The sequence below is a fragment of the Aythya ferina genome (genome assembly GCF_964211825.1).
Source record: "Aythya ferina genome assembly, chromosome: 2".
Lineage (NCBI taxonomy): Eukaryota > Metazoa > Chordata > Aves > Anseriformes > Anatidae > Aythya > Aythya ferina.
The window spans coordinates 33,454,432-33,515,379 of NC_140297.1; the positions used below are offsets into that span (position 1 = coordinate 33,454,432).

At 38.0% G+C, this 60,948-nt stretch overlaps 1 long non-coding RNA gene across 1 annotated transcript; it reads right to left on the reverse strand.

Moving 5' to 3' along the window:
- Nucleotides 1-41,805: 41,805 nt before the first annotated feature.
- LOC311430691 lies at nucleotides 41,806-56,480 on the reverse strand. The gene is made up of 3 exons (XR_014688940.1): nucleotides 56,229-56,480; nucleotides 52,050-52,175; nucleotides 41,806-42,855 (listed from the first exon to the last, which is right to left on the reverse strand). It is a non-coding gene; the product is annotated as an uncharacterized lncRNA (long non-coding RNA).
- Between the last annotated feature and the right edge of the window lie 4,468 nt (nucleotides 56,481-60,948).

The following is a 60,948-nucleotide window of genomic DNA, read 5'->3' on the forward strand; positions in this document are numbered from 1 at the left end:
TGATGTGCTGACAGTTCTGGGGAATGAGGGAAGCAGCATGCCACTGACATGGATAGGGCTGTGAACACACTCTGCCATGAGGGAAGCCTCCCTTCTCTGTCTGGCAAGATGTAAAGGGTAGGCAAGGTCATTTCACAGTGGGGAGGGAGAGAAGGAAATTAAGGAGTCATCTGAATGAGCGCAAAGTCATTTTATTAAATATACGAATTTTGCAGTGTTCTCCCATTTCAGCAGTGTGTTCAATTTTGACATCACTTTTTTAAGGATCCAGAGACACATTCTTCTTTTCTGTTATAATGGTGAAATCAGGGGAATTACACTAGATTTGCAGTTGTACAAGTCAAGATAGGAATCAGCTCAGTATATTACACAGTCACTTTTCTACCATTGTTAATAAATACTTGCAGTGCTCCTTTAGCATTCAGATATTTGACACCTGTAGGTACCCTCATTACCTCCAGCCTGAATTATTGTTCCTGCTAATAGGGTCCCTGGCAGCCCCTATTAGCAGTCTTCACTCCATGTTGCCTGTCACTTGTTGTGGCCATTTCAAATATTTTGGCCATAATGCCCACATTTTTAAGTTATTCCTTCAATGCCTAAATTCATGATGATATTGATTTTGAGATCTGGGTCTTAACTTTAAAGTGCTGTTGAATCCAGACATATAAACTGCATGAAAATACACACACCTTTGTTGCCTCATTGCCCCTCCTCATCTCTGCTTTCTTGGATATTGGAATTTCTCAAAATTACTTTGGAGGTATACAAGGACAACTTGGATGGTTGGTTCTAGAGAAATGAGAGCTTTTGAATGCTGCTTTGGGGAGGCTTGGCTTTGGCAGCTGTATGCGTGGAAGACCGTTTGGGTCAAAAGCTGAGAAAAGATGAGAATATTTTAAAACATTCACCAATGAGCTCGATTAATGGTATCACTGCTGCCATGCAATAGAAATCACCTCTGGTTCTCAAGTGAGATCTAAATACATTGCTGCCTTACAAAGTTTGCAATTTTTTTCATATCCTTGTCCACATCTTAAACTTAACACATGTATGTATTGGCTCCTGACTTTCATTATAGAGGCACTCAGGCTTATTGATATAATTAAGGGCCTGTCAGTGCTTCCATTACAGACTCAGGTTTAAGAAGTTTAATATTCATTCATAAAAATCACTTTTGATTAAGGCTCAGCAGACACAATCTCTTTCCAGGGTTTAACTTTTTAAATCTTACTTTTATTTATTTATTTATTTTAGGAATTTCCTTCTCTCTACTTGTGTACTTGGTCATCTTGCAATGATAAATATCCAGATTTTCTGAGGATTTGGAATAACTATGATTGTTTAACAGCAGAATTGTATGTTTATTAATGGTCATCCAGGAGGACATAACAGAAATTCTCTTCCTTCTGCCTTTACCCAAAACAAGACCACATTTTAGCTTTAAGGCCTTTATGTTTTCCTTTATTCTCCCAAAGCCAGAATTCTGTTTTTTGAGATATATCCCATATCCAGTAAAAGTCATCTAAATACATACAGAAGTAGGTAAGGGCCACTTCCAGTTGATGAAGTCTAGAGAAGACTTGAGCTGCTCTAATTTACAGGAGGTTCAGTGAATCAAAGCACCACGACTCACCTGTTTGTGTTCATCTTTCCCTTATGGAAAGTATTTTGCTTCAGGAGAGAATCTGAAGCTTTGGGCTTTTAAATTCTGATAAACTCTCTGTGAATCAATACATAGTCTGTGATTTAAATGCTAAAGTATTGTTCAGGTGGTCCAGGACTTACCAATTATGAATAATATCACATGTTGTTGTAAAAAATAGACAGAGGCACCAAATTATGCAAAATAATTTGGTCTACTTTCCTTTTCATTCAACGCTTTTATATAACACAATCAAAGTTCTGTGGAAAGACGAAACATCTGGAAAAGTACATTTTAAGTTTTGGTAGGAAAATAGAGGGTTTTCCCCCCTCCCCCTTTTTTTTTTTTTTTTTTTTTTTAATTTTCTTTTCATGTGAAAATCTGTTTTTCCATCAGTTATAAGACTTTCTATTCCCTCCCACATAAAAAGTTAAAGTTAAACTTCTTAGGCTACTATTATCACCACCTCTGCTCAGCCAAAAAATGCTGGAGGATTTTATTATCTTTAGGATAATGGGACTGTTACAGTAAGCTTGAAGATGTACAGAACAAGGCCACAAGTGTACACATGTAGAACTGTACATGTTTGGTGAGGAGGAAAAGTGAGAAATGAGTGCTAAATCAATAGATATTTCCATGGTGTCAGCAGTATGGGAGTATCCCATAAGCATATTCTTAAATACTGCTAAAGCTGGTGAGATGGAAATGTATACATAGTACATAGCAAGCATATACCAACTTACAAGATTTCTTTTTAAAACAAGAACTTAAACAATTTTCATCAGTGATATGCAGCTATCTTATATAATCACACATTTTAAAACATTGGTAACTGTGATAAAATCACATATCATTGTGATTTTTAAAATGGTGGTTTGCTTAAGACATGGGAAGCTCACGACCACAATCATTGTGTCATTTTCTTTGCCTTAATTTCAAGCAGTGGGCACTAAAGCAAAACCAAGCATTTCTAGGTGAATTTTTCCCCTTAGCAGTTTGTGTTGGATCATAGTGTTTCCAAATGTAAGGTTCCAGAATGGGCTGCACAAATTAAGAATAGTGGAATTTCATACTTAATCAAGTTTTAGGTTAATCAAATAGGCTAAGACTCACGGCATTTAAATGAAAGGTACTCTTCTCTAAATGCACTAAGAGAACTGCTAGATTTGTACATTACATACATACACAAAACACTCCAAAACAAAGGTATCCACTATGCATAAGGAAAGAAAATTAATATGGAAACTCCAGCAATGTAAACTTTGTATTCCAATGCATTAACTGTAGCTTTTCTTAAAGCTGCTATATGAAATAATATTTATTCCTGCCTGTAGAAGATAGACAAAATCTGTTTGCAAACTCTAGAATACCAGATTATGCCTATGCAGCTTTTATGTGTAGCTTTAATACAATTTTTTTAACGAATAGTCTTCTATCTTTTGTAACTTCAAGTCTCAGGATTAGTATTTCCAAAGGTCCTGTTGTGCATCTATTTGATTATTCTATTGTCTTTTAACTGGTCTCTCTACCCCAGGAGCATGAAGTGTGCCGGTTTAAACTGAATTGCCAAGTATCTGCTATTTTCCTCCATATGATCAGCACTGCTGGGTTTTAGTATTACCATGCTTTGTCAAAGTTAATGTAATGGCAAATGATGAAGATGCCCTTTGGCAGGAAACATTGCTAGCCCTTAATAATAAACAATTTCTGCACCTCAAATTGCTGCTATACATGAGCAAGTTTAGTCAACCCCTGAAGAGAACCTGTACCTTCTCATTACAGGGCAGCAGTAGTGAGAAAGCAATTCAACAAGCTGTAGGGTTGGCAATCACCCATATTTTCTGCTATGAGTAAATAACTCCAATTGATTTAATCATAAAAGAATAACAGGAAAACTACATTGATTTCCAAATCCCTAATGTGAACATCAGAATATATTGACTGAGTTGCATGTAAAAAGGTTGTATCCATTTGTATGAACTGAAGAAATATCAATATTTGATCATTACTCTAACAAAAAAAAGAAAAATATGACAATTTGCAGTCATCTCAAAATGGACTGAAGTAGTATTACGCAGTTCTGTGGTTCAGTCTAAAGAAGGGTTGAAAGTGACAATTCTCCATAGTATTCATAGGCCAAGAGAAAAGTTCACTTTTTCAGGTAAAGACTCTTCTTATTAATTGTAAGAGGAAACATAATAATTCTGTACCACTGATAAATAATACAACATTGCCTTTATTAATGAAATTAGCCAGCAATAGAAGACTCAGTCCTGTAACTGTGGTCACTACAGCAAGTGAACGGTGCTAGCCAAACTAACTGTGCCAAAACAACAAATTAAGAATACACCTGTTTTTGTTTGTTTGTTTTAAATAAATCTTCTATTATTTTCCCAGTGTAGATGTTGAAACTGTCATTTTAATACTTAAAATACCTACCCTAAGTTGACATTTATTTGCAGTGAAAGACTCAATATCAAAGTTTCTTAAAAGTGCTGAGAAATGGCTATCACCCCGACAAGACTAGCCAAGAATAGTCTATTTAGTTTGTCCTTTTCCCTTTCCTTTCCTTTTCCTTTTCATTTTCCTTTTCCATTTCTGTTTCTATTTCCCTTTCCTTTGTTCCCTTTCCCTTCCCCATCTTATTTTAATTCGAGGCACACATCAGGACTTTACTGCTCTCTAGTGCTGTTTATCAAGTGGAGTTGAGAACAGTAACACCTCTGTGGCCAGCCAGTTCTTGCAAATAACTGTTAGAGAAGAAATAATTCTAAACTACACAGAAGGTAACATCCTGACTGATTTAGGCCAACAAAGATTTTACTAACATCTGCAAAGACAAGTTTCACCTGAAGAAATCAATCAAAAACCCTAAAATTTGGCTCCAGATTTTTACTCCTGGACCTGTTGGGTACAGTGATATCAGTGATTTAGTGAGCTGGCAGGGTTCTTTTAGTGGAAATTTGCCTTGTATCTGTAGGTGTTTGGTGATGCATGTTTACATTTACCACTAATGCAACCCAGAGCATTTCCTACTTGGTAGTTACAAGGTTGAAATCACACACAGAGGAACCATGCAAAGCACCCCACCTGCAATGTAAAGCCAGTTAACCAACAGTTATCACTGTATGCATGCACACTACATACCTGAGAGCAGTGGCCAAAATGGACTTCATCATTATGGTTTGAAAGTAGAATAGTTCAGTTGGAAGGGACCTGAAAAGATCATCATGTCCAAATGTTACAATTTTGCTGGGAGATTTTGAAGAGCACTCAAGACTACTCATGTAAAGCTAGAGTAAATAACAAGATGTAATTGCACACTTAAGGACATAACATAGCCAGTAGAAATTATTTTGAAATCTAAAATTTCTGTCCTTAGCAATCCTCAAATAAAATGTTCCTCTAGTAATAGCAATAGCAGCTGGCTCTGAAAGACAAAATTTACTGAAAGTAGATGAACAAACTTCAGGAGCAGAGCGACAGTGCAGCTAAACTAATACAAAAGTCCCTAGAAGAGGGTTGTGAAGGAAAAAAAAAAAAAAATCAATACAAAAGTTTTTTCACACACAAAAGTATATTCAAAAGAGGTAAGCATTTTGAGACATGAAGATTGCAAGATTATGCAAATTAGCTGAATATATATGAGAGGCCAAACATCCAGAAAATAGCTCAGTTGAGATTCAGATTTGAAGACCTTCAGGTCACTGAAAATATCCTCATTGATTACATTGACTTTGAATTCAATCTCAAAAGAATGGTCATTAAAAGAAAAGTACTGTGACATTAAATAGGAACCACTGGATCCAACATCTTGGGTATCTTTTAACCAGAATATTGCAAACACCTGTTGTACCCTGTGTCCATTCTTAAAACTGATGACTTTTCATAAAGAGTTATGCAAAACACCTGGGCTTTATATACTTTTTAAACTATAATGAATGGCTATAGGTGTATACATAATTAAATATTTTTTATCATTGCTTTGCAAGAGAGTAAAATGAGCATTGCCTCAGTCAACACTACTCAAACTGCAATTGTATTTGTGATGACAGTGTGGCAAAACATTGTGCTAGACATACATGTATGTGATGAGCTATGGGACTAGCTGATTATACCTTATTTGTGAGCAACTCGTTCACTTTTTTTTTTTCCTGATATTTATAGAAAAAGTTTATGATTGTCATCTGGAATATTATGAAGAAGGTTGTGTCCTGAAGACACGTTGCCTTTAATGCTGTAAATAAACAAGTAAATACCTGTTAAACCAAAGAATCTCTGCTATTCACTATAGCTAAGAAAAATATCGTGTTTCTGTACTATATGTATATAGTCTAAAGCAATACATAATAATTTAATTAATTTTTATGACAAAAACATAACTTACAAATTCTAGATATACAAACCTGTCATCTTGAGATGCAGAAATTGAATAGAGCATATAATTGTTGGGAGTTATATATTGAAAATTAGTTATTAATAACCCTAATAATTCTTTTTACTATAGCTATACTGATCTTAGAAAGCTAAAATCTTTGTTGTTTTAGCAAATTGCATCAGGTGAACAATTTGTGTCAAATTCAGTTTTGGTCCTTCATAGAATCATAGAATGGCTTGGGTCAGAAAGGACCTTTAAAGTTCACCTAGTTCCAACACCCCTGCCATGGGTGGGGACACCTTCTACTAGACCAGGTTGCCCAAAGCCCCATCCAGCCTGGCCTTGAACACTTCCAGGGTTGGGACATCCACAGCTTCTTTGGGCATCAAAGAAGTTCAGGCATTTCATCCTTGAAATCGTCTGAGTTAGGAGTAGGATCTTATGATAAACAAACAAATCATGACAAGTCTCCACTGGTCATTTGAGAAGTAACAAGCTTTCTCTCTCTAACTTCAAACATAGCTGTGTTTTCTCTGAGTTAAGGTGATTACATCCTCAGTTGGATATAGAAAACAAAGATTATGGAACTTAATTGGTAGAACTAATATAAGCTTAAATTTAAATTATCATCTACATAGCAGAATAAACCCAGGTCTATGTAAAACATAGAAGGTAGATAATTTTTTCTACTCTCAATAGTGAAACTGAATATTTGATCGCTGAACTATTTCCCAAGTTCCCTATGGGGAATCAAGTGGCAGAGATAGAGAATTTAGAGTGAAAAAGATATGCTGAACCACTCATTTTATGTCCTGAAAGCAGAGCTCTCTAGAAATGAATCAAATGCTCTATCTAGCTAAGATCAAATGAGGTTCAAAAATTACAGGGAAAAAAAAAAAAAGCGGTACAGTCAGTGGTATCATGGAGCTGTTATACTTTCTGGCAACCACAGGTAGGTGCAACACGACCCTTAGCAGTGGCTCAACAGTGTGGAGATGGCTGCATATAGCATCTATATGCTCTGAGCTATGAACTCTGCTAGGAATAAAGATTGTGATTATTTGCTCTATCCATATTTCCTAATCAGTTTCTGCCTGGAAATACAGTATCTCCAATATACATGAAAATGGTTGTGGAAAAATATAAATCCAGCTGACGTTGCTCACTCAAAATGGTTCAAGAGAAAGTCCCTGCACATATTTGTCATAGTCAGTGATGGACAGAACATTAGGACCACAGGGACATGTCACGGATGTTTCTATGGGCAGTTCCACTGTGTGAAGAGGAGTGCCATTCAATTCTCCCGAATACTGCCCTCTGAGGCACCAACCTGTTTTGAAAATCCATAGCAAAGAAATCCAGAATAATTAAAAAAACTATTTGATGTCTTTTCTGACTGCCATCCTGCACTAGCACTGGCTAAAATTTACTAACTTCCTCAAAAACAAACAAAGAAACAAACAAAGCCAACCAAATGAGAAAATATTTATTACAGACCCCTACTGTAACTGGTGCAGCCTCTGACTATGTACCAACTTTTTTTGGAAGCTGTGTTTTTTGTAGTCCATCTTCTAATCCACTGGATATTGGGAATCTGGTGCTCCAGAATTCTTTTAGATTCATATTTAAAAAATAATGCTTGGAAATGAAGTTTGATTGATTAGTTACCAGACACAAATTCAAATTTTTGAAAAACAAATCTAGTTACTTAAATTTAAGTGCTGTATAGCTGTTATACATCTGGCTAAATAAGAGCAATAAAGAACCCTAAAAGACTGTGACACTAATTTCCATGTTTGTTGCACCATTTTAGCACTCTCATAAACCTATAATAGCTGAAACAGAAATACACTCTGCAGAATCATATTTTATCTTCAATGCTAAAATAGAAAAGACAAAACAGGCAGAGTAGGGTAAGTCTTAATTCTTTTTTTTTTTTTTTTTTTTTTTTTTTGTTTAGATCTTGCTGAAAGATCTGACCATTAATGTGCTTCACATCCCCTTTTTTATTGAAACTCTTTTGGCAGCTGGGGCATGTCACATTTATTTTTTGGACTCTGACTATGGGAGCTAGAGCAGCAGACTGCCGACAGGACTAATAGCTGTGTCTCTGAGCCAGTCTTTCCCACATCCTGATGTTTGGCTTTTTCCAAATGAGAATTTGCTTTTAATTAATAGGCAAACAAAAAAAGAAGGGGGCTGTTTGTTCTAGAACGAGGAGCGCCTGTTGGTCAGCATCCTAGGACAGCTGGTATGGGGTAGGGAAGAAAGAACTTAATATGGAATTGAGTTTTTTTTCCAGATATTGATCTCCCATTGAGTCCTTACATGGGACAATCTGCCAAGGCAGAGCCTGCAGGCTGGTCTAGAGGAGCTGCCTGCCTTTGTGTTATGGGCTTTTTGCAGCATTTCCTGCAATGAGGTGGAAACTGTGAGCTCCCCAGCGATCTGCTGCTCTGTAGCTTAGGTCACCTACCTTTTGCTCTGTTTCTAAGATGCTTCTCCCAACAGTAAAGTGACTACACCAGGAACTGTATTGCCATTAGCATGATCTACAGCAACCATTCACAGCCCCACTCATGAGCAGTAGAACATCTTCGATGCATTTCTGTGGGAGTTACATCAACCTCACAAGCTTTTTACTTACCTTTCAACATTACAGCAATGTAGAGCCTCCAGGGGAGATGCAACAACCAAAAGGAGCATGCAACAGCATAGTTGAACTACCCTTCCCTACAGGTGATCCCAAAAGCCCTCTAGAGGTGTGTCCATAGCAGAAATTTCTCAGGTAGTGATATCCTCTAGGGATGTTATACTATTGCAGCAAAAATGTGTTTATGTCTAATTCAGACTTCAGTATTCTGTACATTATCAGTGGAAAGTTCACTTTAGGAACTTCTCTATCATGTTAGGACTTTCCCTCTAAAACATTTAAGGGTGGCTAAAGCTCTCTTCTGGAGTAAGTTGTTTATGTGAAGGCAAACAGCTTACCTGAATAAATACACCACGTTTCATGTAAATCTGAATGTGATTCACTGTGCACGATTTAAAAGAGTTAAACTGACTAACAGTTGTCCTCAGCATTCATTCCTCAGTGCAGTTTTTACTTCTGCTACATATCTGAGAAAATTATTTTCCCTAGAAAACTGGGGTGTAATTTTCACCAAATCTGTTTAACAGCTACTAGAGTTACCACACAGGTGATAAATGGGCCACGTGTCCTCCAGGAGTGCATTAGCTATGAAGCAGCACATTATCAGCATGCTGTAGCAACAAAGCACTTAGTAAGCATGGAGTGGTTTGAACTGGAAAGGATGACCCACAACTGGTGCTCTGCTGGTCCTCAAAGGGCTACCTGGGGTTATTTTCAGCAGTGCTCACTTGTCTTACTTCTTCACACCTCACTCTGTCACATTTGTTTCAATAGAAATGAAGACCAATGTCAATGTATGGAAAAAACATTTAGCCTAGAATGAATATTATCACAAATAAGCCATACCAGTATTAAATATCTTGATGCCTGCATAACTACATCTATACTACGAGACTCAATATCCAGGATCTGTGTCATTTCTCTTAAATGCATGCAGTGGCTTTGAGGGCAGGACATTCTCTGAAGAACAACAATGTACCGAAAAACCAACATCAAGCTTAAAACAGGAAGGGGGAGACAAATAAACAGAAAATGTATGTGTGACTTCCATAAGTGGTATCTATCTGAAGAAGCAAGCTTTAGCAGACATATTATTAGCTGTTAGGCTATTGAAAAACATCTTCTTACACAAGCCATTTTAACTACACTTAAACTAAGTGAAAAACCAAAAAGAAGGGGAAAAAAAAAATCAGTTTACAAATCTTCTAAGGGCAGAATTTCACTGCAGTAGTCATAATCATGAGAAACCACAAATGTAAGATAAATGATACAGATAATCATTCTTTAGGAAAAAAGTGCTGGTTTGAGTAAACATGATTTGAAAATGGTTTCCCTTCACTTTGCTTCCCTTCCATCCTGCATTCTGTTCTGTTATGGGAAATACAATGCAAGTGCTACAGCACACCGTGCGTCTAGCAGTTATTTATTTTAAAATAACTCAGATCAAGTAGGGGTCCTTTAATCTGAGAGACAAGTGTCTGGATCCTATTTTGTTTACTTGATTGAGCATCTTTTCCTCTTACACGCTGTCTTCCTGGGTTGTAAAAATTCCCTCACAGCAGGAAGCTTGGTGGCCTTACCTGCCTTTCATTTATGCAGCACTTTAAATCGTGCCATCCTCGCAGGTGTGACCAGGCTTTTGTTGAGTCTTCTTAAAAAAATTTCTGATCTACCTGCTTGAATCTGTCAAGGGCCCATTTGTATGCACACAGCTAATGTGCTAGAAATAAAAGCTGCAACCTGTCAAATAAACTCCTGCACCTGTACGAAGCGGTTAAATTGTTCCATCTACCATTCTTCTCAGAGATCAAAGAGCTCTCACTGTGAGGGGCTCTGGAGAAATAAAGCAAATGATAGACCTACTTGTCCTTGAGCTAAAAAAGAAGGGGTGGGGGAAAGAAAGAAAAGTGGACTGGTTCAACTACCTGAAGGAGCTTTTGTTTGGCATGGGCACAACATGAACGCATTCTTTCGCATTAAGAATCAAGAGGAAGAAATTCATTCACCCTTATTATAGTGACGTAGCTGTGGCATTGATGTGTTTTTAACCTTGAATAATTGTTGTCTCTAAAGCTCCAAACAAGTTTTATCCTGTCCACAGGTCAGTTTTGTTACAAAGGCCAATTAGTGGTGCTACCTTAGCCTGCAGCAAAAAGCCAAGTAATGGTGGGGCATGCCCCATCCAGAGGTGATGAATAGCCTGTAGAGCTATAATTTGAGAAGGGGGGAGGGTGGCTTTGAAGCATTTACCTTACATGGAACTCCATTGTCACTGTAGGCTGTTTGATCTTTAAATAATTTACTTAATGATCTCACCATGGGAGCAATTGGCAGAGCAAGATTAGGTTGTAAGGGCCTAATGGACATGGGAAAACTTAAAATTACTAAAAGAGAGGTATGTACAGAACTGTTTTTTGTTTTTGTTGTTGTTGTTGTTTTTTCTTTTCTGTGTAGATTCATGATTTATATGAGGGGGGAGAGCTATAAATTATAGTATGTGCTTCAAGTATTCTGGCAAAGGAAACAAGAAAAAATTCTGTATTTGGTGAATGTTTCAGGCTATTTTAATCCGTACTCTTTTAATCTTTGTGTTTTTATTTTGCTTCTCAAAAAAAAAAAAAAAAAAAAAAAAAAAGACAACACAGGGAAATTATTGTTTTATAATAGATTAATAGGTCAGCAATAGAAACATTTGGCCATTGTGAACAGGCTGTTGTTAAAAGGTCATGGTTAAAATAATATTTCATTTTTGAAAAATAAAGGGTTGGAAAGTCTGGGGCTGAAGCTTGTGAATGGGAAAAGTGTAGCATGACCCCTTTTACTCAGTAAATATTGCTGTAAAGTATGAATTATTAGCTCACTTTGTAATTGCACGTGAAAACTATGCTGCTTTTTGTGGATATGGAATTTGGGATATTCTACAGTATCCTGCATCGGTAGTCACCAATGCACCCTTTAATTACTTACAGATAACAATTGTTGCTTTTCTGTGGTATTTCATTCATTTGCATAGGGAATACTAAAAATACAGAAGAAGAGTTAATTAAGCCTATGAAAGAGCTGTAGATTTTTAATATAGATCACTGTACAAGCATTTAACATCTGCCTTTGTAGATAGATATCTTTATGTGAAACCAAAAGCATTAGAGAGTTTGAGACATACCTACTCATCAAGCAGTTTCTAAACCTCTCAATTGTGTATAACTAAGGGGAACTATTCAAAAATGTCTATATAAATACAAGTAAATTGTCTATACAAATGCAAATAAAAAGGGCAACAGTCTTATCTGCTCTGTACATATGAATAGCTCTTTATAAAGTTCTTAAAAGATGAGCAGTTTCTGGCCCTGAATCAGTAAGCAAATGACAATGTCCCTTATTTGTTTGGTTTTGTATGTGACTGTAACATTTCCTTTATTACTAAACTGATCCAGTGCCTGACTTAATTTCTTCGAAGTTTCCATGCTTTCAGTTCTTCCCTTTTTTTCAGTCCTCTGCTTCCTATTCCAAACCCAACACTGAAAACAGAAATGGGATGGGCTCATTGATTCACAGTAGAATAAACTGAAGAAAGTTAACTTATAAGGAGGGCTGAAAGAGGAAAAATATTCCCTGAAGCCTTTCATAAATATTTCAAAGAAACAACAGTTTGGGAAGGATGGAAATGTTTTTAACAGATAGAAAATGTTTTATCACAGAATCACAGAATTTAAGGGGTTGGAAGGGACCTCGAAAGATCATTGGGTCCAACCCCCCTGCCAAAGCAGGTTCCTTAGAGCAGGCTCACTAGCTAAGAAGTTAAACTCAAAACTGGGAGTGGAGACAGAAGACTACCTTTTTTTTTTTTTTTTTTTTTTTTTTTTTGAAAAACCCTATATGAAAAAGTTAGAAAAAAAGTAAGCTGAGCCCTTACTATCATTTAATTAAAATTGGGTTCTTCCAGCAGTAATGCTGGGAGCTTGTTACTGGGAAAACAAAAATAAATAAATAAATAAATAAGTTAAATCCTCAAAGCTTTAAATGCCAAGGAAAGCCTGATACTTCCTGTCATGACTTCCTGTCATGCTTTCCTGTCATGCTTCTGCCATGAGAGATTTGACTTTATGGATGTTTTGGTTGACTTGTTGGTTGATCATTCATTTTTGTCAAATTTTTGATGAAGAACAGCCTGACAGAGAGGTTAGCAGAGTTGGGCAGACTTCAACAACAGTGATAATATAGGATCTGGAAGAGGTCCTTAAACAGGTCTGTCAGCACAGTCCTGCCTGAAACTGGGCACATTTCAGGTGAGTTTGGAGGAAAAGAAGGAAATGCTAGAGTTGGTGTGACAGCTGACTAAGTGAGGAAAAATAGTATTTGTTTCTTTTAGAAGCAAAATTACAGCATTGGTGGAAACATTTTGTAGACTGTTGACTTCAGTCATGGACACTGAAAAATATGTAATATTTAAGATAGGTTTTTTAGTTGCAGACTCAGCTGATAGTCTAAACAGATCAAGTTTATGGTCTCCTATTTCATTCAACACATTTATTGTAAGACAGAATCCAAGCTAGGGACAAAAAAAAATCTACAATTAACAATTAATTTAAAGTAATATTTAATGGATTAGTGCTAATGAATTGTCCCAAAACTGGAATTATGAGATTGAGAAAGTTATAAGTTCATAAGCAAGTGTGAACATGTAATTTTTTAATTCAACTAGACGTTTGTGAAGTACTCGAATTATATACAGTGTTAAGTTAAATTTTTTAAGCTACTCTAATACATAGGATTATTACCTTGGTGTTCCCTGTCCCACTATCCCAGTTAGGCTTTCAAACTTTTCCCTGCTAAATGAGCTAAATAAGTGATAAGTGTTTATGATGCTTTTAGAGTGGTAATTGGTAGGTGTCCTGAGTTGAACTAAACACTTGCTAGGCAGAAAACAAGGATCTAGAACTTAAACAAAATGAATGATCCAAGAAAAAAAATAATACTCCCTTATATGGTGTCATAAGAATTGTTAGAATTTATATTGTTTGGAAACAGATAGAAGTATCACTGCTCAGTGGTGTTGTGACATGACCATAAAGTGATGAACATCAACCATATATGTACTTTCATCACCAGAAGTAAAAGCAGAAGAGGAACAAAAAGAAGAAAGCAAATGAGGTAAACTGCCCAAAGCAGGAGGGAGCAGGAGTAAAGGTAGTAGAGAAGGATGTTGGCCAACTGCTGAGAAGATTGAATAATGCAGCACAAATACTATCTCCACCCCTCAGAGCTGGCACAGGTTACCTGCAGGTACATTATGGAAACGGCTGGAGCAAACAGAAGTCTGTTCCACACAGATTCTGTATTCGTTGCTGGACTATTAAAAATAAATATATATATAATATTTATATTATAAATATAAATATATAGTATTTATATAATATTTAACGATAACAATAGCAACAACAATAACAATAATAGATGCCTGGGAAGAAAAGATACCTTCCAGAAGAGAACAACATGGAATGATTCCTAGAATATCTCAGCTCTACAGAGACACCCACCAGAGTGATGCATCAGAAAACATGAATCTCTACCCCTCTGTACTGCACTGATTTCTGGTGGTGAAACTCTCCCTGAAATCCTTCCTTCTCCAGCAAAGGTAGAAAATGCTGGTCAGCATCATTCAGAGACTTGGATCACCCTCTTCCCTGTTAGTCTGCTACATTTCTGTATGGTCATTGGAAGGCAGTATAAATCCAAGGATTTGGAGGACTGTCCTGCTTCAGTGCAGGAGCTGGTGGCCAGGAGAGCAAAATCCTTATTAAGTACCAGGTTTTAGGCAGGAAAATTGCAGACAAGCTTATATCCTTCAGTTCCTCTTTCTTTCCACCTCCCTTTTGTGATATCTGATCCAGGCATGTCTCTATATCCATCCTGAATATAAACTCAGGATATGAATCTGTGAAAGCCATGCAGTTTCAATTAGTTTATGTATTTAATGGGGGGGAAATGATGAAAAGGAACAGAATCAAAAATATGCTTTTAGAGTATGTTTTTTAATATGTACATTCATTGGCATTCCAAGGACTAATTTGGGAAATATGGGAAATCAAGACGAGACTCTTTGTTTTTCTCCTCCAAGGAAGAATATTGAATGTACTTCCATTACATATCTCTCTCTATATATAAAATACACATTATATATATTTATATATATACATTTATATATATACTTACACAAGTAAATATGTACTTATATACTTTTATATATATGTACTATATATACTTTTATATATACTTAAACACTTATATACTTATACATACACACACACCTGGAATGTATGATTTAAAGGCTGAAGGATTACAATATAAGGGAATTCTGGGTAAGCACAAACATTTATCGATATGAGACTGGGATACAAAGTCAGACGTGAAGAAACTGATAAACTCTCCTTGAAGCAAGTAGGAGTTTTGCAAACTTACACGTAGCTGCCAGGCTTTGTATGGAGCTGGGCGATATTTTATTCAGTTTAGCTAATGAGATGTTTGCCTATGTGCAAAAAAAATGTATTCATGGTAAACTGCCTCTTTAAATAGTTGTGTGGTTTTAGCAATAATGAGAGGCATCACCAGACAGCCTTCACGACTGATATCCTCTGGATCTTTAAAGAGGGCAGTCTGGTAAGCTTAACAAACACTAACAAACCCCAACAGTATACCTGGGGTGGAAGATTTCCTCCAGGGGTAGAAAGGGTAGATCAGACTCAATAGATCAGCCACCATTTGGCCTCTTCACTGAATCTGCCAATTAGTGCAGAGCATTATGGCATGTTTGTGTTGTGGCAGCTAGAGAAAGAGACCTGCCAAACTCATTCTATACGGAACCCCAAACATCCATTAGATGCAAGATGCTTTTCATCCTGATGAGTTGGCTTCAGTTCAAACTAATGGCCAACTGATGAGAAAGTTCATTAACTCTGAAGCATTCAGTCCCTCAGGAGGTATAAACTAAAAAGTGGGGTCCTACAAATATACACAACACAACAAAAATGATGTTAAAATATTGAAATTACAAAGCCAAACACTTTAATGATAGGAAATGGGAGAATTAAATTTACTCCTAATATTTTCATGTTGTCTCCTTTTCCACATATATTATAATGCAGTCTTTAATTACAGTCTGTCATTTCTATTTTTTCCCACATGTATTGGAAGGCCACAAATCCTTCCAACCATTTCCTTTGAACATGACAAGTGAATGAGATGTAGTTCTGTCTTATTTGAGATCAATATTTCTTCCGTTTCTGTATATCTGCTTTATCATATCAGTGCAATAGACTCTGTATGAAAGCTGAAGATATGCAAATATATAGATACCTGTATGTTTTGAATTTAAATTAAAGGTATTTACTGCAGACATGCACAAATAGAAAACTAAAACCCATGAATATATATATATTCATAATAATATATATATATATTATTTTTTTCCCTCATTCCTTTATATCTTATGTTTATTCTTATCAGATACTGGGGAACATGTACTTAAGTCTATTTCCTTTTCATTGAGCTTCTCCAGTGCTGTAAACCCATATATTTTGGGGTAAAATTGTTAGGTGTGTCCAAGAGAATACAGAACCAAAATCCTAAATATGATCATTATTTTTGGAAAGCCTTTTCTTATCTACAATGTGACATAAAGCTCTGGTAGTTGAGCGGCTAAAAGTGAGGGATATTGTAGTCTCACCCAGGGAGTTTAGCAGTCATAGAAAGATCTCTGAAGTTCCCCCTATATCCATTACAGTTAAAGGGGCAATGGTGAAAATTAAAAAAATGGGAGTCTCGAAAGTACAGAAATAAATATTTGGCTAATCTGAAAGAAAAGCTTGGAATGTGCAAAAAATTATTAATTACCATTTAAACCTTTTCTTCACCCTACAAGTTCATTTGTGTGAGCTAAGTCTATGCATATAGATGTACAGGAATATAATACAGAGTAAGACAGTGCTAAGTAAAAGTAACATTATTAACAATGCATATGTAGAATTATGCATCCGTAGCTGCTATGTGTAATGTAGCAACAATAGGTTGTAAATAAAAGTCTTTGCAGACAGCAGATTACATTTCAGTGCCCAGTCGCTGCTACATCCCTGCTTTGCTTTATCGGGGATTTCAAGGGCTTGAACAAAGCATCACAGAGTTAGGGAACTGTCTTTGGTCTACAAATGCTCCTCAGCCTTAATGAACTGGTACTTTAGTGCCAGGTTCAAGACAAAATAAGTCCTTCCTACTCTGATGCAGATGTAGGTGTCAAGTGCCACTTAACCATAATACAAAGAGGGTTTGCACACACTCAGGACAGGGGCAGCACAGCAGACAGCATCCATGCATTCAAGCCACGGGAAAAGGCAGAAGAAAAGGGGAGCAGGATGAAAAAGGAGGAGGAGGTCATCAAACTATCTGGCCACCCCAGGCCACCCCACAGCTTCCCCGCAGCTCTGGGAATGCCTGTCCCATGTTGGGCTCAGCCCGCTATCTCTCTCCCAGGAGATGCAAGCAACATACATGAATTTCTAAACTCCTAAACAGTTTAACTGAAATACAGCGCTGACAGTTCACTTCATAGATCTTCTCAGCCATGCAAATGTAGTGATCCTTGACCTTTGGTTTGTCTCCATCTCTATTTTCATACGCATACATTTTTTTTCAGTATCAGTGTACAATATTTTCATGGTGCTTGGCCAAGCACAAAGTATAATTCTGAAAGTCACCAGACACATGAAGGTTTTGTCAATAAAATTCAAGGCATGTTTGCAGATTTTATCACGGAAAGATGAGGATTATTAGAAATCACAGAAGACTGCCTCTTTCTGTCATTAAGGTCTTTCAAAACACGATAAGGATTCTGTGTAGTGTGACTTACTGTATGTTTTTTAATTCAGGCTTATTTATGTTTGCCGATTGTCTCCCAGGGAGTTAGTTACTTCTGGATTTGATTGCTCAGAATTTTTTTTTTTTTTATATAAAATCAAAAAAAGTGTTACTAAAGATATTTTTGTTTAGTTAAATGAATGCTTCACAGATTCATAAGGCAAATATTCTCTGATTTGAGGGTTTGTGGCTGGACTCTGCTGGGCATAATAAGAGGCTTGACCTGCAGAACATACTGATGATGCTGTTCTGTTTTCTTCTCTGCCTCATGATTTGATTCAAGCCCATGTCAGGCTGATTTTGTCTAGTTCAGTACTTTTTACATCTTCCTATCCTTTGCTACTCTCTAGGACTCCACACACCAAATTCTCTTCTATCTTGTTAGTGTAAGAGATTGAGAATCTAAAGTGTTGCCAATTTTGCATCATGTTCCTTACGACTTTATAATTTGAATTTCTGTACTGACCCTAAGAAGCTGAGCAGTGTGGGATGTACCCTCTTGTGGGCAAAGAGAATTTTACAGTCTTCCCTGGTATGTGCAAGCTCCAGCTTGATTTCACCTGGGCTCTGTGACAAAAATAGATAAATAAATAAAGTAAAGTAAAATAAAATAAAATAAAATAAAATAAAATAAAATAAAATAAAATTAAATTAAATTAAATTAAATTAAATTTAAATAAAAATACCAACATTCACAGCTTATAATAACATTTTGAAAATGATTCATCCCAAACTGTTCTCCAGCTGAGCATCTATGGAGGAATCTATACAAGATTTTGAGAGCTGAGATATGTAGCACTCCAAGAGTTAAGACATAGGGGGCTAAAAGTCTACCAACCAAAACCTTTCAGAAAACCATTTTATGGCAAGTCACCTGTATAGTAAGAGATGTTTGTTTGTGCATTAGCCAGAAGGAGGAAGGTGTTAAGGCGATGTTAGCTCCTCTCTTTTTATTCTCTCCTACTTACAATACATTGTATTCTTCAGCTCCATGGTTCTGTAGGGATCTAGACAGCCCACCAGCCAGCTTTATCCATTGTGCAGGGTCTGCAACTGCAGTGGGACTGCTGCAGTTGGGGAGTGCTGGCTTTCCTCTGCTGGCCCTGTAACACATAGAGACCCATCCCTGGCATGTAGAGACCCACCACACAGAGTCCCAACGTAATCACATAGAGTCCCAACCCCAACACACAGAGGTATCCAATCCCCTCTGGTAACACTGAGCAGGAAGGTGCTCCCTGTCCACTGATCTGATATGGAAAAGTGGCCTCTGTCCCTGGATAAGCAAGAGGTGGTGCAGTTCCCAGGAAGTTCCCACCAGAGCTCTTATTACCTGGTCAGTGAAGGAGTAGGAAAGTCCTTTTGTTTCATGCAGTAATCCCAGCTTCTGAAAAATGGCTAAGTAGCATCATGGATTCTGCTTCACAGGCTAGTTTAGGCATCTACTTTGAATCACAGAAGCTATAAATGCTACATATTATGCTCCAACTCATACTTACTATAATTTAGATAGTATTTAAAAAATAATCATTCTTATTTGTATTTTTCATTCTGTTGCAAAATAGGTCATTTAAGGAAAAACAAGGGAAGTAGGCACAGACAAATATAATTCTGTTTTCTAAGTTCTAGTAATTTGCTTTATGAAATTAAATCATGCAATTAATACTATTTCCATAAATTTTCCTTAATTTGCATTGGAAATGCTTATCTTTTTATTTTTAAGCTGCTAAATTCTGTGATCTTAAACTAGTCATCTTTCCTTGATTGAAGGCACCTTTTTAAATATGAAAATATTTAGCTTCATTTCTCAATCTTTGTACTAAATCTAAGAGAAATAGATATGGAATATTAATCATGTTTGATTAAACACAACTATACATTTTTTCGTGAATTTAAATTTATGCCGGTAATATTTTGATTGAACTGAAGCATCAGCCTAAATACAAACAATTTTAATAAAGCAGTTTTAGTTTATCAATTTGAACTAAGCACAAATTGTGTAAGAAGGAACATACCAGTTCCTTCTCTCAAAATTGTTTGCCTCTAACACAGCTAAAATATCCCAGAATCATTGAGTGGACATGGTAGGAAGGCACCTCTGGAGATTGCCTAGTCCACCCCCTGCTCAGAGCAGGATCAGCCAAAGCAGGCTGTCAAGGACGATGTGCAGTTTTGGTTTGAATATCTCCACTAAGGGAGATTACCAAATGAGGTATTTAGGTACATTGTTGATATCGTCCTGAGACCTGTCCTGGCTGCCCAGGGAGGTTGCGGAGTCTCCTTCTCTGGAGATATTCAAGGCCCATCTGGAAGCCTACCAGGGCAAACTTCTCTAAGGAACCTGCTTTGGCAGGGGGGTTGGACCCGATGATCTCTTTAGGTCCCTTCCAATCCCTACAATTCTGTGATTCTGCGATCAGTCCCACCTCTCTCAGCCTCTCTCTGTTTGACATACAATCTGGTCCCTTCATGACCTTCAAGGCTGTCACTGGAGTCTCTCCAGTATGTCCTTGTCTCTCTTGCATTGGGGATCCCAGCACTGGACACATCACTCTGGATGTGTCCCACCAGTGCCATGCACAGTGGAAGGATCACTTCACTTGTTCTGGCAACACAAGGCCCAGTGCAGCCTGCTTTGCTGCAAGGGTAGACTGTTGCCTCTTGTTCAGCTTGGTGTCCACCACTGGAGACTGGCTTCCGGTTGAACTTTGCTCACAATCCTTTGGTCACAATCCTTTGAGACCAGCTGTATAACTAGTTTTTAGATCTCCTCACTGTCCACTTATTTAATCAGTACTTGGGTTGGAATGAGAGCTAGATGAAGGAGGGATTGATGAAGACCTGGCAGATAGGTCACCAGAACCTGACCTACCTGAGAGGAACCCAAGACTCCCGACTCTGCCCTCAGCAAAAGGGAAAATATTTGGTTTTAGCTTTATTCTGTGTAGATTATCATGGCTGCTGTTTGTATCAATTCATTTTTCAGTCTGGTAACAAAGATATATAGACCGTGCTACCTGTCCTAGCCAGGCAGCCACATGACAAGTAGCTCTTCTTTTATAAAAGGGAAAGAAACCAATTAATTTTACAAAATTATGTCAAAACGCAAATATTAACAAGGAGATATATACACTTAAATAATGCAGAGCTGTTCATCACTATAAAATAACTATGGTAAACTAGACTATAGGGATATCAAACTCGACACAAAATCAGAGACCATTTCCTGAATTAATATCTGTGTAGTTCAATCCCTCATTTGTAAAACAGAAAGAAAAGTCAATTTGCCTCATAGAAACAGTGAGATAAAGTCAAATGTTGTGGTGATAACTATAATAAACAAGAAAAGCAAGAGAATATTAACAATTTGGTATTCAGAGCAAGGAGTCCAATAAACACGTCATAAGGCTCCACGCTGAATACAGACAAAAAGTAATGTTGAACAGTAGCTTAAGTGATAATTGTCCATTCTGTGCCCTGAATGAGGGAGAAGGCTGATGGAAAACACAGGGTATGATTGTATCATTAATGATTGTGTTTTAACATATAAACTAAAGTGGCCCAAACAAGGATTATACAGGAATCTCCTAACTTTGAATATTTAGTTTGGCAATCTTAACATACGCAGTAATATTTATTCTGCTTACATTAGCATATGTAAATAGAACAGCATTCTTAAAAAGACTACCATTAATAATAATAATAAATCCAGGATCATATTAATAAACTCTAATCTTTTTACATGTCTGTGATATTTTTAGGAAATGTTAGGTTTAGAGGCGTTTTATTTTCTGCTCTGCATTGTGAATCTGATGTCATTTAAATACATAAGAGCTCTATTGTTCTGTCATTTATGCCCTGTGCACTTCTGCTTTTAGCATGATTAAACAAAAGAGACACATACCAAAGCTTTCTCGTTTGAATAATGCAACATCAATATTTTACATCTTGGGCTGCATTTCAATTTTTTCCTCAGCTAGGTGAACACTTGAAAAGGAAGCAACCATTGCATGCAAAAGTGTCAATTAAGTTACATTCTCCTCTTTTCCAAAAGAGATATGTGTCTCACAAAATACACGTTACTGAGTAGTTGTCATTCTGTTGTAAACCAGTTCTCCAGCTGATGTTCTTATTCTCTAGTAACATAAAGCAAGTAATAATGTATTTACATAGCAATTTCATTGTAAGCACTTTCAGTACGCCTTCGATGGATGAATTGATTGTGCTTTTACTTCCAATAAGGTGCAGCGACATATTGGATGGATGCACCTGAGTGGCTCAAGAACACATCATTGGGAATGCAGGGGTTCAGTTGCAACTTACACAAAGCAGAGACAGCATGTATCAGTTTATGTTAGGGTTGGATTGAGCTGTGAAGCTAAGAGCTTTTGGTTCTTCAACCTCCAGGAGCTAATATGCTTTGTATCTTCAATAACAGCAGCACTTTGGTACCTCTGTTACGTGCCCTTTCTTCCTTAATTGGGATTGGCACCTCTGTATATGGAAATGTTGCTATTATAAAGATACCGCTTACACCTATTTCACTAAATGACCCAAGTCCTCCCCTTTAGCAAGAGGTCTTTTCTTCTGAGAAGCTCACAGCATCCTTGTGCTCTGTTACTTTTGTTACCTTTGGAGCAGCTGCTTCACTGGATCCATATACCTCCCCAGAGTAACCACCTGCAGCTGGGTCTGCAACTGCAGCTGCACTGTTTCCACCACACTTACCCTTTTGTGATGTCCTGGACACCTGTAGAAACAAAATGTTGAGAGCTGCAATGCTGGTCAATGTGTTGGAGCTGATGCACCCTTACATCAGATTGGGCTGGTGGATGTCTAGCAGTAACTCAAAGGAGAGTTTCAGGGAAATCAAGTATGATGAGATTAAAAAAAAAAAAAAAAAAGAAGATAATCTTCCCAAATGCAGGGCCAATCTCAAATGTACAATCAGAGCCAGACTGGTTCCCTTTTGAGAAATTCCATCAATTCCTCCTAGACACATACCTTTATGTATGCACAACAGTACCTGAAAGGACGTGCCCTATAATATAACATTCTGCCATTGTTTTTCTTCAAAAGCCTGCAACACTACAGCCTGCGGTCAGCAGATTAGGTGCTTAATGCCATGGCATTAGATGACACTTCTCACATCTTTACACCCTGACTTGAAAAAAAATAATCTTCTTTTTAAGTCTTCCCTCCCTCAGCATTACATTTTTACACCTGTATTTTACAATTCTCATCTGAGATAATGAAATAATGCTATTTCTGTATGTTGAATAATTTATTTAATTTGCTCTAGTACTTTGTGTACAATGTTCACTATGATTTCCAAGTCTTTAGAAAGTAACAACTCTGACAAGCCCACCTCAGTGATAAGTGGATGCTTGTTTATCAAAGCTTAAAAATAAGAAATCAAAACTCATAAAATGCCAATATAGTTTATACTAACAAAAAAAAAGCAGATATAATCCAACTATGCAGTAAACAATTTAGCCCTTTTGACTGATAACATGGTATTTGCAATGATTCATTCTTACCACTGTCATACAGCAGATAAAATTTTGGAACTGAACAGTCTTATTATTTAGTATTTAGTATTTAATATTTAGTTTTGAGTATTTAGGTTGTATTAGTCAGGCAAGTTTTTTATTTATGCCAGAGAGGATAAGATTCTTCTCTGGTGTATAAAATTCAACTGGCATTGACTTCATCAGGAATCACTTTTTGCAAGAACACATGGGCATAATTTAGTGCAAGTATATATATATAGTATGAACTTTTAAGACATTCAGAGTATGCATTTTGTTTTAGATCAGGACGAGCCAGTTGGTGCTATAGGATTATAGGACACATACAATGACATTCTAGAAAGGTTCACAGAATACAATTAGGACACATGAAATTCCCTTCGTTGTTCAGGATCAACAGCACTTTTTTTTCCTTATTGTGTGCAATTAACAGGAAAATTGAGAAAAATACACAAATATAAAATATATTTAACTATAACTTGCCAAAAATGCCTGTCTCTTACTGCCTACCTGTCATGAGGCATTATCTTGATGAATATGTATATATACCAGAGACTGTATTTTATTTCAGTTGGTTCTATAGTCAAAGTCTTTTGCATTACACAGCTAGAAATCCTTGAAGTTAAATGTCCAGTCTTTTGAAACTTGGAATAAAAGATGTTTAAATACTTTTCCATTTATTGAAGTGTTTTAACACCTCTCATATTACTCAGAGGAATGGATTGCTTGAGAATGAGGTTAATGCTCTACAAAAAAAAAATGCTTTTTAAAACCCTATAAGAGGGGTCAAAGACCAGGAAATGCTCTCACTATAATTCTCATTTTCAGCTGAATTGGCCATGGCAACTGCACTAAGAATGCAAGTTTGAATTTCATTATGTTCCAGAAACCTGTAACTTTGCATTATAATGACTCATGCAATAACAGAAGGAAATTGCAAGCATTTTTGATGTAGCATACTTTAATTTATAATTTAATAAAGTAGTATTTTAACTTAAGTAGTTACTTTCAAATACAACAAAAAATGTTCATTTGATAGCTACTAAATGCATCCCTTTACATTTTACCTGTACAATGCTCTGTGTTTGGTGACAGGTTAAATGTATACTATACACAGGGAGCCAACATTTGTCTTTGTAACACCGCAGCAGCCATAGCAATTTTACAGCATTCTTATTATTTTTAGCCGTCTCCATTGTCTTCTAAAGACCATAATTAGAAGCTGAAAACTTAAGGCAACCAAACTCAATAAGCTCTCATTATGAACAAAATATTCTACTGTTGCTCAACAAGTGACCATATGTAGCCCAACATGATAGCGCATTTTTCCCCAATTATGTCTCCAAAGATCCAATAATAAGTCATTTCTCAAACAAAGCCTTCATTAATTGCAAGTTTTACCTGAGTAATGCTACAGTATTGGCTTGTTTAGCCACAATTGTTCTCTACATGCTTGTTGTATTAAATTTTTTGGTTCTGGTGGCTTTCAAGAATACACTTTATTTCCTGGGGAAATGATAAGTGAGCACCTCTTCAGTTAAAGCTGTTGACTTACAAACAACTTAAGCAATTCAGGGAAGAGCAGGAAGTAAACACTCAGGAGTGGGACGATGGGGATGGGATGATACCTTATGATTAAGTCATTCTGGCATGCTTGGAAACCCAAGCCAGCACAATGAGACTTCCCAAGAACATTTGGAGTAGTATTGGCAGTGCTATGGGTGGATCCATTTGCACACCAACTTTTAGAAGAATCACAGAATTTCTAGGTTGGAAGAGACCTCAAGATCATCGAGTCCAACCTCTGACCTAACGCTAACAGTCCCCACTAAACCATATCCCTAAGCTCTACATCTAAATGTCTTTTAAAGACTTCCAGGGATGGTAACTCCACCACTTCCCTGGGCAGCCTGTTCCAATGTCTAACAACCCTTTCAGTAAAGAAGTTCTTCCTAACATCTAACCTAATACTCCCCTGGCTCAACTTTAGCCCATTCCCCCTCGTCCTGTCACCAGGCACATGGGAGAATAGACCAACCCTCACCTCGCTACAGCCTCCTTTAAGGTATATGTAAAGAGCAATAAGGTCGCCCCTGAGCCTCCTTTTCTCCAGGCTGAACAAGCCCAGCTCCCTCAGCTGCTCCTCGTAGGACTTGTTCTCCAGGCCCCTCACCAGCTTCGTCACCCTTCTCTGGACTCTCTCAAGCACCTTGATGTCCTTCTTGTAGCGAGGGGCCCAAAACTGAACACAGTACTCAAGGTGTGGCCTCACCAGAGCCGAGTACAGGAGGACGATCACCTCCCTAGCCCTGCTGGTCACGCTGTTCCTGATACATGCCAGGATGCCGTTGGCCTTCTTGGCCACCTGAGCACACTGCTGGCTCATATTCAGCCGACTATCCACCATCACTCCCAGGTCCTTCTCTGCATGGCAGCTCTCCAACCACTCATCTCCCAGCCTGTAGCTCTGCTTGGGGTTATTGCACCCCAGGTGCAGGACCCGGCACTTGGCCTTGTTGAACTTCATGCAGTTGACCTCAGCCCATCGGTGCAGCCTATCCCGATCCTCCTGCAGAGCTTTCCTACCCTCAAGCAGATCGACACACGCACCTAACTTGGTGTCATCTGCGAACTTACTGAGGGTGCACTTGATGCCCTCGTCCAGATCATCGATGAAGATATTAAAGAGGACCGGCCCCAGCACCGAGCCCTGGGGAACGCCACTAGTGACTGGCCTCCAACTGGACTTGACTCCATTTACCACGACTCTTTGGGCCCGGCTATCTAGCCAGTTTCTAACCCAACGAAGCGTACGCCAGTCCAAGTCAAGAGCAGCCAGTTTCTTGAGGAGAATGCTGTGGGAGACGGTGTCAAAAGCCTTGCTGAAGTCAAGGTAGACCACATCCACAGCCTTTCCCTCGTCCACCCATGATATAACAAAACTTTTATATTGCAAAGTATTATTATATTGCAGGGAGGTTTCAAAGGATGATCTTTTCTCCTGAGAAAGCTATGCAAACACCACTCCCCAGCTGCTCCTCTAACCACAGCTCAGAATAACCTTCTACTATTTGCAGTTTGCTGTGATGTTCAGAAGTCTTCATCCGGTTGGAATACTCCCAGCTTCTTGCAGCTGGTCTGCAGCAACCTATTATCCCAGCCAGAGAAATGACAGTGAGAGAAAGAGAACTTAATTTCACCCAGAAATGCTGCAAACAATTTATGTCTTTACTAAGGTTAGCTGGGGTTTGTAGCAGGTGCACTGTGCAAGCAATAGAAAGCAGCTTTGGCTGGATCTGCAGGGGTGGGTTGGGAAGAAGTGTCATGTCAAAATGTGCCTTCCATTCCATGTTGCTGGGGAGTGATTTTAGCCTGAGACACCCCCCACCCCACAGCCACATGTTTTGCTGAGAATATATATATATTTTTTTTGACTTGTTAGTGTTAAGTTGATGTTTGGAACTAATGATCTTAAGGTTCTTTTCCAACCTGACTGATTCTGTGATTCTATGAAAATGTGAAACCTATCAGCATGGAACCCCCTCACAGTTTTCACACCCCACCCTAATGGTTCCACTGTTTGAATACCCAGAGCTGAAGGAGCCACATGTGACTGACTTCCCCATCAAATGTGGCCTGCATCTGAGACAGCAGGTGGAAGTGGAAAATTAGACTGAGTCTTGCAGACCTGACCAGGCACTCTCTCTTTGGAACCCCTCTTAGAGATGTGGGCTCTGAAAATTTCCTAATGGTAAAAAGCAAAAATGGATACATTTCAACCTCATGAGTGCAACGTGTTCTCCCAGTCTGGTAAATTTTATAGACAAAAAGCAGAGCCCATGGTCCCCTTAATCTCCCAGTTGCATAAACTACCTGAAAACAATGAAGTGCCACTCCTGCCACTCCTACTTAGAGGTGTTAAAATGGCTTGGGGCAAGTAATTACAGACACTGAGCCTCCTCCAAAAAACAGCTACAAGTACAGAGAAGTGTGCATTGTGTGGGAGTTTTGTTTTGTTTTGTTTTGCTTTGTTTTCAGGGAGGCTGAGGTTTATACAATTTATGGCTGTTTAGCGGAAACTATATTTAGTGAATCAAGCAGTCTGAAAGCAGCCTACCTGAGAGTTCTCTCTCCCCAAGGGGCTTTTATGCAGTCCAAGAGATGCTTCCTGCTCGGGGAGAGATGATTTCTGCCTAGAGGCTCTTCAGCAGAGCCTCACACCACTGAATAGACTCCTGCTGCGGCACAGCACTTCCTCTCTTGTGTTCCAGGTCCACTGTGGGCAGCGTTGATTTGTTAACCTGTGAGTATATTGGCCTAATGGCCAACCCAGGGCAAACCTTGTTTGTGTTCAGACTATCGCCTATTAGGGAGAATTAGCTAAGATTTGTATGATCTTTGCTAAAGTTGAAAATGAGCTAGTGCTTCAGAGTTTGGGAATGGGCATTTCCATTAAGATATGTTAAAGTCATTAACACCAATATTAGTAAAAATTGTATTAAGACAAAGTACTGCTTTCCCTGGAGTTTTGTAGGGAAACAAACAAACAAACAAACAAAAAACTGGCATACTTCTGCAAATCTAGAGGCACTCTGGTTCACATTTATAAAAGCAGGTCCAATTCCTATGTTTTCAATTTTCACTGTGAGGATTTTGCTAAAATCAAACAATACCTTCCTTTCAAATTTTCTTTCCAAATACCTTTATTACTTGGAAGCAGTACAGAAAGGAATGTGGTAAAGCTGATGTTAGTGCTTTTCTCTCTTTGACTTGATCTCTGTGAATGTCAGGGAGAATGTTAAATCATTGTGAACGCATATGAAACTTTGAGAGAGAGCCACCAAACACATAGCTTTTTCCATGGGAAACCGTGAGCAGGTGTATCTAATGGGTTACTTCTGATTTGCAATCATCCTCTGGCCTTGTTGTGTTTGCTGGAAAGGAAAAAAAAATAGCCGGAGAATCAAAGGCAGAAAGATTTTCTGTAAAGTGGCAATATCTAAGTGGCCTGATGTTGTAAATGTTCAGAGTTTGGCGCTCCCTTTGAAGTGACATGGAACGCGTATGATACCTGACTATTCATTTAGCTACTGATAAGGTCCTAATTAGCACAGCACTCAGAGCACCTCCCTAGGTATAGAAATAATCATGTCTTCTACTTCCTTCCTTCACAGCTGTATGAGAAACAGTTTTGTATTTTTTGTCAGTGTGTGTTTGGTGTATTTGTAAATAACTTCTAGGCAAAAAACAGTTGCAGTAAGGAATTTAGCTTTTATTCCTGGGAAGTGGTGAATTCAGCAGTCATTTGAGTCACTCAAGGGAGTGAGTTCTGTGGTTTTAGGTCAAAGCAGAGCACACTCTGCTTACAAACTCTGGCCTGCAGGCTACCACTCTCCTTGGTGCTGTGTAACATAGCTGTCATAGTGAGCCACAAGTGCTTCTCCTTCCAGGATGGGGGCATCCATCCCTTGAAGCCTTCGATGGAAATGTTCCACTGCACAGGAGAAATGACTCCTGAAAGCAAAACTGCAGGATCAGGCCCTTCAATTTTAAAAATGACATTTAATATGGACAGACAAAGGCATGAGAGAAGAACACACTGACTCTCTGTACACCTGGAGGAGGAATAGTAGTACAAAACAAGCTTTTCTTTAACCACAACGGCAATCTTCTAACAGCAGCACCCACTCAAAAGCACAGAACTCAGAGGTTGATAATCATCTTTCAGTTCAGGTTATTGCATGCAATTTTTCACATTCATTCAGTTTTTCTTCATACAGCTCTTAGTAAAGTAACTCCCTTAACAATAAAAGCTTTTATGGTAGACCATTACACCCGAGAACTAACCACTCCTAGTTTTTTTATTGGCTTCTTGGAATATTTATAGCAGTCTTTGTTCTCTTTGCAAGCTTATGCATCTGGGTGTGTATAGAGATTTTTCTTTTTTTTTTTATTTTATTTTTTTGCAATTGGGTATTATAGTGAAGTACACATATTTTTACATCTGTAAGACTTAAAAGTTTTATATTTGTTTTCCTCTCTGTATTATTATTGGCACTGAAGCCAACATTCATCCTGCTTGACATTGTTTAGCACTTGAATATTCACTGCTGGAGAATTTTTGTTCTAAGTTGCCTGACACAGAGCTTGATTTGCCACCATGCTACCTCTTCCTGATAAACTGGTTACACTTTGCACACTGAGATGTCTTGATATTTGGCTCCATGCTAACAAAGCAAATAATTTGCTTAGTTTCTGAAGGAATGGCTTAAATTTCCACTTCAAGACTTTGGTAGAAAAATCTCACATTAAAACAGTATATTGGAATTCTTGCAGGAATCAGCTCAACAGCCACAGAAACCATAATGATGACTTATTTTTACATTACATTTTGGACTCAAAATGATCCTAAAACCTTTGATACAACTTACATAGAAGAAAATGGCTCCAAACAGGGCTCTGCTTTTGAATATCTCTATTCTGGCTTTTGAAATTGTACATTGAATTTTGTATTCTGTTCTTCATAAACAACAACCTGTTGTTGTTTAGACCACGTTTACAGAACTTATACTGAATATTTGATTAAATGGAGGAACTCAGGTTATGGCTATAGCTTTTCCTAATACTTTCCTGTATAATGAAAGAAGAAATTGTACTTACAGTGGTGATGGAATTGTTGAAACTGAAAGGGGAATTCATTTCTCATTTACAGTTCAGAAAATAATTTTGTACTAAGAGTTAAGGCAATGCAAATAATAAATAATAATAGTAATCATCATAGTAAACACCTTCCTGAATTTATTATAAACATATTTACTGAATAAATAATAAGTAATTGAAATTATCCCTTTATTTTTAATCATAAAGATTAGAAAGCTATGCTTTATTAATGAAAAATAAAGGTGTGAATTGCTAATATGAAGTTAGCTTTTTGTAGTATTTTAAATAAATACAGGAGTATAATAATAAATTCATTTTGCCATGGTGTCTTTCATAGAGAAGCATTTCCCTGGAGCTTTGCTGCTGCTGCAATACCGTTAGGTAGGTGGAATCTTAATTTTTACTGACAATACCAAAAAAATTATTTGGGTCTTGATAACACATAAGCAACATTTTACTGTGTTGTCCTGTGGTAAATTCTTTTAATGGTTTTATTAGGTGGGTATATCCTCCCTGTTGTGGGGCTATAAAAATATCTCATCCCACTGGAGACAGGTTTTTTCATAGGGGAAAAGTGATTGCATTACTATCGCTAGATTTGGATTAAGGAATGTTCCACTGGCATAGTAGAGACAGTCCTCTTCTCACATAGAGGAAGGCTACAGGACACTTCTTGGGCTCCTTCCCTCCCTCACATTATTCCCTGGGAAGGGACATCAGCCTTTTAAATGACACTCCTCATATCTTACTTGCCTGGAGAGACTCCTACTCCACCCTGGCCATGTGGTCACGTCCAGCGACTGCTTCCTGTTATGGAACTGGAGAAAGATCTCCCATGATCCCCATTTTCTGTTCTCCCACCATGGCAGTGGCAACACAAATACAAGGGGAAGGGACTCCAAGCAACGCTAAATGCCTAACAGGGACTGACTACAATTGTGTTCTCCTCCCAGCATTGAAGCCTGTCCCAGCACCTGCAGGAAGAAGAAATCCACAGAAAATGGATTCAGCAAGCACCAAGTACCTTCACTGACGTACACCACCCTCCAGAAGGTCACATCTTCTGTGGAGAGATTCTTGTCTCATTTTGGGGACAATATTTAGGGGTCAACCAAACTCCAGACAGCCTCCACGTGTCAGAAAGGACACAGTGGAAGTAGCTTTGGTGATGCAAATCACGTTATTGCAGCAATTAACAGAAGCCACAGCGTTATCTTTCCTCATCTCAGATTTTGTTTGCAAGATAATACTATTTTCTGTCTTCTAGACCATTGGAGTAGTTGACACACCGTATCAGTGTCACCATATTCAACTGTAGAGAAAAGCTGTGATGTGCGGGAAAAAAAAAGAAAAAAAAAACAAAACTATGAAAAGCCCTCACAGATCTCTCCCATAGGGATGTATCTTGACCCTGCTTTGCTCCAGTGAACACGGGAGACCTCACACCATTGTACTGAGAGATGATAGACCCTGCCGAAAGCAATCTGCCAATTACATCTTACAGGAGTGTGGTTACGTGACACATTGCTTATGAGGAGTCAGCACCTGTGTGTAGTAGGAAACACGTCAGCAGGTTTTAGCTGACAATGAAAAAATAGAAGGCAGAGAATGTGGCAAGCTGTTTCTTCTCTGGACAACTACCCTGTTATGTCAGATTCTTGGCCCTAATGTTTAAGACCTTTATTGGGTCAGTCTCCAGCTGTGCTTATTTGGGACAACACAGTTCAGAGCAGAAGTCATGAACCATGTTTTCAAGACTAGAAGAAAAAACATTGATGATACAGTATAACTTTTGGGGAAGATGAGTCTAGGGACACTTGTCACCATAGGATAGGAAAATTAATACAAATAAAAAAAAAAAAAAAAATTGTCTTATTCAGATTTTCCCATTAGCAGAACTGGGTGGTAATGACCTTTGGGAAAAATTTACAGGGGCTCCATGAAGTCCTCTACTGTCACTTATTTGATGATGGAGTTTATGTGGAAAGTTTATGGATCCTATGGTGACAGTAGTTGTAAAGAATAATCATAAAACACAAACCAGTCATCAGAACAGACAAATTGGCTTTGGGAGGAACAGCCAACCCCTTAACCCATCATACCTGTTCATCAGTCTAAAAGAAACCTACAAAAAAAAAAAAATCTTAGTTTGGATATCAGCATACAGATTAACTACAGGTTTTTCATGCTGTCTTTGCATGTCTTTGTTCACTATGATTCAGCCAATCATTTCCAAAAAGGTTGTGGCTCCTCCTTGTTTTAATTAAAATTCCTGAACATTCAGAAAGTTAGTAACAAGTCAAATTTCATAAGCATTATATACTGCTTAAAATTATACTATAAATATTTCTAGGATAAATGCATGAAAACAATTATAAAATACTATTTTGTTCCTTTAACCATTTTTAATTTTCATTCTGACATTTTTGCACTGAACTGAAACAAAGAGACATGTTTAAAGGAAGCATTATTTGGCTTGTTTGAAATTAGTTCTCTGAAAGCAAGAAAAGTCAAAGAACACACTTGAAGTCAGAGTTACAAGGAAATCAGCAAACACACATCCTTTCATGATTTTAAAATTTGATGTATAAATATTATTTGTTTCCTGGTAAATAGCAATCATATGGATAAAATGGGAATGAGCTGTAAAATAAATAAATAAAGAGAAAGTCTATTCAGCTGAAATCCTGGGAACTTTAATGTTGTGGAACACTGTTGGACTGCTTCAGTTTTGCAAATGCTTTATCTCGGCTGAAAGGTGAAATTAGCAGCTTTCTGAAAGCCCTGGGAAGCTATTGTGTCAATGCCACACGCTGCAGACCACTGTTTGATTCCAGTGCCACTGGTTTAGATGAGCACTGCAATCAAGAGTATTAAAAGTCAGTTCATGAATTGTGTTGCTTGAAGCAATTGAGCTGCTTACAGACAAAAGAACTGAATGGGGTTTTATAATGTCTATAGGAATATAACAATGTCAAATATACTAAATGATGCAGCTGAATTCAGGAAAATTAAAGTAACCAGGCTGGGGAGAGTGGGGAGAGAGCATCTGAATAAAATATTAAATAATAAAATGGTTAGTAAAATCCAGACAATGTTGGATGACCCCCTGAAATATTAATATTCTGAGGGACAACATATTAAAGAAGTCTCTCAAATGCTCATAGTTAATACTCATAGTTTTCTCAACTTTAAAATGATACACTGTTTGGTTTTTAATCTGTCAAATATTGTTTGAAACTGGGGAGGAGATTACCTCACCACTTGTTGTTTTAACCAGCAGGAAGACAAGTGGCAATTTGCACAGTGTGGTCACCTCTCTCTCTTTCTCTCTCTCTCCCTCCCCCTCCCTCCCTTTCCTCATCTTCCTTCCTTCCTTCCTTCCTTCCTTCCTTCCTTCCTTCCTTCCTTCCTTCCTTCCTTCCTTCCTTCCTTCCTTCCTTCCTTCCTTCCTTCCTTCCTTCCTTCCTTTCTTCCTTCTCTTCTCTCTTTTATGCCAAGTGTCTTCAAAGTATCAACTTGTTACGCAAAGTATCTTCAGAAAATTTATAATCTTGAATCAGCCTGTGATCTTTGTTGCGTGCATGTCTGTCTAAAGGAAGACAACTAAACTAAACTTACGACAGTTGTTCTGTTGTTCAGGTCATTTATAACTTTTACATTTTTTTCTGACACAAAACAGTTGAAAGTATTTTGTGTAAACCACTTGAAAAGCTTGTGTTGGAATAATTGCATTTTTGCTACTGTGTGTAGGCATGGAGGTATCATAATCTAAAGATCATTACCAGAAATTATGAGAAATAAAATAATTTTTTCTACTATGTGATGAGGTTTATGAGAGTATCCCTAGACGATTCATTAGTTTTAAACTGACATGAAAATCAATTAATTTTAATAGGGAATAACAGATTATGTGTTTAATAATTCATCTAATTTCATGAGGCAAAGTGAATTAGACAATGCAATGTAAATCTAATAGCAGTGGTAACCACATAATTTGACTGTTTGTCAAGAGCAAAGCATAGTGAAATGATCAAGAATTACACAGAGAGAAAAACATTAATTGTGTGTAAACTGAGTGACAGTTTCTTGTAACCCTAAAAGCCTGTGAGTTCAGTGTAATTATTTCTATTAGATCTTTCCCTAAAATGGTCCTGTATCATTAATTATGTATTCAAATCAAGCAGACAAATTAATAAATAATACAAAATAACTTTCCTGTGCTTTCAATGTAGAGATACTACTCAATTGCTGGAGATTTTACAGAGTAAAACTATGTGAAAATTGTTTTATAGTCTGCATTAATTAAACAATAATGACCCCAAAAGCAAGCATTTTCCGCCTGTTAATGACCAGCTGGAAGAGTTGAGGACCTGACGTAGAGCAGGGGGCCCTTCACCCGGGCGGTCATTAACGCTGGGGAAATGCCCGACCCCAGGTCACTGTTGCTGCTAATCGAAGCCATGATAATTGTTATGCTTTTGCATGCTCAGAGAGCGGGCATGTGCTCTCCATCTGAACGGCATTTATTTCAGATTAAGGAAAGCAACAAAACAGGAAAGAACAAAAGTAAAGTCACATGGGGCTGGGCAAAGGGCATCTTTCATGGCATCAGCTTTGTCCAGCAAAATGGCAGCTGCAGGCAGTGGTCTCCTACAAATGTTCTGTTGAGCACAGGCAGCAGGTTTGTGGCCATTCTAGGCCACGTGACCATGTTAAAGCTCAAACATTAGATAAAGGGTTTGCCCTTGTATATGTTTGAAAATATACATGATGAAATACACGTTGCCATGGATACAGGTCTCTCTTTAGAGCACTGGTCTCTGCCTACCTTCTAATGGCACCGTAGTAACCTATAGAATCAAGGAGCATCATGTTTCTGTTTGTTAATATAGAAAAATAAAAAATAAATGATGTTGGAAAGACCCAAAGTGCTTCTCTTTCTACAGCAGAGAGGAATCTTAATTTTGAAGGTAATTTTTCTTTAAAGTCTCTAGAAAATGTCTTGTTAGTGCAATTACAGCCAGAAGACGTAGCATGACATACATAACATGCCTTCTCTAATCCCTCTTACCTTTAGCAGCAGCTGGAATTTGAAGCACACAGGCCAACACAAGAGATAATGCAGCAGCAGGCCAGGATGTGGAAATCAAGCAGCCACCTATGCCAGAGGTCTGGAAGGTGTTGATTCTCTCCATGATCTACCCAGAACGGTGAAAAACCTCACCTTGACATTGTAGTTTTGGTACATTGGGCAGAAAAATGGAAGAAGTATGGTCGGGACACTACCCTGAAATTGCAAATCCAGACGGGAGAGAATAATGTTCACATCCAGGGATGAAAGGGCTTCATCATGGTTCCCTTACAGGACAAGATATCACCTGTTGTGATTCCCCTGCTCCTGGTCTGTATTCACTCTTCGTGTCCCTGCAGCACTGTCTACTGCCTGTGCTGGAGAGACGTTTGCATAGTAATTGCCTCCTGGGAGTCATGCACTGCCACAAAACCTTCCTTTTGCTCTTTAAATTAAGAGAAGAAAAAAAACTTTAAGTTCCCAGGTCTTCTGCTGGTTCCCATGGTTTTAGAGAAGAAACAAAACGGGAACTTCCTGGCTTGCATGTGGCTCACAGTATGCCCTTTGGGGGTGTCAACCCTATTTCAGTCATACAGGAGGAAGCACAGGCCAAAGATGGAATAGGAAAGCAATACACGCATAGTCTGAGTAACAATGAAGACGTAAATGGACGTCACAAGTGGAAAGCAGATCTTCAGCAGACTGGAGAGTGCACTGGTGTTCTTGAGCAGACCTGTCTTGTTTTCTATCTGCCAAAAGCATAGGAGAAATGAGAGCTTCTGAATGACGCTCAAAAGCTCATCAACATGCGTGCTGCAGACTTGGTGCAGTTTCTTGCATGCTACCATTTAAAACAGTGCACATCAGTGAAGTAACTCAAAGCTGGCCAGAAGGATTTCTGTGGTGGTTTCCTAATGAAACATCAGTTGCACCATAAATTTCATATGTGGGTCCCAAAAATCAGCTTGTTGTTCCTGGCACTCTCATTGCCCAACTTATGCTTATCATCCAACTGATGCTTTTAGTTCATGAAAGTCCCTTGACTAAGTAACAACAGCCAGGAAGACTTTCAGAACATGAAAACCTCTGGCGCCAAGGTCCTGTTTTGGCTGATCATGTTTTGATCAGCTTCTAAAACTGGTCTGCTGCATACCAAGAACAGAGTATTTTATCTTATGCAAAAAGCTAATTTTCTATTTCCATACATAGGAATTCAGACACACTTAAATAAAAATAAATAAATAAATAAAATTTAAAAATATAAGAAAAATAAAGGAATATACATTGTTAAACAAACAAGCACACACAGAGTGTCTGTTTAATCATCTCTACTGTTTTTGAAACTACTATTTGCTGGTCTGTCATGTAAAGCAGTGAGCTAACTAAAAACCCATGTATTCAAACCATGCCCAGCACTGTCTCAGAAACAATTTATCTTAGCTAACTGAATACACCTAAGCAACTTAGTTATGAAATGTTTTGCATTTGCATGCTTAAGGTATGTTTTCCCAAGTCTGTTAGTAAAACAAAAAATTGTTGAAGAGAAAATTGGCAGTCGTTAGCCCAACATTGTCAAAAGCAGAGATAGGAAATTTGGAAAAGATAAAGAGTTTATATTTCAACAAGCCATAAATTCAAGCTCAAAAAATTTCATTAGAAAGGCAAAAAATGTAATAATTAGTGATTTGACTCAGTCCTTGCAGCCTTTATGACTTTAATTATTCTGAAACCTAGCATTAGGTACATACAGAAAATCAGAGTAAATTGTCTGAAAGCCCTTAAGGGATTTAAAATAAATGCTTAAATAAATCTCTCATTACTGGCATGCAACAAATGCCAAGATATATTCACAGTGATGTGTCCAATTAAGTTTAGAAGAATTGCATGAGGTCAGTTCTAGCAGATTCCTATTGATTCTCCTAGTTAATAAAGAGTTAAAGGATGAAGTAAGTTTTTAAAAAATATAAGTGCTTTAAAGGTGATAGAAAGGAAAAGCATAGTACTAAGTGGTCATGTGGCTAGTGCCATTCATCTTGGTAGTGACTATCTGTCAAAAGTGGCAAGAGCCCCTGTTAACAGCCCTGACCTGTGCTGTAATGAAGGGAGAGTGCACAGCAAAGTGTCCATTATCAGGCAGTTGGGAGCAGTAAATTGGTGCAGTTTGCCTCAATCTTGCAGCAAGTTGAGATGTAAGATAGGTGGGGATCAGCAAGCAGCAATTTTATCCTATGATCATTTTTGTCAGATCACATCAGAGTAGGAACTTAGTCAGATTCATGATTTCAATTAAATACGTCCCCTCATTAAGTGACCGCTGCCATGAATGCTTTTTCCGGTCCTTTATTAATAGTCATGTAAACACACATGCTCATATTTGGACGGGAAGCAGTGATAGAAAAGCAGTCAGGTAAATGACACATTAAGATGATAGTCAGGTACAATCAAATGAATCTTGCACCCTCGCAACAGGGTAACAGCTTGCAATAAAATAGGCCACCTATGTTACCTATACACTAAACTACAATGCTTGCACACAGTTCTAACTGGGAAAATCAATTTCAGACTCTTTACTTAAAAAAAAAAAAAAAAAAAAAAGTAAATGCACAAGTATTTTTCTACCTGTTTTCAATCTCATGCAAGAGAATTAATTCTAGCACCATTTCCCTGGATACTAACTATAGAAATGTAGGTGATACCCAATGTCTGCTTTCAGATGCACCAAGATGAAAATGTTCTGGATGAACTCTGAAACTCTCAGGCAGACTTAAACCTTAGGGACCCTTCAGTAAATTAGACAAGCAAACTGAAGACAAGTACTCCTACTGCCACTCATTTCCCACTTCTCAGCAGCAAAGGCCATTCAGATCAGCCCATCTGCTTTCCAGATAGTGGACTTCCATAATCATATGTTGTCCCTATAGTTAGGTCATTCTTACTCTATTACCTGAAGTAGGAATAATAAAAATTCTGTAATTCTGTAATTCATGTGATTCTGTCCAATACCCTATCAAATGCCTCTGCCATGTCTTTCCCCTGCTGTGCAACATACCTGCCTTCTCTGTCAGCTCCTAGCCATATAGGTAGGTTGCATGGTGGGCAAATAAATAAAGCTTTTGTCCCAGTAAAATTATATTACAAACAGCCACAGCTTTGTCCTGAGCAGTACCATTCCCCAAAGATCCATCCCAACACCTTGCACATGTGGGTCAGTCCTATAGAACTGAACAGAAAAAAAAAAACTTTTTTTTTTTTTTTCTTTTTTCCCAGGTGAATTAAATCAACAAATGGGCTCATTTTTCCCTCTCTTAGTCTAGGTCAGCAGTGCAAAAAAGGAAGGACACAGCTTCTATTTTACATTGTTAGAGACCAACTGGAAATGCAAACTTCTGTATTAGAAGTTGCTTTTGCAACCATTAAGATGTTTCACTTATGCCTTGCCTACCTCAGCAGGTTTTTGAAATTTGACAAGGGACCATGGAAAATACACCTTGACTCTCCTTCATTTGTTTTTATGTTTTGAATTTCATGACATGTATCTCAGCATTTGGTAAGATAAAGTGCTGAAAATCAACTGCTTCTCTTCAGGCATTTACATTCTTCAAAAAACCATTGGCAGAATGCCAAAAATATTTGTAAAAACCCTGATCACTTAAAAATTAAAAGATTGAATCTATTCAAATGATAGTCATTATTATTGGCAGCTATTTTGATAGGTATATATGATACCTAAGAGCTATGAAGATAAGCAGAGCTGAACACGTCATCCTGGGACACTGCACCTACCAAATGCTACATTTTCTTCCTGGGCTGGGAGTAGCGGTGCACATAGCAGAGCATTTCTTTGGTGTATACAGGCATTCTTTCCTCCTCCCATCTCCTGCATATGTAGTTGACTTATGGGAGGTAGCAGCAGCCTCCTGCAGAGCTGCCTAGTTTATGCCTTGCTGAGATGTTTGATGCAAAATATGCATGTATTTAGAAAGAAAAATCAACTCTTGAAACATTAAATTACACATAAACTTGAATGTGATCTTCTGTCTGTATGCTATGGCACCCTCATTAATTAAATGGTTGGAAAGAGATATTCAACTTCGGGGTGCCATTCATTGCACTGGATGGACACCAAGGGAGACAGGATTAAGAAGTTTTGTAAAACCCTGGCATTACCAGCTTTATAAAGCTTGATCTCAGCAGCCAGAAAATATTCTTTTAACATGGTTAACAGTGATGTGTGCAAAGGTATGTCTGTACTCAGGTGTTACTGTAACTCCTACAAGACCATGATTCCAATGTAAACTGAGACAAAACTGTCTCCCTCAATAGGTAGAGCTTCTGCTTTTGAGTAGACACAGAGTGCAGAATGAAATAAGGATGAAACCTAACTTGATAATTTTGCATCATCTTGGATATATCATATTTAGAAATAAAAGCATCTGAGAAGATCTCAGACCTGGGATGGGAAGAAAGGAATACTCTGGCCCTTTGGAGTCCTCACCAGTAAGTGGGCTGTGAGGAGCAGCAGTGAAGACAATACTCCAGGTTTTGCCTCACCAAGTCTGACTAGATGGGGAGAATCATCTCCCTTGACCTGCTGGCAACACTCTTCCGAATGGAAAGAGTGTTCTCAGGCCGGCAGGCATTTTCTTCAGCCACATGTTCAGGAGACCTTCTGTCAGCCTTTTTCCCACTACAGCATGGTCAACTTCATGGCTGCTCCCCCTAACAAAGTTTGCCATTCCCATGATGATTTTCCACCCCCACAATGACTTCTATTCCCGAGTCTCCTTTGGGCACCCACTCCCCACAGCCATTCCCCATCTATCCGTCCTCTCCCATCTGCAGTCAACATCCCCAAACCAATTTGTGAGATGGGCACAGGCAGCGGGATCGGGCTGTGTTCAGTCCCCTCCATGTGGCGCCAAACCAATGAGTGCAGGCAGAGGCTTTGAAAAATAATATAATAAATTAATGACATGGTAATTGTGGCTGCCACCATCAGCCCGGCCCTACCTTCTCAGATGCAGGGCCCAGCCTGGTGGCTTGTGTGGTCACCAGCTCCCAGCTTCTCCTGCCCTGTGGAGCTATGATGTGTCCCCGGGGACTGTGGTCCCTCCTGGGCCCTGTGTAGCTATGATGTGTCCCCGGGGCTGGTGTCCAGTGGGGATCGGGGCCATCTGTGCACATCCTGCTCCCAGTGCCAAGAAAAGCTCTGGACAAGCTGTTGCTGTCGAGGCATGGAGGGACTGCACTCCCTGCACCTTGTCAAGACGCTGCAGGATCTGTAGCTGGGACCTGCACCCTCCCCTCTTCTTCCTTTTTCCACCTTTTATTTCTGAGTGTGACATCATATGGTATGGAATATCCCTTTGGTTGGTTTAGGTCAGCTGCCCTGGTGCTGTTTCTTTTCTCACTTTTTTGCCCACCACCTAGAAGGGTTAGAGAGAGTCCTGTTGCTGTGCCAGCACTGCTCAGCAGCAGACACGACACTGGTGTGATACCACTGCTGTTCTAGCTACAAAGCACAGGACTGTATGTGCTGCTGCAGGGAAAGTTAACATCCCAGCCAGACCCAGTAAAAGGGATCTGCTGTGTCTGCTCTTTGGCAAATTCTTTTTGCAGACCAAAGATAAGGTGCTTAGCCATGACCTTCTCTGCTGATGTTCTCTCCTACTTTCACTAGGGGATCAGTAATGCTGTTCAGATGAAGAATGAAGGAATGAAGAAACTGGTTCATCATGGAAAGATGGTGATGCTTCATTCTCTGGGTCCTGCATACACAGCCAAAACCAAGGATTTCTATGTCATAACCAATTGGTCTATATAACATCTACAGAGGAGGTTGTTCAACCTGCAAAAGAGGGGTTGGTCTTTCCCATGGACAACAGTATACAAACAGAAATAAAGAGTTAGAGACACAATGGTGAAACACAAGCAATGATAACAGAAGTGTTCATATAGATGGCAAATATTCCTTACTGACTGAAATGAAGATCTAAAGGGGGAAGGAAGCTGTTGCTTCCACTTCATGTCTTTGGGGGGTGGTGGGAAGTGAAATATAATTGTCCACATTAGTTGATACACAAGCAAAACTGTAATTGTGTGTGTGTGTGTGTGTGGGGGGGGGGGGGGGGGGGGGAAGGCGTTTGCCTTAAAAGCTGTGTAAATCAGCTTGAAACTGAATTAAACAGGTGGCAAACCACCTGTACATAATGATTAACTGTGCTTACACAATAATTTACGTGAAAATACTGTCAAACTCTGATAACACCACATCTGCTACTACTGTAGAATTGTCCAATATATTTTTATGTATTATGGCTTTGAAAAAATAGTTAGGTATTATTGACCTTGTTTCCCTTTGTATTACATTAAGGTAAAACGTTTGCACTGAAAATTTCAGTATTCTGCCTAACATTATCAGTGTTGACGTATCTTATTTGTCCATATTTACTTATTTGAGCCAAAAATTTTGAAACTTTAAGTACTGTAAAGTATCTTAGCTAGTGTAATAAACATTTATATTTTTAACTTTAAAGGTGTTATTGAAACACTTTATTATTCACAGGGATTTAAATTTGCTACCCTGCTTACATTTAGACTCTTAGTGGGGTTTGCTTTAACTTTTAGATTATGTTATTAAAAAGTTTAGGGCTTTATTTATTTTGTTTTATGCCTGCAGAATCAAAGGCAGATTCCTCTCATACTATTTTAAACAAGGATTTCCACTAGGTCTGTAAATTTACACTGCTATAAACAGAAGCAAAATCAGAATGAGACTTTGTGGCATATCCTGTCTTTTCCTGTGAAGGCATTTAAATCTGCAAATGAAAGTGTAGTATTAGCACAACACTTGCGAATTTTGGCTGATGCAACTACCATACCGCTCATCTGTCCTACAACTCAAGTGAAAGGGTATGAAAAAGGTCCAGAATTCTTACAGATTTACAAAAGAAAAGCTGAAATTCAGGTCAGTTTATTTTCATACATACATAGGTCTGAAAATAGCAATGATTTACACTTGTTTCATGAGCTCTTCCATAAACCTTATTGTGAAAGTACTCCAGCTTCCCTCAGTTGGATGCAGCAGTCACTAGCTGATGGTCAGTTCAGCCATTCATCAGCATTGTCCAGTTATATGCAGCCTGCATCCCAGTGGGAGAATTCAAGTTTGTCAGCACTCTCACATAGCTTGCACATTTGGAAGCAGAAGTGGTTGGAAATGAAGAATAATGACAACTATTCATTTTACAGAACAGTAACTAATGGGCATTATCGCATTTAAATCATAACAAGATTGGCATAGAATCACAGAATTGTTGAGGTTGGAAGGGTCCTCTGGACATCATCTTGTCCAACCTTACTGCTCAAGAAGGGCCACCCAGAACAACGTGCCCAAGACCATGTCCAGGTGGCTTTTGAAATTCTCCAAGGTGGGAGACTCCACAGCCTCTCTGGGCAACTTGTACCAGTGCTCTGTCACCATCACAGTACAGTCCTTCCTCACTTTTAGACAGAACCTCCTGTGTTCTGATTTGTGCCCATTGCCTCTTGTCCTGGCACTGGGCATAGCTGAAAAGAACCTGTCTCCATGTTCTTTACAACTTCCCTTCAGGTATGTATAGATGCCCCCAGAGCCTTCTTCATGCTGAACAGTCCCAATTTTCTTCACTTCTCCTCATAGGAGAGTTGCTCCAGTCTTTTGATCCTAATTGTGCCCACCACTGGACTCTTTCCAGTATGTCCATGTCTCTTCTGTACTGGCAGCTCCAGAACTGAATGTGTTACTCCAGGTGAAACATCAACACTGGGTAGAGCAGAAGGATCACCTCTCTTGACCTGCTGGTAATACTTTGCCTCATACAGCCAAGAATACTGTTAACCTTCTTAATGGCAAGGGCATGTTGCTCGCTCATGTTCAACTTGTTGTCAGCCAGGTCTCCTATGTCCTTTTCTGCTGAGCTGCTTTCCAGCTGGGTGGCCCCGGGCCATTATTTTTCAATTTGTTGTCTATTTGCATAGGTGAAAATGGCCAGAGTAGATGTAGAGAAAAGTATAATATTTTAACATTTGAAATAACTAACACAGAGACTTTCAGATGACTGCCTCTTTAAAGAGTTTTGTAAAGCATCACATCTATGTGTAGGTTTTCTTATTAAACGACTTTAAATCACTATAGTGTGATTTAAAGGCCTAGTAGAAACATGTATTTCTCTTGTAACTTGGTGACTAAACACAGTGGTATATCAAACCAGGGAACTCAAAATAGAGAAATTTGTATAATGAAGGAAATCATATTATAAGCCAATGTGTTATTAGGCTTCTTTAATTACTTAACTATAAGCCTAAAATTACCTTTTTCATATATTTGCACATTCTCAGTCATCTTAAAGTGAAACTGTTGGAGAAAGGATCAAACTAAGAAATGCCATAGGAATCCCTTTTATACAACATAAAAAACAATTTTGTATTCAAGTCTGCAGGGAATCTTACTAGTGAACAGTGGAACTAGCTATGGATAATTTTTATTAATGTATGTATCATGCATTGAGAACATAGTTGGTGTGAATGCCTAGCTAATAACATACCTTTATGTATCTTTGGTTTAATATGTGTAAATGGCATATCTGTAATAGAGAACAGTACAGTTACACTACTCACTACATTGTGTTCATACTAATTGCATTTTCCCATAGCTAGTCTCCATGGGCAACATAAATCTTGGCCAGGATTATCACGGCTGTTTCAGACTGTGGAATAACTTTGACTGTGTGCCATGACTTTAGAGCTGAAATGAGAGCCCCAGTTCCTGATGTCCACATAACTGCCTGCCCCCAGAGAACTGGGCTTGCAGACTCACAGGGCTCTTCCTGGTCTCCTGCTTTTGCTTGTCTTTCTTCAGTAGTGTTTAAAAGTAGTGAGGGGGGTTCACCTCTTTCCTTTCTGATCAAAAACACCTTGTCTGTTAACATGTAATATATGGAACTGTTTTAAAAATCCTTACAATTGTCATCCTTGCAGTACAGCTACAGTTTTCACAATTAAAACATTACCCGTGATCTGAGGAAGATGGAATAATAGAAGATGTCATGATTTATTTCAAGTTTTAGTTGTGGTTGATTTTTCAGTACACAAAAGGGAAGGTTGGGCAATGAGTGAAAATTAGGCTCAAACTTTATGCCTTTAAGAATCACCAGGATGCTTGAATTAATCTTCTACTAGGATTGGCAGAATCTTTTATAAATTAACCAGTTAGGGATGTTATCTGTGTGAATTGTCCTCTACCCCACACTTCTGCTAGAGGTTGCTCTCTAGAAGCACAAGCAGCAAACAGCCTGCCTGCCTGACCCTCACTGTCATAGTTCACAGCCTCGCATCTTAACACAAACTCGATTGCATCGTGGGTTTCAGTTAATACACTACACCAAACTGGGATGACCGAGTTTCAGGTACATGTGGCTTTCTAACATCCATGCTGCAACAGTATCTACCTCTAACCTGTATGTTGGGTAGAGGGCTGACACATAACTTTTCCAAGTGCTGCCACTGTGCCTGCCAGCTTATCTAACAGAGTCATCACAAGGAAGTCGTTTCATATGTTCAGTGTATTAAGCCGTCCCAAAGTTAAGTGCCCCATTTGCACTTAACTTCTTAGGTTCCCTCTGAAGAGAGAGACAGGCACTTAGAGAGAAGATTTATCCCATGCTGTAGCATATATCAAAGACTGGTAAAATTAAATGCTCTCTGGAGGTACTTGTATCTTTCCCTTGTCTGTAGAAAGAGCATAAATAAAGAGGCCAGAGCCATAACCTAATTTTTAGACAACCAAATTAGGTGAGATGAATCCCTGTGTCAGTGGGTGAATATCTGTGGGATGAGATTCCTAACAGCATGCCTGCTGAAATCAAGAAAAGCTCCACCAACGTCTGCAATTATAGAATCATAGAATCATTAAGGTTGGAAAAGACTTCCAAGATCATCTGGTCCAACCATCACCCTATAAACAATATCACCCACTAAACCATGTCCCTAAGCACCATGTCCAACCTTTTCTTAAACACCCCCAGGGACCGTGATGCCACCATCTCCCTGGACAACCCGTTCCAATATCTGACTACTCTTTCTGAGAAGAAATGTCTCCTCATTTCCAACCAAAACCTTCCCTGGTGCAACTTGAGGCCATTCCCTCTAGTCCTATCACTAGTTACCTGTGAGAAGAGGCTGACCCTTTCAGGTAGTTACAGAGAGCAATAAGATCTCCCCTGAGCCTCCTCTTCTCCAGACTGAACAACCCCAGTTCCCTCAGCTGTTCCCCACAGGACTTGTGTTCCAGGACCTTCACCAGCTTTGTAGCCCTTCTCTGGGCATGTTCCAGTGCCTCAATGTCCTTCTTGTAGTGAGGGGCCCAAAGCTGAACACAGTACTCAAGGTGCAGCCTCACCAGAGCTGAGAGTATACTCTTGTTTCTGAAGAGTAAATTTAAACCATTCTCATGAGAGAAATTGAAAAACTGTATTACTAAGCTATTTTAGAGAAATAAAACCTTCTCTTCAGCTGAACGGGAAGCCATTTGGTTGGGAGCATTACAAAAAAAAAATGTAGCCATTTACTTATCTTCATTTATACATTTCTTTCATGTATGTCAAACAAGTGTTACATCTTTGAGAATGACACTACTAAACTCATAACATGAAAGAGTTTAGATAAACTTTTCATATTCTTTTGATTCTGCTCCTATTTTTTCATGGGAGAAAAGATAAGGTAGAAAGTATTCATGAAAATAAACTTATGTTATAATAAAGAAATAATTCTGTTGGAAAGAAAGAACTCAGTGCAAGAAATCCCCAGAATATTACAGTTCTATCTCTAACTAATGTAAGATCTCACAGAGATCAACAGAGGAGTATTACTTGTTTCTCAGGAAGAGAAATGGTGCTTGAAATAAAAAATTCTATTCTGTGGAACTTCAATGTGGAGAGCAAAAAAATAGTGTCTGAACAATATCCCAGTTTTACAGCTGACCCAGGGCAGATGACTGCTGAGATGGAAGTATCTTGAATTGTCACAGTTCTTCCCACTGTTACTTTTCTTCCAAATTCAGTGCACATAAAATTCTATCACTTAGTTTTGATTTCAAACTAAGCTCAATTAACATAATTATTTGAATTTTCTTTACTGTAAATGGCTTTTTATACAAAACAAAACAAAAGGCAGACAAAAAGTTCCACAAAGGATTGCAAGAAGAACGGATTCCTGCACCAAACTGGTTGTTTCATTCATTTTCTTAGAATTCTGTCAGGCTGACTGTTTCATTGCACAAGATCCTACCAAAGCTTTATGTCAGGGACCTGCAAACAAGACCTAGTGAAAGCCCTTGCAGAAAACTCAGTTACTGCCTTCAGGGGCACACAGTCAGTCCTTCTTCTTAAGTTGCTTGTTTTTATCTAACAACATATCTATAAAGAATTCTTGTGGAGTCAGAATTGCTTTCGTATTAAAATTACTTTCCCTATAGGACAGAACATAAACTTGCATCCACTGAAACTTCCTGTACTACACTGATTTAAACCTCCTGATATTCAGTAAGCCTACAAATAAAGTTAAAAGATGAGAACATCAGCTCCTTTCCATCTGAAGTTCCACCTCAATTCTCATGAATTTTTGAAGTCTTCATTTACTATCCTAAAATAACACCCTGAATGTGAGTATAATGCTAGGCTATTCCCCAATCTCATGTTTTCATTTTACAAAAATAAAAATCTCCAATAGCAGAAGTTTATTTTCCTCAAAAAATGTGCAAAAAGTAATTAAAGCTCTTCTGCTAAAGTCGGAAAAAAAAAAAAAAAAAAAAAAAAAAAAAAAAAAAGAAAGAAAGAAAAAGAAAAAGAAAAAAACGATGTCATTTTTCTAAATTAGTCCCAGTAATTAAAATTAGAATGACAAGAGACAGATTCTTATCTGCATATACCCTGAAGGTACCTCTTAAGAGCTCTCTTTGAGCAATGATAACAGTACAAAGGAGATTTAAAGTTTTTGTGACCCCCTGCTGCAAACTGTCTGGGTTATCAGAACAGAGCCAGGACTGCCTTTGATACCAGCATCTAGGAAGGAAGGATGCATATGTGCCACTTCATCAGGAGCTATACACTTTTCATGTCGCTTCATGTACATCACTGTGCCTGTCCTGCTCTCCACAGCCACTGTGTCTGTGTTGCTGGTTCTCTGCATTCACAGTAGAACAAATAACATAACAATCAGTTAGGAAAGCTTCAAATACCAATTGCAGTGGCAATGTTTCCAGTGTGATTAAAATTCTAGCCTAACTCACATTTGATTTGGGGAGTCACTACTTCTTAACAGGATAAATGGAAGAACCCATTGAAAAAATACATAACATGTATTTTCTGTCTCCAGCTGAGCCTATATAGTCAGTTGGCCTCTGGACCCTTGGATTTTATATCTATCCCATCACTTTCCAAGCTATAATTCACTCCTTGTCTTTCAGCTCTATGCTAACATGAACAGGCTTTTTTTGCAATACAAAATCCTCTGACAAATACATTTGATGACTCATAATTGTTCTGCTTTGTTTCTTGCAGTGATGCCAAGAGCATTATGTCCGTTGTACAGGAGTGGACTGAATTTATTAATGCTTATCATTAATATTAAGCATGTCTTTTCATTAAAAATGAATAAATAAAATACCCCAAAAAACTCCATTATGAAATGTTGATTTTCATAAAAGAAAGTAACAGAAGTAAATCCAAAATACCCCATTCAATTACAGTGTTCAGAAAAAGACTAGAGGAAGAGTGCCATCTCCACTAAAACACTGGTTTGGAAGTTATGGCTGTTCCAAAATAGTGGCTCTCTTGGCTCCTTTCTCTCTGTGTATGCCTCCACTTCTTCAGATTCTGGGGGAGAAAGCTCCAGAAGAACAAGGACTGCCGGCTGGGTCTCCTCTAAGGTGACTTTTACAAAAAGGTTAGAAATATTCTGTTACCTTGTTACTCCATGGTATTTTCTAACCCATCGATATTGTGAATTTAGCTCTTTTCTGTAATTTAGTATAAGAAGTCTGTCTTGATGAATGCTCCTAACTCCCGTCAAGGATGCTCATATGCACATCCTATTCTCCTACAGAGACCCTCCTATTCTCTCGAAACTGGCATAGCAAATAATTAATGGGCTGCATTTCAAAAACCACAGCACAAGTCTGTGCTGATAGCATAGCAGCTCTTCTTGGTTAGAAAATGATTCCCCTCATTTGAATCTCCCCACTATCTTCTTGTATGCTGCTCTTTTAAAGAAAAAGATCTTGTTTCCTCTCTTTTCTGTGTTATTATGGCCCCATTGATGTCAGAAGTTGTGCCAACAAGGAATATTGTCAATTCTACTTTCAGATGAATTGTGTAGATGTGTCTTCACTCTTTTTTTAATACAAAGAAGAAATTACAGCACTTGTTTTGATAAAGCCACAGGTAACTAACACTGTGAGGCTGCAAGATTTTAAGCAGGAGAGGGTCCAGAACACATAGGCATTGAATTTCTGAAGAGATTTCTCCCAATTTGAAAAGCTATATGTGTGTACAACTGTGTGTGCTTTGGTAGGGCATTCACCCCACAGTCTTCGTCCTGGCAATGAACAGTCTGTCTAAATCTGCAGCACCCTTAAATACAATTAGAATTTAGTTTAGGTATTGGCCAAAGGCTTCTCCTTCTTCTTCTTTTTTTTTTTTTAGAAATTTTGTTAGTTCTGTTTTGTTTTTTCTATTTTAAGTGTATCTGGACTCATCTTCTACATGTTTTCCTGGTTGCCATAAGGGCTGACACCAAGAATTTGCATCCTTGAAACAATATTTTATGCTGCATAGTATTTTATGCAGAAAATCTTTCCTTTGTGTGCAGGAAGTGGCTGTCTGTTTCTGCAACTACATTTCTTGCTCTAAGCAGGAGCACCTCCTCTGTAGTAGAGTGAGAGGCAGAAACATATTTGATGCATACAGTCCTTGTGGTTTTGCTTTGTTGTCTCACTCAACTTTGCTTTATGGGAGCTGTATTAATGTTTGGGTAGTGTACTTTTCATAAGGTCAATTTTTCAAACATTTCTTAGACTAGCCTGTAGCTTTCTACTTTGAACAACAGCCTCACAAAGTGGCTCCTTTGCACATGTGGGTGAAAATCCATTGCTCCAGAGTATTGGGGAAGGTCTGCGCTACACAAGAACATGTGTGAGCACCTGCCAGGCTTCCCTGTCACTAGGAGCAGGACAGCTACATCAATGGAACTCTGTTTGGAGTTAGTGGGTCTGCTTCATGACAGGTTTTAGAAAATTGGGTGCTTAACTACAGTTCTAGTTTCTTTTGGTACTGAGCTACTCTGCCACCTATTTTGCTTATTCCAGGGACCAAAAACCCAAACTGGCTGCTGCTACTGAGGAAAACATTAAAATGCTTCATCTTTGCTGCCATGCCTCCATTCTTGCAGTAGCAAGAGCGAGGCTCTCCTGCAGGTCCTTTGTGCTCCTGAGCTTTCCTCTTCCCAAGCCAGGAGCACTCTGGCTCCCAGACCGTGGGCTGCAGCCTTTGCCAGTGCCGATGAGGTGCTCTGATCCAGTCTTTCCACAGTAAGTTTCTCCATACAGCATTACACTGTGCCATGTACATTGTATGGATCTGTCTGGAACGAGCTTTACTGAGCAATGCAGAGACATGCCCTCAAAGACACAAAGAGTTAACACAGTGTAATTTTCCTAATAAAACTAAAGGCAGTGCATCATTTTTTTATAAGCTATGGCAGGCTGTGTGACACCATGTAATTTTTGAGGAATTTTATACTTTGCAAGGAAAACAACAATACTCACTGTCTTTTTTAAGGCTGCTTTTTGCTGCCAAAAACATCCATTTGCTTTGTCCTGATTGCAGTAGTAAATATTGTGGTGAAGACATCTAATGATGGCTACAAAGATTCTTTTACCTTACCTTGTAAAGGGACATTTCAGAAGTTTACTGAGCATATTCAACCATACCTCAAGTAAATGAGAAACAGTATGCAGAGTAGTTTCACTGAGGTAGACCCTCCAGGAATAAATGCAACAGAAAAGTAGTAAGCGACATTAAAAGCATCCCAAATACTGATATTATATGTTTGGTAAGTATCTCTGTGTGGCACAGATGGGTAAAATCAGGAGCTATAATTAGTGTTTAGTGCTATTTTGCTACCAATGAGAGACAGCAAAAGCAGCTCCTGGCCCCAGCTCTCCCCTGCTATCTGTCTGCAGGTGTTGAGAACCAAGAGCAGCATCCCTGAGGCTGGTACAGGAGAAACTCCCACCTTGCAGGAGCTCAGGTAGAGAACTCACAGAAAATCTTATCACTGCCTGGAATGTGATTCCCCTTTGGCATCCCAGCTGAAATAATGTGGCTACGAGCCACTCTTTGCACACAGTCATGTATAAAATTAGGCACAATATGGTTAAGCACAAAGATAGGACTAAAATTCATGGTGATCATTGAAAGCCAGCTTCTCTTGGGATTCTCTCTTGCAAATGTGACATAACTCAGTCACTGCTGTTAGTTCAGGAAAGTTTGAAATGAATGACCTTTTTAGTAAACTGTTTCTCCTCACATGGTTTAAATAAGAAAGCTCTGATCCCAGCTGTAGGGCTCCCCTTTAGTGGTGAGAGGATGGGGAATAATATAGGGTGTTGATTGATGTGGGAGGAGGAGCTGACCCTTAGTCTGAGTCTGAAATAGGTTTGAGGGCCATTGCCCTGCACTCTGCTCCCCAGCTTTGTCACAGGAAAGTGCTGCTAACTTTTGAGGCAGAAGTTCACTGCTGTTGTGTGCTGGCTGCTCCTGGGAACCTGAAGGACCCTGGGAATTTCAGACTGTTCTTCCCAGGCACGAGGATTCACAAATGGCACTTACAGCTTCAGCTGCCCACCTGACACAACATCTCACCAGCTCTGTGAGCAGTGGTCAGTCAGAGAGCTCCAGACTGAAGTCCAGAGGCAGCAGATTTCAGGTATTGTGTAAACCAACATGGAGCTGGCCATCAGTCCCCAGATCTGGCACAGACCCTGGCCTCGGTGCCTACAACAGTGTAGGCCAAATACTGCAGCTCTTTCTCCAGCTGTGGCTTCACCACATACTAGGAAGGACTTCCTGTGGACTCACTCCATCATTACATCCCTTTTAAAGGAGGTAACAGTTGTTACAGGGTAACAGAGGTAACAGGGTTGTAGAACTTTATGTTTTGTTGTTGTTTTTCTGGACCAACTACTTATCAGCTTCTATGAATTCTTCCATCAAACTTATTTATTTTTCCCTTACCTTTTGAGAAGAATAAACCTATTTCCTGGCTCTGGGTAGATGATTTAAATGCTTGTTTTTCTGAAGCAGTATACAATTTAATGGAAATCTTGACTACTGCATATGTTGGTTATTGTTATTACTACATTGCACTTAAGTATATTTTTTATAAAACTGTTTTCTTATCAATGGGAATTTCAAGCCATTCTTTCATGTCTAAAAATGACATAGTCAATTTTATTAGAAGTAATGTAAGATATGTTTCATCTTTTTGAAAAACCAGGATAGAAAAGCATATCTCGATATATACTCAGATTTTGAAATGATGGAATGTAGTGAGTCTCATGAACTTGAAGATTACTAATGGAAAGGCTGCTTAGTTTTTAGTTCTGTATTCTTCAAGATGATCTTGAAAAGGCAGTGTGCAGTAAGTATAGCTAGTGCTGTATGCTTGAGAACAACCTGTAGTTCATATATATGGCTGTTTCGATGGTTAAACAGATATAAATTACATGTGATTAAAAAAAAAAAAAAAAGGTAGATTATGTATATCATTCCTCTATATTTTGGTGGCACTAAGGCATGTCTGTGAATTCCAGAGAGTACCTAAGACCTTCTTTACATATCTAAAGACATTTTTAAAACCTTGTTTATTTTGTCAGTCTCAAAGAACTATTTATGGTAGAGGAATCTTGCTAAATAGCAACAAGGAACTACCAAGCACTTGCTTGCCCTTCCCTGGGATGCACAGAAGGACTGAATTCATAAAAGTTTGAGATATTTATAGAAGGAAAACAGGGAACACAACACAAGGTGATGAAGTCACGCATGTGTAGGGCAGACTTCTAAGTTCACACACACACACAAAAAAAAGCATAAGATGTGTTTCACCTGTCTTCATGCTTTGTTGCAGGAATTCTTACAAGTGAGCTGCTTGGAGTTCAAGGTTGAAATGATCTGTTTGATACTTCACGTGTTATCTCTACTAAGTGGTGCAAATTCTTTGCTGCATGGCTCCTGAAAAATATAAAACATTTCTTATCTAACCATGTAATAAAAAAGCAGATCCATAGTTACAAATGGTCCTTACATGTAATCTTGTCTGACATTCTTCCTACAAACATGTATTTCCTAGTGCACATGAGCATTGGTTGAGCCCAAGCTCAAAAAAAACCATGAATGTTTTCAAAACTTCAGGGCAAAAATGCATTATACTCCTTTGTATTTTTTTACAGTCCATTTCCCTTTCCCCTTTTTTCTTTGCATTAAATTGCAGGAAAATTGCACATTTTCCTCTTGGTCTTTTAAAAGCATAAGGATTAAATATACACAAAACATTGGAAAATACAAAGTTCTCAGGAAAATAATAAAAAAAAAAAGACATCTGATACACTGTGCTAACGATATCCTTTTTCACTCATTGATGATACAGCTGATGTTATGGGAAGAGTAGGACTACCAAGTATTTTAACTCAGCTCCTGTTGTGATGCTATGCAGCTGCTAGAGGAGGAGATGGAAGAAATATTCAAACAGAAAACAATCTATCTATCTATTTATTTATTTCTTTTTGTTGTTGTTGTTTTCACCTCTAATCTTGTGGTCTAGATGTCCACTAGCAGTTAAAGCAGTAGCTGCTCAGCTAATGCCACCTCTGATTTAGTTTCACTCCAAAGGAATTTGCTATGTAGAGATTGCACCCCAAGGCAAGCAAAAGCTTACTGGCTGAGGACATCTCCAAACACACACATTACAAATCTCTGCTAAAAAAAAATGTCAGTGTAAAACCTTCCAACCTACTGTACAACTGGGAAAAACCTCCAGCTCAAGACCTCAGTTCTGAGAACTTCATATATCATGGGCAGTATTTGAAATATCAGGATTTCATTTGAGTGTTGGTGTTTCTAGGGAGCTGAAGCTTAAACAGTAGCCTTACATGTAAGGGGTCTTTTCTCATGTGGATATGTGGCATCTTAGTGTTGCTTGTTTGTTTGTTTGTTTTCCTTCAGCTTTGGAGAATGAATTTGTGAGCACAAATTAAGGCAGACACAGATAGAAAAGAGGGTGTGGTAGAAGTGTGCAACAGGAATCTTCCATTACCATTTGCACGGGACTTCTATGGACACTTATGGACATTGACTGACAGCACTGCTGTGAAGTGTTGCTCACAGCATCCATGCAAAGAAGTGTCATTTTTTGCTAGAAAAAAAAAAGTCACAGTCACAGTAGTCACAGTCAGTAGGACTCATTCAAGCTTCCTCCAATGGTGCTGGATGGATGAGTTTATAATGGCAGAACCTGTGAAAACAGGAGTTACAGCAGTGTTGCAGCATGCAATTGCATTAAGTGCAATTACAGCGTTAGGTAGTCTTACCTAATAAAAGAGATGTAAAACAGCTCTTTTAATAATCTCCCACTGCTTCTTGGGGAAGGAGTTTTTCTAGAGATTATGGGAAAGTTTAGGAATCATGTTAAAGTTTAGGACTTTCGTGTTACATATGGGACCTTAAAGTAGTTAATGAGTCACCTGACATCACACAGCAGCTGAGGGGACACACTCATGAAAACCTAGTCAAGTCTAGGCAGTATCCTCATGCCTAGAACTGATTTTTTCTTTCCCTGATCAGGAAAACCACCATTGTTCTCAGATCGATGTTTTACCCACAGACCTTATAATTCTGGAAAAAACTGTTCACAAAGTTCTAACCATCCTTTATTTGTTTATTTATTTATTTGTTTGTTTGTTTAAAGCTAAAAACACCACAAAGGCAGAGACACCATCGCTTCTTGGTGGTATTCTGAGGCTATATTCTTAGGCTCATGAAAGTCATACAGCTAAAATATCAAAAACATTAAGCTTCATGGGGGTTCTTATGGGAGCCTAAATTCATAGCCTAACAGGAAACACACATGCTTACACATGCAAAGCAGAAATCTTAGCATTAAAAGATGAAGAAGACTTATCAAGAAAATTTTTTTGATATGCTAATATCTGAGTTTGGAGACCTGCTTCACCTAACACATATGAGGAGATCAGATGCTAAATCAAGCAAGAACAATAGAGATGTTGCTGATATATGTCACTATACTGAACTCAGATATCATGTGGTTAAGCCAAGAGGAACGGAAAAAGATTTATGATTGCTATAAGAAATCCATGAGCTTTAGACTGTAGCGTATGTTCAGTTACTAACTTTGTTTCTTCAAAGATATTTATTTTCAATAGTATTTTACTTTTGACTTAGAGACCAATCTATTTTAATTGTGAATATGGATCAAGGTACGAAAAAAATATTTTTAGTCTACGTTTTGTTATTTCATTGTCTGATTTAAATCTATTTTGGCTTATTTGTATCCAATTACGTCCTGTGTGTCATTGGCAATTGGCATAGTCTTATTGATACTAATTCTTTGTGATTTTAAAAACTTCTCAGGTGTTGAAAAAAAATTTAAATCTTCTCAGGAGGTTTTCTTTCTGCTTTCCTTTTCTCAAGATCCGCTTTTCTGCTTAGGTTTTAAACCACCGCTATATTCATATACAGACCATCCAAACACTCTCATCTCCCAAAACTTTGACTGGCAGCTATCTAGAGCATTCCTGGAAGCCACCTGGGAAAATCAAGTCTAATGCTCTACTCTTCCTACCTAGACCCAGGTTCAAAGTTTCTTTTCAGGGTAGAATCTCAGTGAGGAGAAGCTGTGCGTAGGGAGAATTTTTAAACCCTTTCTTAGCTGTAACTGACCACAAGAGCACCCTAACGTGGTTCAGCACAAAGACAAGAAAGGAGACTTCAATCATTACTGAAACACATGAGAAGTGCTCACAGGCCTGACTACAGCTCAAATTTTTCTCTGCCTACATCCTTATACCATCATGGCTGCAGTAGCTTAGCTCCTGTTGTTGGCAAATGTCCCTGAATGTATGACACAGTACTGGGACACAACAGCAGCAGGATGGGGGTGAGATGTGGGCTGAGTTCAGATTTGAATGAAGTGTGGGGTGTAGATATATATTTTGACTTTATATTCAGCATAGCAATAAATCAGGAAAGCAACACTGATGTTACTGGAATAAAGTGAATGTAAAAGAACTATAAATCAGATGTGATTAATATTGTTTGCCTTTTAACTGCTCCTTTTTTTCTCCTGTTCCACATCTCATGTTTAGACTGTATCTTGCTATCGTGATGCAATCATGGTTCATGCTCTAGAGGAGTTTAAGTTCTAGTCTCTGGACTAGAACTAGTTTTTTGGTACCATTTTTTTTTTTTTTTTTTTTTTAACACAAGTATCTCTGAAAGGTTTTTTGACTGTGAAGTAAATCATAATAAATAACTGTACCTATCTGGAAGATAAATGAGTATTGTTCCACTGGTGAAGAGAAACTAAACACAAAACACATCAGAAATAAAGCGAAAGCATATGACAATGTTGTATTCATGTTCCTTCTATATAATTTTAAAGAATGTGCTTTTTGTGCTGACACTGAGGTTATAAGTATTATAATTAAATGTTGTATTAACATGTGACTATCCCACTATGGTAAACACTACTTTAGTAGGAAATTTTTGCAGGGTTAATCGATTCTGTGGTTTTCCCCTAACTCTGTTTATTCTTTTCATACCAATCCTACATTCTTTCCACCATTTCTGTTCTAACAACTTTACAGTTATTGTTTGCTTTATTTTTTATTTTTTTAATCTGTTTTATATTATTGAAAAAGTGCTTATTTTCTGATCACAGTACCTAATCCCGTCCTCCTAAGGACTGCTTTTATTGGCACTAGTACTCTGACATGTTTTCCAAATAATGTAGTCCAGCTAATTTTTATTGCAGCTTACTTTTCATAAGCAAGGAGGAAAAGGAAAGATATTTAATATTCCTCCGTTCCTTTTTGCCGCTCCTCTGCATAACAGAAAACACCTGGATCTCTTATGTATTTAAAGTGGGTTTTTTTTGTTTGTTTGTTTGTTTGTTTGTTTTTTTGTGTGTGTGTCTTTTTGAGATTGATAAAACATTTCAAATCATTACTATTTAGAGAACTTTGAGAAAAAAGAAAGTCATCTGCTTACCCAAATAACACCAATACTGAAACTGAATTTAGAGTATTTCCAGGAAGGTGTCTAGATACAGCTTCATGAGACGAAGGTCCAACAAGCCCTTTGGAAGGTCTAACTGAGAGCTGATCTTCGTGATGCAGGATCCAGTTCTCATTCCATATGAGAAATACTACAGAAATTCAATATTAAACAAAATATATTGTCCTGGTAACTCAGCTGAAAGGTTTTGAAAGTTCTTGCTCTGGCAGTTACTAGGATGTGATGATCACCAGGCAAGAGGAAAAAAAAAAAAAAAAAAGAAAGTTTATTGCAACAGCGAGCCTCTCAAATTTCCTTCTTAGGAGGGTGTTGCCTGAATAAATTCAGGCTATATAATCCAACAAACACGTGAGGAAAAAATACTTCTAGAAAATGAAGACTCCAAAATCCAAAATAGGTTAATAGGAAGCACAGAGTGAAAGGTATATTTGTTCAGATTAGGGAGCTGAATTCAGGGCTTTGACATTTAAAGCTTATGAAAACTTACTGGTGGCTAAAATGGGCACCTAAATGCCTTTAAGTTCACCCTCCAAAGCAGAAAGTCACCCCTTAGTGACCTTCAAGTAGCCACGGTGACAGATCTTCTACTGAAGAAGTAATCAACTAAATGCTGTGTTTTCTTCTGAAGTCATATTTTCTCATTGTTCCAATGTGTTCAAAGATCTGCTTTTCATACTGAAGGCAAAACCAAAACAAAACCAAACCAACAGCAACAACAAAAAAACAACCCTGGAAGTTCCAAGAAATAAAATATTGAAAATCTCTGCTGTCTCATATCTTCTGTCTTACTAGTTAACATTGCATAGAGTATTGGGATTCCTCTTCCACTTACTATATAACACCTGTTATTGCTAATGGAAATCATAGTTACTTATTAAAGATGAGAAAATCTCTATTCAAACTATCATTTGCAGTGCGTTGGATAAAAAAATAAAGCATGGTTTCAATCTTAAATTTAATAGATGATAGCCTGGTCTTGTTGAAGTCAATTAAAATTTTGTCATTGATTTCCAATACTGAGAGTGTTCCACAGTACAGGTTTGGACTGCAAAAGAAATCAATATTATTTTAAGACATTTACTGGCTGAATTCTGTTTATTTTAAATTCCCTTGGTTCGTTCACGTAAACCAAGAGAAATTCATTCAGAGGACTTTGTGGACTGTTAGTTTAATGAATGTGATTTAAACATGAGGCAACAGCCTATATTATATGGCATTGCTTTCAGTTTTCAAACTTATATTTTATAACCAAGGTGTTTTTTAGCATAGAAAAAGGAAAAATTCACATGCACTCCCACACAAAACCTGAAATATCAAACAAGCTGAAGCAGACATCCCAAATATTTTGTTGATATGAACAGGTTTTGTGTGAATGCAGAATATATACATATGCTTTATACATATATGCCATCTCCATCATTAGAAAATAAGCAACAGTGGGTCATTCTGAAATAAAACCAGTTTTCATGCTGAGACAATGCCTGTCTTGTTATTGCCTAGGTTCAGTTTCCCCCACAAACTTGAGTCCCTGAAAATAGTAGTTTAAGGGATGCACTGAAATCAAGTAGCAGTATATGTACTTCACTAAGTTGCTTTGAAATGTATTTTTATTTTACATTGTGCTAATTTTCACATTTACCTTCCCTTTTAAAAAGTATTTATGTTTGTTTTTAGTTTACGGTAGATTTAGTTCACAATGACATTGCTTTAAACAAGTTGGTTAAGCTGCTACATAGTGTTCAATATAACAAAATCACTTCAGCTGCTATATATGAATATGTATAGTGGTGTATAGCTTTAGAAAAGTAAGAAGAAAAAAAAATAAATGTAAAGATATTTCTTGTATAATTTCCTTTTAATTCTGGAAATACAGTATGGTTATTTGCATGTACTGTAAAGTAGAAAGAAATATACTTATCAGTGTTAAATGCAGTGCAATATACTTTACCTAATGACATGCAGAGTATGTTGTGTGTATTGTATTTTAGACAATGTCATTCTTGCATAATTTCTCCATGCAGTATCTACAATATTCCTCGGAGAATGAACATGTCCAATGTATTCACAACACCCCTATGCTCCAAATATTTAGATCACTATGAGATGTTAAAGTAGTTGCTTCGTGAGACAGATTACACATGCTTGCTTCAGTACAAAAATTAGGTGGTACATTAATTAATGCTGAATTGCAGTGGAATTCCATGTAAGTACTTCCGACATTCACCAGGCTATAGAACAAGTTAATTATGATCAGTGTTATTACAGTGAATACCAAATGAATTAATAATGCAGGCACACTTAAAATGAAGTGTTACCAAGGACTGTGGTAGAACACATAAGGTTAAATATTATGTGGTGAAAGGCATTATGTGCTCAGCAGGAAGAAGCAAAATTCAGTCTCTGTAGCTCCACACTTGCAGGCACAGTGTCTGTTATCATCGCACAGATTTCATATTGGAACAAGTCGAATGCACATTTTCTTACAGAAACAAGTGTTTAGGAACACTAGCCATAACTTAATTTTCCAGGTGGAGAAAATATGTCATACAAAGAAGCAATATTTCATAACAGCACTCTGAAGGTCTCTTTATCCTACAGAGATATATTTTTTTTCTGGATTTCTATGTTAAAACAGTTCACTGACAGGAGCCTGGAGACAAAAAGAGCACCCGAATCTCCTACAGCATGCTACCCCAAGTTATGTTGTCGTGTACCAGACACCATGGACTCTAGCTGGAATGAAACTGTGAAATACAGCAACCTGACTGCACCTAATAAATTACTGCTTTGTAACCTCTGGAGAGAGCCTGCCTCTAACTTGTCAGATTTTTGTTTCGATATAATACATTGCAACAATTCAACAATTCATATCTATTACAGAGTTAGTAAAATGTGAAAGCAAATATAGATTTAATCGGACATAATTATTTTTATGCCTACAACTCAAAAATATGAAGAAATAAATTTATGGTTATTTGGTGGTCAGTGGGTACCATGTCTATAAATGTTGAAGCAGCTGTTGGCAAACCTAAGTGTTAAATCAAGGAAAACAGCTTTTCACTTCCACTCGCCAGCTTTGCAAGAAAGGTATTATTGTTCCTTATTAGAGCTAAATTGTGATCCATGCACATTTCCAGCAGCACCACCGAAATCACTCAATTGATTCCACATTCAGGGAAAAGAGAGAAGAATTTGCCCTCTCGTCTTTGACTAGTTCTTCACTGGCTTTCTTATTGTCTGTAATTACAAACATATACAGCAATTCCATGGGGATTAAAATAGATTAATGGATAAAATGAGGATTTACTATGCTTTTCTCTGCTTTAACCCTCAATCTCTTACCTCTAACTAGAGATGTCTATACTCTGTAATGCAAGTACGCTCATCTTTGTGTTCATCCCATGCTTGAAGTTTTTGTTGAACATCAAGAACATATTTAAAACTGCATCAGTGTCAGACTCCTGTCTTTTTCGGGCCTTTCCTGTGTTTCTCTATTTAATTTTTATGATCTTTTGACTTTCTACTAATACATGTATGCTATCTTAATGTACGATAGTTGTGCATACAGTACTCCTGCCAAATACTCATAGTTTGCTTTCTATCTCATTTTACTATGAATTGACATACTAAGTCATTTGTAAAGTTTTATATGAGTTGACATACTAAGTCATTTGTGAAGTTTTATATTGTATTTTTTGTGTTATGTCTTCCTTAGATTACTCCACTCTACTTCACCACTTTCTAGACAGATACGCTAAAAATACTTAATTTGCTCTAAAAAAAAAATAATTAAAAAATCCCTTCAAAGTCTGGATTTAAGTACAATGATTTTTATTTGAAAATAAACAAACAACAGAAATCAAAATGGTCTGTAAAATCAATAGCATAACATTTCCTGGTGCCAGGAAACTAACCTATTTATGACCTGGAAGAAATAACCTATATGGAACAGCAGTAGTTTCTGACCTGTCTACACTTAGGATATTTGAAGTCAACATTTTTAAACAATCAGCAAGGGTAAAACGTGCATTACTAAGTGCACTTTTAACCAAGAGTATGTTACAACTTTTACACATAATTTACAATTTTGAAGATGTAACTAAGAGCTGACTGTGTTCATCACAGGTTTAATCCTAGTATCTGACTTTACAAATGATGGGGTTCTCTTTCATTCCTGTACTCTATGTTATTGTAGAAATCAGTAACATTTCCAATAAATTATAGATTGACCAGTACTAAACACTCTTCGAAAACCATATTCAGTCATCTCCTACTCAACCCTCTTAGGCTTCTATTAAGCCCCTTTGAAAACCATAGAGTGCCCTCTGTTGATCAAAATAGATTCCTTTAACAGATTAAAGCTCTCACACAGCAAATCTTATAGTTTCATCAGTAAGAAAAATAATGCAAATTTTTCAAAAGTGAAGGTATTCACTTTAAAACTGGTGCTAGGAAAAATAGTTATATTAAAAAAACAAACAAACAAACAACAACAACAAAAAAAACGTGACCTCTTGCATTACCATAAATTTACATGTAATCCTGATGATTAGAAAGATATATACCTGGTGATGTTAGTGGGAAGCAATTTCTTTTCATGTGCATATGCAAGTATTCTTTGTGTGTTCTTTGTTTCTTACAGTTCCAGATATATTTATTATTTATACATGTTTCTATTAATGTAATGAAAAAT